General features: G+C 44.2%; 1 protein-coding gene across 5 annotated transcripts; it reads right to left on the reverse strand.

The window, feature by feature from the left end:
• Positions 1-2,855: 2,855 nt before the first annotated feature.
• On the reverse strand, positions 2,856-30,016 carry INO80C (INO80 complex subunit C). 5 transcript variants are annotated; one of them, XM_040984890.1, is made up of 6 exons: positions 29,836-30,016; positions 14,950-15,060; positions 13,581-13,692; positions 12,568-12,635; positions 3,083-3,253; positions 2,856-2,957 (listed from the first exon to the last, which is right to left on the reverse strand). In XM_040984890.1, exons 1-5 carry the CDS (start codon positions 29,989-29,991, stop codon positions 3,122-3,124), a joined length of 579 nt encoding a protein of 192 aa, XP_040840824.1. In that variant the 5' UTR covers positions 29,992-30,016; the 3' UTR covers positions 2,856-2,957; positions 3,083-3,121. The 5 variants fall into 5 exon arrangements, with proteins under 5 accessions (XP_040840824.1, XP_040840825.1, XP_040840823.1 ...); XM_040984891.1 differs by lacking the exon at positions 3,083-3,253; XM_040984889.1 differs by having other exon boundaries at positions 2,856-3,253.
• Between the last annotated feature and the right edge of the window lie 37,883 nt (positions 30,017-67,899).

Consider the following 67,899-nt stretch of genomic DNA (forward strand, 5'->3'; position numbering starts at 1 on the left):
CTGGCTGAAGCCAGGAGTCTAGAACTCCTTGTTGGTCTTCTATGTAGACACCTGGAGCCCATGTACTTGGGCCATCCTCCACTGCTTTCCCAGACTCATTAACAAGAAACTGGAACAGAAGCAGAGCAGCCAGAACTTGAACCAGGGCTCTGATATGGAACACATTTATTTTTTTAAAGATTTATTTTTTTATTGGAAAGTCAGACATACAAATAGGAGGAGAGACAGAGAGGAAGATCTTCTGATAATTCACTCCTTAAGTGCCCACAACAGCTAGAACTGAGTTGCTTCGAAGCCAGGAGCTTTTTTCTGGGTCTTCCATATGGTTGCAATGTCCCAAGGCCTTGGGCCATCCTTAACTGCTTTCCCAGGCCACAGGCAGAGAGTTGGATGGGAAGTGGGACTGCCAGGACACGAACCTGTGCCCATATGGGGTCCCAGCATGTGCAAGGCGAGGACTCTAGTTGCTTCTCTACCACGTTAGGCCCAGGAATGCATGTTTTAACATAGGAGATGGAACACATGGACACACACTCACACACTATGTGTGTGGACTACCCTGGCCCTGGAACGCATGTTATGGGTAGTCCCAAACCATGCCCAGTACCTACTTCTCTCTTGCAGTGAAGTATCAGATACAAGGAAAAAGTTGAACTCCAGCCAGAACACTCTGGATTACCTCAGTGTGGTTTGGTGGGAAAATTCTGATTTCTCAAATCCAACTAATTGTCTTTAAGAAGCAGAGCTTACCATTTGGACTCTAGAGACCAATGCCAGAACCAACCAGGCATTGGCGACACATCCACAGCAGACACACATGATGCACAGAGTAGCTGAAATTTGTGGAAAGGCCCTTTGTCCACAGAGTGGGAAGCAGAGGGGAATGGTCAGAATGTTGGAAAGGGAGATTAGGTCACAGAAAGTGTCCAGGCAGGAGGAGAGTGCTCTCAGGCAGGCTTCAGAAAGCCGAGGTGGATAGGGCAGGGACAGTGTGAGAGAAGAGTAAGAAATCAGGGGATGATTGAACAAAGTGAATGTAATGATGGAAGAGGGAGAAATCAAAAGTGATACTCTTACTTTCAATTCATGCACAGGATGCTATGTAAAAAGGATCTTTAAGTGTACATACATGCACAGAACCCCTTGAGGAATTCCCTTCCAAACTGCCCATGGTCCCCGGGCAGAGAGCTGCAGATCTGGGAATAAGAAAATGCATCCCATGTGAGATCTTTGCATTTAAAGGATGGCTCTCAACATCAGATGCACATTGGAATCTTATGAGTTCAAAAAATGTTCAGCCCAGTTCAATCTTTGTCATGGGGTGTTTTGAAACCTCCCTCACCTCCCCCTGTTCCCACACAGGTGGAAATGCAATGCCAACACCTGATTGATTACCCACCGTTCCAAACCCTGCAAGACTCATCACTAAGAATATTTACAATTTGCAGTTTGGTTTGGCTCTGTGTGCCCTGGAGGCTGCCATGAGAACAACCTGACGTATGGAATTCAGAGCTTCCCAGTGGGGACAGCCTAGTAGGGGAACAGGAAAAGAAGGGTTCCTGGTATCTGGCATACAAGCTTGCCTGTGCACGTGGATAGTCAGTTCTCACATTCCTGTGTGCACCACTGGGATATTTATCAAATGCTGATTCCTGGACCTGGACCCCCTCCCTGTGTTGGTCAGAAGGTCTCAGATACTGCCTAGAAATTTGCATTTCGGCAGGTGTCCACATGACCCTCGAGACAGTTGAGACTCTGAGGAACCCAAGAGTGACAGTGTGCATGGGCAGGACTCCCAGACAGTCTGAAAAAGTATATCTGAGAAATATCCAACATCAGTGTTGGAAATCCCCAACTGGGAATCAGCAAAGGAGTAGCCCTGCTCCAAGTGCTCCTTCTGTAATCGAAGGGGAGGGGAAGATGAGGGACCCTGGCTCCCTCTCTCCTCGTCTCTACCTGCAAGAAAGCTGGCAGTTTCCTGGGCTGTTTTGCAGTAGGTGCTGGGGCAAGGAAGGAACAGCAGCTCTCACCTTTTAGAGACTTTCAGGTTTCCCAGAAGAATGGGCTTCACCTTGTGTGTCACAAGCAGCCCTTGAGTGACTTTAAATGCTTCAGTGACACAGGCTGAGGAAAGTTTCCCCTTCTCTCTTGACCATCATCTTGCATTCCTTGCTGTGGGGGTAGGGGGAAACTACACAGCACCCTTTCCCACTCTTGGTGCCAGTAACCGGAAGGTACTCAAGGACACTGGGCTGGTGCCATCTGGACAAAAAGAAGCCAGGCTCTGGGCAGCTGCCACCTGCTTCAGCTTTGTTTTTTTTTTCTTTTGGCCTGGAGGGGGTGGAGCAGGGCTCCACACCACAGTGAAAGGGTACCTGGGCACCTAATCCCCTGAAGGACAGGCAGCTCTGGCCCAAACGCCTGGTTCCACCAGCCTCCTTGCCAAAATGCAGCCACGGAGTTTCAAGTAGCTAAGGCTTGGCTCCACTTTCTTCTTCCCAGCCCAAGAAATGCTGCTTCTCATACCTTTCTGGAAGAGGCTGACACCAAAGGGACAGTGTCCTGACACAAAACAGGAGTCATTTTTGGACCCAGAGAGCCTGAGTGCTGTACTTCCAGACACAAGGAAAGGATGAGGCACAGGGCGAGGACTGGCCCAGGGGAACCTACACGTCACTTAGCTCTTTCTTTTCCAGGCCCAGCAGGGGACCTCTGCCAAGCCTCCTGAGTAGACAGAGGAACATGCTCCACAGAGGGAGTTGCTATGATCAGAACTCAGACTGCTGTGGGTTCAACAGTCTTCACATGGGTTGCTCGAGAATTTACCGCTCAGAAACAAAAAGCCAGGGACATACTTGGGTTAAATTAAAAGCACAGTTTTATTGTGTTTTCTTGTCAAACAGCTATACTTGACGCAACAACTGAAGTATAATTGATTTCAACAGGAAATATCTCACCTGGAGGGAAAACATACGAGAAAAACACTTAAATTAAAGCCAAATATTCCTTCCTGAGGTACAGCACTGGCGTTTTCAGAAAGATGGCAGGATGGGTTTGTTGCCATGGAACAAAATTGTGAGATCCATGAATCAGTCTTCCACTCGCCCTTCTTTCCTCATCCTCATGGGACGATGCTTGTAGCCTTCCTCAGGGCCAGGTAGCCGGTGACCACATCAGACGGCAGCCTCCGAATGTAGGAAAACTCCTCAATGGTGCTGAACCGCAGCTTGCTCTGGGGGTCCGTGTAGTTGGCCTGGGTGGGAAACAGGCCCAGGAAGGGGCAGAAAGTCGGCAGTGGTATTGATCTTTTATGTTCAATGCAAGTTTCAGCATTTGTTTTTATCATACTGAAAGTGAAATCTACCTATATTTTATTTTACTCTGTCACCAACAGCACTGAACTGCTCACTCAAGCAATGACTCATTCATCTTCCCAGACTTGAGGCACATTCCAGTGAACTGACAGGATGAAGAGCAATAACCACATCAGACTCCAAGGCCTTTCTTGTTGGCACCACACCAGTTGCAAAGACCAAGTGCAAGACTGAACCACTGTAGCCATCCCTCGCATGCCTATGGTCATAGCTCCTGTGCCCTGCCACATCCACTCTTCCCCAGAAAGAGCCTGCTCTCTTACAAGTGTGGCCAGAACATCTTTGCAACTTGCCACTCTGATGTGTTCTTCCTCAGCAGAAAACCTCTCAAGATGGCTCCTCCTTATTCTTACAGCAAAGACCTAAATCTTCAAATGGTTCCTAGGGAACTGGGTGTTCTTCCTCTTGGATTCTAACAGCTCGCAGTCCCTCTCTCCCATGAGGCCTCATCTGCTCCTTCTATGGCAAGGGCCTCAACTCAGGTCCACTTTGTTCAAGTCATTTACTCTTCCTTCAAGATTCAGCCCAAAGCCATGCCTGTGGGGAGCTTCATCTGTACTCCCATAGGAAATCAGGACCCAGTCCCCACTGGCACAATAGAGCTCTCCTGGGAAGTGTGAATCTATGTGATTGGTCATGAAGTTCATCATCTCCCCAAATCTCTGATTAAGGTCTAAGCTGGTAGGCTCCACAAGGCAGCAGTCCTGTGGTTTGCTTGTCATTGTAGAGCCCAGTGTAACCCCAAGTGCAACAAATGATTAATAAGTAAACAAATGAATGAGTGAATAAATGAATAGACTACCAGGACCATCACAGAAAAAGCCAACTTGTTCCCCAGATAGACTGAACTCCTCTTTTTTTTTTTTTTTTAAGATTTATTTATTTATTGCAAAGTCAGACATACAGAGAGGAGGAGAGACAGAGAGGAAGATCTTCCATCTGATGATTCACTCCCCAAGTGAGTGCAATGGCCAATGCTATGCCGATCTGAAGCCAGGATCCAGGAACTTCTTCCGGGTCTCCCACATGGGTGCAGGGTCCCAAGGGTTTGGGCTGTCCTCGACTGCTTTCCCAGGCCACAAGCAGGGAGCTGGATGGGAAGTGGAGCTGCTGGGATTAGAACCGGTGCCCATATGGGATTCTGGCGTGTTTAAGGCAAGGACTTTAGCCGCTAGGCCACGCTGCCGGGCCCATGAACTCCTCTTTAGATCTGCTTTTTTCCATGTGCACAATGGGGAAAATGATCCACTCACTTTATATCTCAGAGCAAATGGCTCTAGGAGATTTTTGAAACAGAAAACATGAGAGTGAGTCATTTTGAGCTATGTTTAAAAAATTATAAAAGATTTCATAAAAGTCTAGACAGATAACGTCTAACTACTCAAGTGTGGATTGTCTGCTCCACCCCTGGTCATCCTGATGTGGACTCAGACTGCAGTCTAAAGGCAAGGTGGCAGACTCAGCATGCAAGCAAAGAGCTGAAATCATCTGAGACACAGGTCTCCAAGCTCTAAAAGTTCTCTGTCCTGCCCCTGGGGAATGCCTTGAGTATTTAAATGCTGAGTGTCAAGAAAAGGGATTATTCCTAAAACGCTAAGACTAATTAAAGCGTCATATACAATAAAATGTTGAGCTTTTGGACTGATCTGCTTATTACCTTTCTGAACCACATTGCCTTTACTGCCAGTAACAGAAGGATGTCTTAATTAGAAAACTGCCACGACTCTCTCTGGAGGTTCCTGGCCATGCGGCAGTTCAATGAGCTGCCTGGCAGAGGGAGGTTGCCCTGAAGTTCCCAGCAGGGTGTGGGCATGTGGCTTGGATTCTCTGCCTCCAAACACGAGTCAGCCTCCGCCTGGCTCCACTTTGCGGCCACCTCACTCCTACCACCAAACTGTGCTGAGCCGGCCCGCCCAAGTTCAGAGCTCACTGCCAAGAAGCCTGTTGGATAAACAATGGGGAATACAGAGATCGTGTAACACCAACAAAGACTTGAATAGATCAGACCTCACCCAGGAGTTAGAGCTGAGAACTTTTGACACAAGGGACAAAGTCAATTGATACCTAGTGTTAAAGGAGGAAAGAGATTTACCCTCTTCTGGATTCTACCCCTGGAGCCATAAAGAAGCACAGGCCATTATCCCCCAGGTTGGGTTGGGTCAGGCACAGCACCCCCTGGCAAACACAAGAGACAGGACAAGTTGTGGGCCATGCCAGGTTGGGATAGGCTGCAATACCCACCAGCAAGAGCTGAGGTTACATTCAGGGTATGCCAGGCTGAGTCAAAGTCTCTGCTAGCATGTGCAAGATTCAGGGCTGAGAATGGACCCTGTAGGCGAAGTTTGGAGATTCTTTTACTAGGCTGTAGCTCCCACTGGTGAGTGCAAGAGTCATGGCTGTGGGCAGACCAGGTTAGTACCCACTAATAAAAGCCAGAGTGGGTGTAGGCCAGCCATGTCAGGCTGGACTGCAGCTCCCCTGGGAATGAGAGCCACGCTTGAGGTGGGCTAGGCTGGTCAAGGCAACAGCACCCGTCAGCGTATCTGTGGCCTGGGGGTGGGTTAGGCTAGGCTAAGCTGCAGCACCCTAGAGTACACATGAGAGCCAGATGGGATGCAGGATAGACTGGGATAGGCCTGCAGCACATACCACACACACTCACACACACACAAACACACACACAGGGGCTGGGGGCAGCCTAGTGAAGGTTATTGGGGGTCACCTCGACTAGTCTGTGGCACCCACTGGTGTGCATGAAGACTGTGCCTGTGGTGAGCTGGGCTGGCTAGGCTATACCAACTGTCAGTTTGCATGAGAAATGAGGATGGGACAGAACTGATCAGTCACTGCATCCACAAATATGTGAGTTGGTTGGTACACATGATGAACCAAGTCTGACTCTGCACTAGGTGGCACACAGAAGAATCAAGTCTGAGGTCACCCCAGGTGAGGTTTCTTGGAAGACTCTCCAACTAGACCACTTGACTCAAATCCCTGCCACAGGGAAAATCACAAGTTATGTGGTTTGACCTTGGAGTGCATGTATTGAGTTGGCCATCCTCAGTTCCTGATGCCTGTGCAGTGGACAGTAGACCCAGATGTACACAGTGGAGCTCATTTAGGTCAGCAGAGGATGTTAAGTGCCTCATCAGAGGATGGTAGGCATAACAGGTGGACAATTCTTCTGGCCAAGCTTTGCAGCCTGTGTCTGGGTCTGTGTATGCACTAAGATGGACTTGGTCAGCCAATAGAGCCTGGGAAGATTTTCTCAACAATGGTACAATGAATCTAACTATGTCTCAGAATAGTCAAAATCACTCAAGTTGCACCCTCAAAATACGCTTCCCCCACATTAGGGTCTCTAAGGCATTATCAAAGGTCCCTCCGCTATCTCCAGGTGTTGATACAGTTTGAGAGCAAAAAATGGTCCACTCCCTTTCCCCAAGTAAGTGTACACAGGAGATAAAAAAAATTGAAACATTTGTTCCACCCACTTTCCTCCCTACCTTGATCCTCCCGACCCTAATCAGAGGCCCATAAAGGTGTGCATCCCTTTCAGCTATGTAAACAATATTAAAAATAAAACACTTTTTAAAATCTTAAAAAAAAATTACAGCTAAAAGCCCCTTTCTACCACAAAGTTCCATACAGAAGTCTTTCTTGTTCCCTAAGAAAACCACCAGTAAGTGGGTACTGTTCCAGACTTTTCAAAAATTTTCATTCATTTACTTATTTGAGAGGCAAAAGACAGACACAGAGAAATAGACTCACACACACACAGAGAGCAGGGGTAGAGGTGGGGGTTATTCGTTGGTTGACTCCTCAAATGTCCATAAAAACAAGGGCTGGGCCAAAGCCAGAAATATAATTCAGGCCTCCTGTGTGGGTCAGGAACCCAGCGCTCTGAGCCAGTTAATTCATTAGCATGAAGATGAAGTCAGGAATCAGAGCAGGGTACCAAACCATGGGACTACCCTATGGAGAATGAAGTTCTTAACTACCAGGCCAAAAGACTACCAGCAGACTTTTTATGTAACACATCACAGAAACTCCCTAGTTTGTGGTGTGTGTGTGTGTGTGTGTGCTGATTTTTATGTATAGAATACCGTGCGTTTGTATCGTTTTACATCTTTCAGACAAAAGTAAAATTTGGAAGTTTACCCATGTCATTATATATGCATTGAGCTCAGAGAACAAGATGAAAATACTCCTGTGATAGACTCTTGCGTTATTTCCAGCATTTTTCTAACACAAACAGTCTCTCATAAGCAAGTCTGTGTGAAATTCCTTATGCACAGTATTTCTCTAGGGAGCTGCCCAGAAGGCAAACTGCTGAGTCGAGGCTTCTTGTTTTTTGTCTCAAGAAATGGTGCCAACCTGTCTTCCAAAGGAGTTGTCCTCATATCTACTCCTGACACCCAACAGCAAGGTATTAAGTTACCCATTTTGTTATATGGGCACTAAAATATATCATTAGGTTACATTTTCTCCCTATTTGATAGTCTTTTTTTTTCTAATCAGTATAATGAAACCAAATGTCTACTTATCTCTTATAATTGCCTTTTTGTCAATTTTTCTAGATGTTCTTCTTTCAATGATCTAGTGGAGTTCTGGGTGAATTTAGACTTTCCTAACTTTCACGTACAGTAAACATGAGGCTTTGGTTCATATAAAACATGACAAGTCCTCTGCTGATGGCATAAAGGGGGCTGGATGATGCTTCTCAAAATGATTCTCTTTGCTTTGTACCCTGAAAACCACTGTACCAGAAGAGGAGCTGACTGAGATGAGAACGAAGTTCACATCACATCCCAAGGCACTACTCTGCAAGTCTGGTTCCCATAAGCTCAAAATATTACAGGGAAGGAGAGGAAGGGGGAACATCAGAGCCTACGAAACGTTGCTATAAAATTAAATGCAATAAAAAAAAATAATACAGGGAGAGCGCTCTAGTTTTGACCATAACAGAATAATTAGTGCCAGAGTAGTTCTCCTGCCATACAAACTATTCAAATACAGAAAGCCACAATTTTCAGGCACTGGACAAGATGTAGCAGAAAACCAGAATGAAAGAGAAAGTGAAACTCACCAACAGAGCCTTATGATCATCTCTATTCTCTATCTGTAATAATTTCCTGACCACGGGACAGGAAGCTGGACTCACTGTGCTGGAGAGGTAGACACAAGAGTGAGGGGCTCGGGCCCAGTGCGATGGCGCAAGTGGTTAAAGTCCTCACCTTGCACGCCCGGGATCCCATATGGGTGCCGGTTCTAACCCCGGCAGTCCTGCTTCCCATCCAGCTCCCTGCCTGTGGCCCGGGAAGGCAGTCAAGGACAGCCCAAAGCTTTGGGACCCTGCACCCACGTGGGAGACCCGGAAGAGGCTCCTGGCTTCGGATCAGCATAGCATCAGCCGTTGCGCTCACTTGGGGAGTGAATCATCGGATGGAAGATCTTCCTCTCTGTCTCTCCTCCTCTCTGTATATCTGACTTTTCAATAAAAATAAATAAAATCTTAAAAAAAAAAGCCAGTAAAACTAGTAATTAAGAACAGTAAAATCAATCGGGGAATCAATAGCAACCACCAAAATGGAGCCACAAAGCAGTAAGAGTTTAATAAAATCAAATAAATAAAACCCTAGGGCATCTAAGAGTTATGGGACACCACCAAATGGTCAACACATCACAAAACAAGTATTTGGGAAAATAATGGCCAAAGATTTTGTAAAATTCATGATAGATTCCAAATCACAGATTCAAAAAGCTCAAAGAACATCAAGCAGAAAAAACACCCGAAGTGCAGCGGTTAAGTTGCTGCTTGGGATGGCCGCCTCTCATTTCAGACAGCCTGGTTCCAGCCCCAGCTCCTCTGCTTCCAGTCCAGTTTTCCACCCTAGGGGCAGGGCAGCAGGTGTTCATATATTTGGGTCCCTGCCTCCCAAGTGAGAGCGCGGGTCTAAGCAACCGGCTTCTGGCTTTGACATGGCCAGCCTTGGCTGATGCCGATACGTACGGAATAAACCAGTGGATAGAAGATTCTCTGCCTTTCTAATAAAATGTAAACAAAAATAGGAAAATAATACCTATATATAATTTCAAATTGTTAGAAACAAAAGACAAAATTCTTAAAAAGATTTACTTATTTTTACTTGAAAGAATTACAGAGAGAAAGAGGAAAGACAGAGGCGTTTTCCATCTGCTGGTGTACTCCTCAAATGCAAGCAGTGACCACAACTGAGCCAATCTGAAGCTCAAGTTTCGTCCAGGTCTCCCACATGGGTGGGGAGTCCAAGGCCTTGAACCATCCTCTGCTGCTTTCCCAGGCTATTAACACGGAGCTGGATGGAAAGAGGAGCAATCAGGACATGAACCAGAGCTCAGAGGGGATGTTGCCACTGTGCTGGACTCAAAAAAGGAAATCTTAAAATCAAGCAAATAAAGGGCCCAGTACAATGGTTCAATTGGCTAATCCTTCCTCATTAAGTGTTGGAATCCCATTATGGGTGCTCAGTTTGTATCCTGGTTGCTTCTATTCCCATCTAGTTCCTGGAGGATGGCACACAGTCTTGGGACCCTGTACCCACATGGGAGACCTGGAAGAGGCGCCTGGCTTCTGACTGGCTCAGCTCTGGCCATTGCAGCCACTTAGGGATGAGCCAGTGGATGGACAATCTTTCTGTCTGCCCAAAATACCTTTCCAATAACAATGAAAAAAATCTTAATTTTTTTTTAAATCATGCAAGTAAGAAACACTACAAGACCAAAGGAAAGAATTCTATCAGCCTTCTCATCAGAAACCACGAGGTTAAAAAGATAATTTAAAAGATCAATACCCTTAGCAAAGAAAAACCTGGCAACCTCAGATTTTCATACTCATTGAAAATATTCTGAAATAAAGGAGAAATAGAAGCCTTTCTGCATAAACAAAGAGAAAGTAATTCATTGGCAACAGAAGTTCTTCTGACTAAAAGAATCCAAGATGAGACTGTAACCTGGATGCACACGTTGAAAACTGGAAATAGATAAAAAGAAAGTAAAAGAAAATATTTTTTTCTAATTTTAATTTCTCTAAAAGATAAGTGACTACGCGGCTCTATGGCTTAGTTGGTTAAAGCGTCTGTCTCGTAAAAGACAAGTAACCCAAAGATATATGCATCACACCCAATATACTTGGTTTCAATATCCAGCTCTAGTTCCTGATTCCAGCCTTCTGTTGATGCAGACCCTGAGAGGCAATAATGACAGCTGAAGTAGTCAGATTTTTCCAATCCAGTGAAAGACCTGGACTTAGTTCCCAGCTCTGGGCTTTGGCCTAGACAAACCCTGGTCACTGTGAGCACTTAGGGAATGAACCAGTGGACAGGAGCTCTTTATGACTCTCTGCTTCTCAAATGAAAGAAAGAAAGGAAGGGAGAGAGGGACAGAAGAATTAAAAAAAAAAAGGAGCTTCAAAGTCCAAAAAGGAAGACTACACAAACACAAATAAAAACAACTTGGAAGATAACAGATTTAAATTGAACTGTATCAGGGCCAGCACACTGGTGCAGTTGACTAAGACTCTGTCTGCAATGCCAGAATCTAATATGAATGCCAGTTCACATCTTGGCTGCTCTACTTCTGCTCTTGCTGCCTGCTATGGCCTGGAAATGTAGTAGAGTCTGGCTCAAGCCTTAGGATCCCATATATATTGGGGAAACCTGGAAGAATCTCCTGGTTCCTGGCTTCAGACCAGCCCAACACTAACCACTGCAGGCATCTGTAGAGTAAACTAGTTGATGGAAGTTCTGTCTCGCCTGCTCTTTTTTGTAACTCTGCCTTTCCAATAAAAATAAATAAATAAATAAATCTTTTTTAAAAAATCCACCTATATTAGCATTGATTTTTAAATGTGGTATTACCTAAACATAGCAGAAGTCAGATTGTGAGCCTGGGTAGAAACCAAGACCCCACTACAAGATAAGATATCTGCATTATAATGCAGATAAGATATCTGCATTAAATGTAAATACATATTTTAAAGCACAAAGATCAAGAAAAATACACTACACCAACATGAATAAAAAGAAAGCTGGGGCAGCTGTGCTAATTTAGGACAAAGTAAACTCAGAATGACTAACACTATCAAGAATAGATAAACAATGCTTCTTTGTATCGTATATATAATTAATTTGGTCATTTTGTTATAGAAGTTGGAGCCATACATCTTCATTAAAATGTGTCGCATTAAATGATATGTATGTGGGTTTAAAAAGTAGTATGGTTCTTGCCCTACATCCGGGACCTGGGGAGGGTGGGAAATTGGGTGGGCCTTCTCCCTTAATACTCCCCTTTAAACATGAAGGAAACAATATGGAAAACATACTAGTATTATCCACTTTCCTGTAGCCCTTGAACCTTCTTACCCTAATCAACTATGTCAAGATTGTCAAAATAAAAATAAAATAAAAAAATAAATAAATAAAATTTAAAAAAAAGTAGTATGCTTCATTACTACTACAACTATGAGGAAAAATAATTCATCTCCTCAACTTACTGGAAATTTAAAAAGGGATTAGGAGGTGAAGGCAAAATGTTTTTACAGGCCCCCGACTTTCTCTACATTCTATAAAGAAGGAAGTAGGCTCTGGGAGGCTCAAGGCACTGGCCCAGTTCTTTCTCTTCCAGCTATGTTGGTGGTTTCCAAGTCTCCGAGGTGGGGAGGAGAACAGAGGACTAGACCCTCATGGGACCACACGGGGTAGGCAGGCTTCAGGCATTCTACACACAATCCTTGGATAATGTAAACAATTTCATTTTGAAAAGGGCTTCTGATGCTTAAAGGTAAGTTTGAAGTTGTTATGTTTACCACGGTGTTTCTTTAGAGAATTTGAAATATTTTTTAAAAAAATACAATCATCTAAAGTGTAGGTTTTTACAATTGCAGCAGCAAAGAAAGAAACCCACTGTTTCTCTCCTGTGATCTCCCAGGCAGAGCAGGGGAAAGGAGGTGGTGCTGGGGCATTCTTTCTGGAGCAACCCCCCCTCCTTCAGATTACCCACACAGAAGCCCCAGCCTGTGGCACAGCCACCTCCTTACAAACCCTCTCCTGCTCACAGTATCTGAACTCAAGACAGGACGGGCAATGTCCCCACACACAACTGCAAGATCTTTCAATTGTAATGTGGGAAGATACAGGAATGCTGTTATACTCACAAGAAGGCCTGAAACATCAGAATACTTCTTAGCTGGCTTAAAGGATGGAGGAGCATCAATACTGAAGTCTGTGGGAAAAACAAAGGAAAAAGTTAACTCAGTGATGTTAAAACACTCAATTCCATCTTATCCCTTTCCTATTTTTTCTAAAATTATGGTTCAATAATATTCTTAAAAATTTCAATTGCTGATTAAGTATTCACAGAATTCTCTGGGGATGAACCAAAGACGAAAGTCAGAACTACTGCACTATGTCATTAACCAAGTGTAGGATCCAGGTCCAGTTCCACCCTGTCACCAAGGACCCTCTCTTCCAGCAAGCCTCTCTGCTCAACATGCTGTTGTCATAGTCTCAGGCTACATGCGCTGAGGGTGAAGAAATGCCATACAACCCACTAACTGGCTCTGGGCATCCAGACACCTGCACGCTCACAGCCAGATGACTGACTGGCTCACTTGTCACCCATCTGAGTCACTGCCATGAAAGACAGACACAGCAGGACCAGAACTGGAAGGGCTGTGAGCCTGAACTTTCTAATAATGCAGAACAGAACACTTAACAGTATTTTACAAACATGGGGACTTTTTGTGGCACAGAACTATTTTACTCTGAAAAAGACTGGCTCACATGCTAAAAGAGTTGGCCTCTATGCTGGTTGTTAGAAAGCTTCCTCAATCTGACATACTCATCTTCCTTGTTCTTGGAAACACATTTTAAGAGTTGACTCAAGAGTAGTAAGCTTGTCTAACAGAAATTTTTATATTATCACATTAGGACCTATTTCTGCAGACTGAAATATTAACAGTGACATTAAAAACCACACCCATGACAACTCAAACAGATTTAACATAGTTATGAGGAAACAAATACCATATATCAATGGCACTTTAGAAATCATCAAACAAAAACTGTTTCCTACCATAACACAAACACAGTAAAATAACATGGGCTTATTATAAGACAGTTTCTCATCTGAACATTATAAACACATGGAAGGCTCTAGATAGCTCACAGTTAGGGTCGTTCAGCTGCCATGGTAAGGCCCTTTCAGCAGCCAGAATTTGTTTCAGGTTCTTCCAGGTTCTGTTTTTCTTGCCAGCTACTGCACCACCGTGGCCAGAGTGCTTGAATTAAAGGTATGCAACAGAAGAAAGAAAAATCAATGCAGATTACCCCTCCAGAATCTGACATTTATGCTTAATCATAATGTTGTAGACCTCATGTTCTATCAACATTTATACCTGAGATTTTCTTTTAAAAGTATTTCGCCATACACTGTAATCTTAGCTCAAAAAAGTTTTTAGATTGTCAAAAGTCCATAAATTAGTGGGTGACATAATATGATAGAATAGAAATGAAAGAGTACTTCTTTTCATACATAGCACAAAGAAAGATCAAATCTTTCATTGGGTTTAACTTTTCAGAATTTTCTCATGACTTTATCACTTTAAAGCAAATGTACTATAGAGTCTAAATTCACGACTTCATCTTTTAACTCCCCTCTGAGGGCAACTACAGCATAGCAAGTCTAACAGAATTCTTTTTTTGGGGGCGGGTCCCATAAAGATGACAAAATAAAATGGAAAAGAATACCAAAAGGTGATGGTAACATCGTATTTCCAAAAGTAACCCAGAAAAAAATACTTTTATTGGAGTAACTTATTGTATCACTCAAGAACAGAAAAAAACGGTACCCTATTTCTACTTTATAAGCGATGGCTTGGATTTATTTAAATTCATGAGCAGCATGCCTCAGATAAATAGCTCAAGTTTCATCTAACATTTACATAACAGGAAAGGGGCACTTGGCACAGTAGTTAAGCCACTGCTTAGCATGCCCTATTCCATATAGAGTGTCTGGGTTTGAATCCCAGCTCCACTTCTGATTCCAGCTTCTTGCTAATGCATGCCTTGGAAGGTATCATGTGATGGTTCAAGTACTTAGGTCCCTGCCACCCATACAGGAGCTCAGATGGGAATTCCTGGTTTCTGGTTTCCACTTGGCCCAATCCAGGCTATTGCAGGCATTTGGGGAGTTAATCAGTGGATTGAAGATATCTGTCTACGTATCTTTCCAATAAATAGAAATAAAACAGAAGTTATTTTAAAACAAGTAAACAGAAGTAGGTAAGACCAGTGAAAAGGTAGAGAGAGCAAAAAAGTGCCTTTCAATGCATTGCACAGAGAGCACCAACATCCCCAGAATCTGCAGTACTGGAATGCTAACTCCTGCCTCAGTTTCTCTAACAATGACCCTTGCGAGAGGTGGTGGCAACTGGGACATCTGTGCCACCTTGGCTGCATACCCATCACAATCAGAGGCTGAAATGTGGTTTGGGTGGCTTTTTACTTGTATTAATCTAATAACCTTAGATGCTTACCACAAAGTTGGGATCCTTAAATGGCAAAGGTTTGACAGCTTTTTCCATAGGTCCGGTGCTAAAGTCAGAGGGCACCATTTTACTCTCACTCATGGCATCCATGCTGATACCCTTGAAACAAAGTAAGAATGGCTTGAGGTCAATGTTTTCCAGTTAACTTCCTGATTTATTTGTAGTAAAACAAAAATTAATGCCACAGTAAACGCCAAGGGATGATAGTAAGCCCAAAGCTCTTGCAGCACCTGCTTCAGGGAAAGGCATGCCAGAACGGCAGCAGCACCCCCAACTGCCATGCTTCCTGGTTCCCCTAAGTCCAAAGAACAGGGATGGCTGTTTGAACTAAACTGGCTTATTTAGTCATAACAACCATGACAAAGTAGGTACTCTTCCCTCACTTTACAGAACACAGGCTTTGAGGGGCTGGCTCTGTGATGCAGCAGGTGAGAGCACCTAGGACACTGGCATCCCATAGGCTACTGCTGATTTAACTCTTGGCTGCTCGACTTTCAGTTCAGTTCCCTCTTGATGGTTTGGAAGAACAGGAAAAGATGGCCCCATATGGAAGACCAGGAAGACACTCCTGGATTCAGCCTGGCCCAGCTGTGGTTACTTGGCCATCTAGGGATAGAACCAGCAGATGAAAGACCTCCCTCAATATCCTCTCACCTCTGGAGCTCGCTCTTTCAAATAAATAAATAAGTAAATAAATAAATACTTAGAAAAAGGAAGAAAGAAAAAAGGCTTTGAGAATAGGTTCAAGGCCACATAGTCAACCTTTGGATTCAAACCTAGTCTGCACTAATTCCAACGCCCCCATCATTTCTAAGACACCACACAATTCCTATTCAAGCAGATCTTGTCAGCTAGTTTTAAAATATTAGGACCAAAAGTGTCCAGCCCCTCAAAGTCCCTGCTCAGCCTGAGAACCCAAGCTGCAGCCAGCATGTTTTAGGGACACAACAGGACAGAGAGGGAGCTGGAAATCAGAGACAGCTGACTGCATCCCAAGGGGACGCCAAGAAGCAAGCCAATAGGCTTTAAAACCCAAAGAAAACTTTAACCTAAGAAGCACAAATTAAATACCAAGTCAAAGTAAGACATCACCTCTGGCTTGTTCAGGTCCTCATGTCCCAGGTCACAGTAAACTTTTTTTTTAACTGAACTACAATTTACATACAGCAAAAAGCACACTCAGATCACAAACATAGGTCTCATGAGTTGTGCCAAATGGTTGTATAACACAAATGCCTATTGAGACACAGAACATTTACACTGCTCCAGAAAGTCCTCTTACAGCCCCTCCAGACCAGGGGTAACCACTGCTCTGATGCCTACTGTGTGACTTTTGCACTGATGCAATCAGCATTCCTGTGTCTGCCCTCTCTAGAGCAGCAGGAAGTTCTGAGAAGTATCCACGATGCTGCATAATCAGTAGTTTGTTTTGATGTACTTTTTAATTTTTATTGCTCCAAAAAGTTCATGGAAAATTCAAATTCTCTTTTCATTCCATTTTTCCCCAAACTTTGTGAAGCCCCCTCATGTTTGTATACTATTAAGCAGAGTATTACTCCATTGCACAGGTATACCACAATGTGTTTTCACATTTTCCTGTTGAATATTTGGTTTAGGTTAAGTCCGATTTTCAGCTGTTATAAATAAAGCTGCTGCAATGTCTTCTCACTTCTTTTATACGAGATATATTTATGTAATTGACTATTATTCAACCACACAAAGGAATAAAGTACTGATTGTGAATGCTTTGTCATGGATAAGCCTTGAAAACACTATGCCAACAGAATGAAGTTGGCCAAAGAAGCCCATAATTAATTTAATTTATGATTTCATTTAAATTATTTAGGTTAGCTGAATTCACAGAAAGTAAACCAGGGTGGTTAGGGGTAGGTACAATGGGACTGATTGCTAATGGGATGAGGAGTTTCTTCACAGGGTGAAAGACATACCCTAAAGCTCGGTAATGGGATTAACTACTTAAACTCTGCGATTCTACCATAAATCACTGAACTGTACGCTTTAAAACACTGCATTTTGTGCTATGTGTATTGTATCTCAATAACACTATTACACACAAGTAAAATAATAAATAAATAAAGCTGGCAATGAACTGTAAGAATCCATGATATAAAGTCTAGTGCAATAGCCTAGTGGCCAATTCTTGTCTGGCATGAATCAGGATCCTATATGGACACCACTTCATGTCTTGGCTGCTCCACTTCCCCTCCAGCTCCCTGCTGGTAGCCTAGCAAAACAGTAGAGGACAGCCCCAAACCTTGGGACTCTGCCCTGTTTGGGAGACCCAGAAGCAGCTCCTGGCTTCTGGCTTCAGATGGGCTCAGCTCTGGTCACTGCAGCCATTTGGGGAGTAAACAAGTGTATGGAAGATCTTTCTGCCTAGCCTCTCTGTATATCTTGTCTTTCCAGTTTATAAATTTTTTATAATGAGTGAATCAACATGGACAGGCATGTGGCTCAGCAGGTTGGTTGCTGCTTGGGACGCAGGTCCCATTCAGCGAGTGCTGGTTCATGTCCCAGCTCCTCTGTTTCTGATCTGCCTTCCTACTAATGCATCCTGGGAGCAGCAGATATGGCTCAAGCACTTGGATCTCTGTCATCCACTTGGGAGACCCAGACGGAGACCCAGGCTCCTGGCTTTGATCTGGCTCAGCTCTGATTAATGTAGGCATTTGAGAAGTGTACCAATAGATAAGATATCTCTTTCTCTTCAAGAAGAAGAAATAAACAAATATTTAAAAGTGAACAGGAAAGAAAAAGCAGTTGCTCACAATAGGATTTTAACTACTAAGTGTAGAAACACTGAAGGAATTTACCATTCAATAAAGCACTACGATATTTGTTTCAAGCAAAAGCCATTTAAGGACGCTGGAAATGGCTGGCAGAAGTATAAAGAGAAATGGAAATTTACACAGTCTCCAACGTTCTCCCCACAAGAGTTTTTAATACAAACAGAAAAGGAGCAGCTTTGCAGTAAGGAAACGTGGCAGACACCACCTTACCAGGTGCTGAAAGCTAACACCACTGGGCATGGGAGATGGCAATGTGGTATGCACACAGCACGGTGTGCTGAAGACAGCAGCGCTTCTAGGTTCTTGCCAAGAATGTATCACTTAGATCTGTGAGGAAACACCAGACAGGCCCAAACTGAGGAACATTCTATAAAAACCAATGCCAGTGCTTCTTCAAAAGTACTGTGGTCATCAAGGAGGAACCACTTCCAATTAAAGGATCTGCAATGAGATGGCAAGGAAATGGATCCTGGACCAGAGAGGGGGAAGAATATAAGCTGCTTTGTCTCAGCATTCCAACAGTCAATTGCTTGAATTTAGACAATTTTTTAAAAGATTTTTTATTTTTATTGGAAAGTCAGATATATGTAGAGGAAGATCTTCCATCCGATGATTCACTCCCCAAGCGGCCGCAAGGGCTGGTACTGAATGATCCGAAGCCAGGAGCCCAAACTTGGACAATTTTGAAGGTATTTCTTCAAATATTCCCCAGGTCTCTGCATACAGAGCTGGATTCCATGTAAATCAATGCCCAGTGTCCTTCTCACCTCTGCTCACACAAATTCTTCTGTGGTGTGGGCATCCCATACTGGTACCAGCTGCTGCACTTCTGATTTGGCTCTCTGCTAATGCCCTGGGAAAGCAATGGAGGATACCTCAAGTGCATGTGGGAGAACGGGAAGATGCTCCTAGCCAACAGTTTTAAACTGGCCCAGCTCTGGCCAAAGCAGCCATTTGGGGAGTGAGTCAGCATTTGAAAGATATTTTTGTTTCTCCCTCTAATTCTGACACTCAAGTAAAAAAAATATATATATATATATATACATATAAAAAGAAAAAAAATAGAAAAGCAGGAACCTCCATACATCAGGGTAGGTCAGACAGTCTGGAAATTCTGCCACAGGGAAAGATAGCACCAGGCAAGCACACCTGCTGAAAATAAGGAGAAGGCGGAACAACGGGAGGCCTGAAGTCAGCTCAGGGTCCAGGCAGCAAGCTTGGGAAGGGTCAAGGAAGGAATGAAGACGATATGTGGAAGCCCTGCTTTCCCCAACAGATCCCTCCTGTTGGCTTGCTCTTCCCATCCTCTACAATTCTGGGCCAGCAAGCTGAAGATGGGAGCAGAAAGGAATCCATCTGATGTGGCCTGAGCCTCATCATTCCAGCACGGTCCCAGGCCACGAACGCCTAGAGGAACTGATGCTTAGCACCGAGGCCTTCTTGTCTTGGCAGCAATAAAAGTGATGATGTTAAGTCCCAGAGAAGAGAAACCTGGTCTGCTATTAAAGCAGCACACACCTGTCCTTCACAGACAGGAGTCAGCAAGGCCTGATCTCAGCCCAGCTCTGCCCGACAGCAAAGCCCAAGTAAACGGCCCAGCTTTGCCCAAACATAGAGCCCAAATAAATGGTTTTGTGTCTCCAGACAGTAGTCTGCATGAGTGACTCAGACTTAAGAATAACTTGGATATTTTGTCTGTGGTTACAAGTAAGGAGACAAATGTCCTTTGTCTTATCACTGAAAGATCAAATATATACTTACACTTACCTAATAGCATTTGAGATTCAAACAGCTGACACTAGGCTAAAACACAGAGATACTCACTACAGTCACAAAATTTCAGATGCAATCCAAGTATTTAATCTTGTCAACTGAACTAAAGCACTTGACTCCTTAGGAAATAATGCAGCCGGGCCCGGCGCGATGGTGCAGTGGTTAAGGTCCTCGCCTTGTATGCCTGGGATCTCATATGGGTGCCGGTTCTAATCCCAGCAGCCCCACTTCCCATCCAGCTCCCTGCTTGTGGCCTGGGGAAAGCAGTCGAGGACAATCCAAAGCTTTGGGACCCTACACCCTGTGGGAGACCCGGAAGAGGAAATAATGCAGCCCATTAGTCACAAAAAGACTTATAACTTTTCTAGGAACACAGAGCTGCTCACAAAATCCCAGCAGATGTAAGGTAAGGATTTAGCCACTAGGTTATCGCACCAGGCCCCCCCATTTCCAATTCTAATTCTAGGTTCCTGCTAATGCTCACCCTGGGAAACAGGTGACTCAAGTACACACATTCGTGCCATCCATGGCGAAGACGAGGATTGAGTTCTGAGATCTCAACTTGAGCCAGGCCCCGCCACAGATGATACAGGCATTTGGCCAGTGAACCAATGGATGGAAATACACATATCTATTTATCTCTCTCTCTCTCACTCTCATCAACAGATGGAAATACACAATCTCTCTCTCTCATCAATGGATGGAAATACACACATCTCTCTTTCTCTCCCCCTCCGTCCCACTTTCCATCTTGTTTCCTCCCACTCTCCTCCCCACCCTTTCTCTGCTTTTCAAATATTTTTAAATTAAAAATGAAAAAGTAACTTTAAAAGTAGAAAAGCATAACTTAAGATTAGAATGTTTTTTTTTAATTGGAGGCAGAACAGCTATTTTTTAAATGAAGAAATCAAATCACTTCAGCATTGTTTGACTGCTTCTAATTATGAAACTCTATCATCACCTCCATTATCCTTCTGTTAACTAACCCTCAGTCTCTAGGTCAATTAGGTTTCTCAATAAAATTTAGTTACTAGAATAGGTATTTGAAAGCCTAAATGTTCCATATCTGTGCAGTAAAATCCCCCCAAAAAGCAGTTCTCTGCACCATGAAATTGGTTATATCAAAAATCTAATTTCATCTTCCTATGCAGCGAATGACAGAGTAGTATCGAGAGGTAGTTAAGAGAAAATAATAGAGACCAGCCTGCCGGGGTTCAAACCCTGCATCTACCACTTACTGTGTGATCTTGGGTAAGTCACTTCTCTTCTCTCCCCCTCAGTCTTTTAAACTGTTAAATGAGAAGACTAGCAAATAACAGAGAGGTAGTTTTAAGCATTAAATAAGGCAGTACTTAGGAAGTGTTTAAAATGGCATATTACATTGAGCATATTATAAATGTTCAATAAATAATTACTATTATAATTTTTTAGTTGTCTAATCTCCAATTGATCAACATTAATTCTCCTTAAAAATAACAAGAATTAATGGAGGAGTACTTTCATAAAATTCATTAATCATTAACTACATCAGTTCACAATCATGTATAAAGCCAAATACAAAATTGTATTCTAAGGCAATCTGTGCAACTTGGCAAGCATAAACACTTAGGAGATTTGGCTGAACTAAAGATCTATCCTGATGCATAATAATGCTGTCATTGCTTATTTCTTCTGGACTAATGATCCATTTTGATAGGATAATTTTTAAAATTAGGAGGTGAATATTGTAGCATACCAAATTAAGCAGTCATTTGTAAAGTTCAGAGTATCAATTCCAGTCCTGGTTATTCCACTTCCAAGCTAACTTCCTGCCAACATACACTCTGGCTCCAATACTTCGGTTCCTTCCATCCTAACTCTGGGAATTTGGGGATTGGATCAGTGGAGAGGTTGCTCTCTGAGCCTCTGTCATTCTGCTTTTCAAAGGATGAAAAAAACATATAAACATATAAATAAATAAACATAAAACACCACTTTGGGACAAGCATAGTGGTACAGCAGCATAATCCTATGCCTCTGGCACCAGCATCCCATAAGGACATAGTTTGTGTCCCAGTTGCTCCACTTCCCAACCAGCTCCCTGCTAATGGCCTTGGAAAGCAGTGGAGGACGGCCCAGGTCTTAGCCCTTGTATCCACATAGGAGACCCAGAAGCTCCTGGCTCCAGATCCAGACAGGCTCAGCTCCGACTATTGTAGCCATCTGGGGAGTGAATCAGCAGATGCAGTATCTCTCTTTCTCTGTAAAAGCTGCCTTTTAATTAGAAAATAGACAATTTTAAAAACCAGTACTGTTATACCATTAAACTATTTTTTAAAGATTTACTTATTTTTATCGGGATGGCCCAGGTGCTTGGGCCCCTGAACCTGGGGAGACCCAGTCATGGCTGCAGACTGGCTCAGCTCTGGCAACACTTATTTTGTCAGTGAATCAAGAAATAGAAGATATTTTTCTGTTCTGGCCTCTCACCCAGCAACACTGCCTTTCAAACAAATATATAAATCTTAAAAAAAAAAGGCATTAAAGTAACAACTGAAAATACTGACATAGGGAAATTTAGATATTCCAAAGTATATAAAATCTCTTCTGGGGTCCGGCATGATGGCACCAGGGCTAAATCCTCGCCTTGCAAGCACCAGGGTCCCATTTGAGCTCCAGTTCATGACCCGGCAGCTCCACTTCCCATCCAGCTCCCTGCTTGTGGCCTGGGAAAGCAGTTAAGGACGGTCCAAAGCCTTGGGCTCCTGCACCGGTGTGGGAGACCCAGAGGAAGCTCCTGGCTCTGACTTCAGATTGGCTCAGCTCTGGCTGTTGCAGTTGCGTGGGAAGAGAACCAGCAAATGGAAGTTCTTTCTCTATCCTTCTCTCCATAAAATATGCCTTTCCAATAAAAATAAATCTCTAAAAAAACAAAACTAAAACAACTTCTAACTCAAGAAATACAATCATCTATATGAAAATATTTAATGTACACTACTGAAACTGAAGTCTATTCCCTGTGTATCCAGGTTAGAGCGTGGAATGTCTTCCTCATTCGAAATCACCATCTTCAATCTCAGATCCCTCCCACTTGTCTGACAACCAACACCAGAGTCTTCCTCATCTTCCTCTGTCCCATACAAGACAACTCAACTTCAGCATAAGATTAGAATTTATTATATTCCCTCATTTTTTAAAAAAAAAATATTTTCATTGCAAAGTCAGATATACAGAGAGGAGAAGACAGACAGGAAGATCTTCCATTTGATGATTCACACCCCAAGTGCCAGAGCTGCGCTGATCCGAAGCTAGGAGCCAGAAACCTTTTCCAGGTCTCCTACACAGGTACGGCGTCCCAAGGCTTTGGGCCATCCTCAACTGCCTTCCCAAGCCACAAGCAGAGAGCTGATGGGAAGCAGGGCTGTTGGGTTTAGAACTGGCGCCCATATGGGATCCCAGCGCGTTCAAGGCGAGGTCTTCAGCCGCTAGGCTACCGCACCAGGCCCCTTTGTGTACATCTTTAAACGTGAATACACAGGCCTTGGCACGGTGGCCTAGGGCTAAAGTCCTCGCCTTGAACGTGTTGGGATCCCATATGGGCGCCGGTTCTAACCCCAGAAGCCCTGCTTCCCCATCCAGCTCCCTGCTTGTGGCCTGGGAAACAAGTCAAGGATGACCCAAAGCCTTGGGACCTTTGCGGTCACTTGGGAAGTGAAAAATCAAACAAAAGATCTTCCTCTTTGTCTCTCCTACTCTCTGTGCATATGACTTTGCAATAAAAATAAATCTTTACAAAAAAAAGTTAATGTACAAATGAAAATTGTAAAATCAACCTAAAAGCATTTCCCCTAAACGAAGTATAAATGAACAACTAAAATCAATTATGCTACCACCATCAGAACAAAAAGGTTAAGTTAATCTGGATGCACACAAGTAATTATTTTATGTGTTCTTCAGGTATTATTTCTTACAGTTATAACTGGGAAAAAAAACCTGAGAAGTCAAATATATCCAGAAACTGTATTTCCATCTTATCCTCACAAATATGCAGTCTGAACCTCACCATTTCACAGCAAAATCTGAACCTGACCATTTAACGAACCGTCACTTTCAGGCAGAGAAGCAGTACAATGACCTGGAGGCGGGTCCTGAACGGCAACTGTTTGAGAAGTCAGGACTGACACTGCAGTGTCACACACCTCCATCACTCCCACATTTAGGGTCCTCTGAGGATTAGTCACAATCAGCTGAAACCCAAGGGTAGCACAAGGATGATTCAGAACACAAGCAGGAACCCCATTTCAAAACAGGCCTCGTCACTGACGTTGGGGAAGAAGCAGTTACGTGCATTTTTTTTAGGGGTTGACCAGTTTTCAAATTTCAAATCACAATGCTATTCATACAGTTGTATCAAGCAGAGCTTCCTGCCTTCCTTGGACCTTAGGAAAAGCACCATAGTCTCGTTGGGGCCATCAAGAGCTTTTCCTTTAATTCTTCCATTCTGCTAATGTCATGATCTCTACCTGGAGATCACAGAGGATGCCACTGCCAGGAAGCAGCATGCTCGTGGTCATCAGGCCAACCACCACTTTCATCTCCTCTCCTTCTAGATTTGCTTTTCACTCTTTAGAATGCTCTGATTTCCAGGATTTCCCAGAGCTACACAGATGAAAAACATCAAGCACGGGAACTGTTTGTAAAACCAGAACCTCTGTGAAGTGCCAGGTTTAGATTTTCCCCCACTATCATGTGTCCAGAGTGCTCCACAAAGACTTAGAAGCAGTTATAATCTCTTTAAGATCAGTTCTTTCCCACCAATGGCACTTAACATCCACAGAACAGGAATCAGAGTAGTCTTTAAGCCAACTGCAGGTTCACAGGTTTTTGGTTTCTTTTAAAGAATATTTTCTTTTTATTTGAAAGGAACAGTCACAGAGAAAGAGTTCCTCCACCTGCTGGTTCACTCCCAGAATGGCCACAACCGCCAGGGCTGGGTCAGGCTAACAGTTTCTCCTCAGAGCTGTTAACACGTGCAGTGCAGGACACTGGCAAAAGGAGTTCAGGACATCAACAGTGGCGAGCACACTGATTTTCTTTGTGTCTTCTACTAGATGGCTAGGTAGCTGCCTTTCCAGAAAACTTATCTTGAGTGGACCCAGCAGACAGGATAACCTTAGTATTAAGTTTCCGAAAATTTCCTGGCATCCTAATTTCAATCAAGATGGTCCAAGTGCTTGGGCCCTTACTACTGATGATGTGAAAAACTCAGAAGCTACTGGCTCCTGGCCTGGCCAAGCCCTGGTTACTGCATAGATGAACGGAAGACCTCTTTCTCTGTCTCTCCCTCTCTCTACTTCTGCTTTGAAATAAACAAGTATTTAGAAACAAACCAAAAAAAGTGTTACTCATTTTAAATTTCTGTATGTAATCCTGTTCTTTTATTTTTGGGGGTTTTATTTACTGCAATTATGAGTTTGTTCTTAGGACATGAACTCTCTGCTTCTAAGTTAAGACTTCTGGGCGGCTATTTGCAGGAAAACCCCTACTACTGGGTTATCTGTAAAAACAATCCTTTGTATGCCTTGTGCCTCCACATTAACTAGTAACGCAGGGCTCATGTTTTCTAAGCCCTGAGTTAACAAGTTCATTCACCTGAAGCAGGCATACATGCAAAGTGCTACTACTTGCATGAGATGGAATCTGCAAAGATTGTAGTCTCCTTTCAGTAACTATTTTCTCTTAAGGTGTAGCAATATCCATTTTGGGTCTGGCACAGCATTAAGCACTTCCGACTTGGGGCTCAGTGAGTTCTTCGGGTACTAGTGACCTAGGATTTTTGTATGGGTCTCGTGCTGTTCCTTTACTCTTCTCTCCTGAGGGTAGGAGTGACTCAGTGTTAAGGAAATACTCTCTCCTATAAAGTAAATATTTTCTTCTGCTGCTTCTTCCTTCTTCCTGGCAGCTTACTCTGCCCTTTCTCCACAGCAGGGCCACTGACCCTGCAGGGCAAACACTGATGGCATTAGTTCTTTGTGTGGCTAATCCTTCCTCTGGGCCATCTCCAGGTTAAAAGCCTTAGGCTCCACACTAAATGTGATAAATGCCTTTTCTCCAGTTTGTCAAGATGGGTATTTATAACTTGGTACAAAGAGGTACTTTATTCTTAGATTCTGAGTAGCTTAGTTGTGGTGATATTTCCTGTTGGAGCAAGCTATCTTGCTCCTCCACTATTTTCTTCATAGAATTCTTAAGCTTTCCAGCTATTTGGACATGCTAAAAGCAGCCTGGTCTCTTGCTATATCCTAGTTTCAAGAATACCAATGTTTTATTCAACCTGGCAGCCTTTCCTTATCTTCACAGTTGAGGCGCTTCCTGGGAGTTCCTCAGTCAGGGCTGCCATCTCCAGCTGCAGGCCTGTGGACTCACAGACCCTGTGGGACGTGGGTCCAGGAGGCACCCAGGAAATGGGTTCCAGGATCCGTTCAGCGCCCAATCCCAGGGCTCATGCCTATCCAAATGCTATTAACCTAGCATTGGGTCTTCCTAGTTGTCTTATATAAGTGACAGGCAGAATTGCAAGTCAGCGCCCCAGGATCCCTAGCCCCTGCTTTTTTCCCAGTTTCTCAAGCAAACACTTTTATATACTGCTAAGGAGGAGATCAGATTCACAGATGTAATTAAGGTCTCAAATTAGCTGACCTTAAAAAGATAATTATCCAGGTGGGCCTGCCCTAATCGCTTAAATCCTTTAAATACAAATCCAACAGTTGGAGTCAAAAGAAGGGAGACCTACTTGAAATTTAAGGGAGTAAATGCAAAGATTCTCTATAGCAGACTCGGAAGATGGCAGAGGCCATGTGGCAAGCAGTGTGGGCAGCCGCTGACTGCCAGCAAGAAAACAAGGATGTGCACTCCTGCTGAAAAAGAACTGAATTCTTGAATTTTGCCAACCACCTGAATGAGCCTGAAGGTAATATTTCCCCTAGAGTCTTTGGACAAGTGTTTAGCCCAGCCAACGCTTCTGAGTCCAGGTTTGTGATACACTGAACAGAGAACCTACCAGATCATGTGCCAGGACTTTCGACCTATGGGCCAATAAATGCCTGGTGCTCCTGAGATCACCGACTATGGCAGTTCACAATAGAAGCAATACAAAATGTGTACCAGGGCCAGGCGCAATAGCTCAGTGACTAAAGTCCTCACCTTGAATGCACCGGGATCCCATATGGGCACCGCTTCCCATCCAGCTCCCTGCTTGTGGCCTGGGAAAGCAGTTAAGGACGGTCCAAAACCTTGGGAGCCTGCACCTGTGTAGGAGACCCAGAATAGGCTCCTGGTTCCTGGCTTAGAATTGGCTCAGCTTTAGCTGTTGTGGTCATTTGGGAGTCAACCATCAGAGGGAAGATCTTCCTCTCTGTCTCTCCTTGCCTCTGTGCATCCGACTTTCCACTTAAAAAAAAAATGTATACCACATACACAATATTCTCTCCTCCTGGAAAGGTGAGGAAAAGGCTATAATGCTTTGATATGTTTTTAAACACTGCTAAGGATGTAACAGAAACACCATGTAATAAAATCTTGATGACTAAACTGCTCTGAAGGAGGCAAACACTGAGCAGGGCACACAGAACCCCGTTGCTTAGAACTCCAGGCAGCCCTCACAGCAGCACTGCACTAAGGCCTTCACAAACAAGGAGGGGCAAACTGCAACAGGACAAACGTCCACTTTCCAGAGACAGAAACAAAGACTCTTTTCCCCTTCCCTGTGGGATCCTGAGATTGGAAGTGGATTGAAGTGGTTACTACAACTCTGCAGTAAAACACCACACAGGAAAAGGAGAGCCTGAAGAATCCAGTCTTCTAAGAGATTCCCTGCTTTTACCAGCCTCTCCTAAGGCGCTGCTGAGATAGAGAAGGTCTATAAAAAATATCCACGCAGCCTTTCTGTTTTAGAGCCCAGAAGCCATGGGAGTTGACACCCGCCACATCTGGCTATTAGAAATTTCCAGCATTCTGCAGACATCTGGCCACTCTCTGAAGCCTGCTGTGGTCGGTGCTGATCAATTCTACCTTTGAGGTCAAAACGGGTGTCCCTTCCACAATGCACTGACTACATTCCCAAGTCTTGGCACAACTGGAAACCAAAACAAACAACGCACACTGGCAGAAAACATTCCCATGCTGCTATCAGGCTAAGGACTGCAGCCAAGAGTGTTTAGGGCAAGCGTTACCAATCAATACTCCTTATAAACCAATTAGAAAAAAATAATTAGGCACTTCAAAAAGATATTGGAATGGTCAATAGCACATGAAAAGGCGACTGACATCATTAGCCAGTTAATTCACAAATTCCAGAAAATGAGATAGCACTAGGCACTTGGCAGAATGGTTCTAACGTTCAAAGACTGACCGTGCCTCCTGAGGGAAGGGAGCAAGCAGACCTGCTCAGACTCAGCCGGGGAGGATGCACAACGGTGCAAAAATACTTTGGGAAACACTATTTTTAACAGCTCGAGTTAAATGTGTGTCTACTTTCTGACCCAGCAGTTCTACCAAGGGAAGTGAAAGTGTATTTCTACACAGACTTGTGTAAGCATGTTCTGTGCCACTTAACTAGCAGGTCCACCCATTACACTCACGTATCGTCTACACTCAATGAATAATTCTAAAAGACCTTGTTTCCATAAAGGAACCCAGACCCATACAAAAGAAATGTTCTGGGTCCAGTGCGATGTCCTAGTGGCTAGATCCTCGCCTTACAACTGCTGAGATCCCATATGGGTGCCGGTTCCTGTCTTCCACTTCCTTTCTAGATCCCTGTCTGTGGCCTGGGAAAGCAGTTGAGGATGGCCCAAAACCTTGGGACCCTGAATCCTTGTCAGAGACCTGGAAGAAGCTCCTGGTTCCTGACTTTGAACCAGTTCAATTCCAACTGCTGTGGCTACTTGGGGAGTGGACCAGTCAGTAGCTGCAAGATCTTTCTGCCTCTCCTTCTCTTTGTAAATCTGCCCTACCAATAAAAATAAATAAATACCCAGAAAAGTATGTCTTAGAACATTGGATTATGTTTAAAGATAGAGTCAATCTATGGTGAGAGGTGGCATAACAGTGTTAACCTCTGGAGGTGGAAGTTGGAGGGAGAGTTGCCAAGAGAGGGGTTACCCTGGAATATTCTAGAAATGCTCTCTTGACCTGAATGTTGCCTACAGGTGTGTTCTTAAGACTTGGTCGTTTTGGGCCCGGCGCTATGGCGCAAGTGGTTAAGGTCCTCGCCTTGCACACCCAGGATCCCATATGGGCGCCGGTTTGAATCCCGGCAGCCCCGCTTCCCTTCCAGCTCCCTGCCTGTGGCCTGAGAAGGCAGTCAGGACCGCCCAAGGCTTTGGGACCCTGCACCCATGTGAGAGACACGGAGGAAGCTCCTGGCTTCGGATTGGCTCAGCTCCAGCCATTTCGGCTGCCTGGGGAGTGAATCATCGGACGGAAGATCTTTCTGTCTCTCCTCTCTGTATATCCGCCTTTCCAATAAAAATAAATCTAAAAAAAAAAAAAAAGACTTGGTCGTTTTGCTCTGTGCAAATTTTACCTGAACAAAGTGTGGTGTGAGTGTGTGTGTGTGTGTGGGGGTGGGGGGTGGCACTACCAATCACCGATGTTAGAAGCCACAGGTGCCTCATCCGCGCATTGCGGGGCAGCAGAGTAACCCACTCCACCCCTGCTCCCTAGACAGGAGCCGGGCAAAAGCCTTATCTAATTATTCTCCTGAGCAGGAACTCCTTGCTGGAACTGCAGAGCCCGGACAGCCTCAAGTCTGCGTTTTACAAACATCTCATTTAACTCCCCCGGATAGGACCCACTTCAGGATGAGGAAGCTTGGGGGTCCATACAGCCCTTTCTTAAGCTCGAGGAAATGAACACGCCCTGGCTTACTCGGACGTCAGGAGCACTTTCCCCCTTCACACCCACGAAGGACGCCGGGCGGACTCGCCAACTCATACCCCTCAACCTCTCTCCAACCGCTACCCGGACGGGAAGGACTCGGCCCTGCAGCAAGCTGACTTATAAAAAAACCTGCCCAACCCTCCCCAGGGTGAGCGGTTCTTCAACTCGAGCCCACACGCCCCAAGCACGGGTAAAATAAGCCACTCGTACCAGGCACCAGAACCTCCCACAGCACACCCAAGCCTCGCGCCAGCCGGACCTCGCGCACGCGCGCTGGCGCCACCGCCTTTGGTCCCGCCCCCTACGATCCGCGCAGGCGCGCTCGCCGCTCGGCCCCGCGCACGCGCAGATCAGAAACTCGGCTGCGTACCTGCGCGAAGCTAGAACCAGACACTTTTTTCTTCTTACTGGCGCTGTAGGCTCCGCTGCTGCTGCCGTTGTGAGAAGGGCTGGCAGGCCTCTTCTTACTGCTGCGGGCTATCCCGGGACTGGAAGTGGTGGCCACGATGGGAATTTGAGCCGCCATCCCACCCCGAACCTTCCTCCTCCCCACCCCCCTTTCCCAGGGCAGAGCCTGGAACTTCCGGCTGGTATTACTTCCGCCTGGAGGCCGGAAAACGCGGCCTGGACTGAGGATTTCGCGGGCTCGGAGAGGCGGAAGCGGCGTCGTCAGCCCTGGTGAGGCGGGCAGGTTTCTGCCAGCCCGTTCTGAGCCTGGCTATGGAGCTCTCGGGGCAGAGGAACGGGGACCAGTACCCATGTTTTCCCTGGAATGAGATTCATTCTCAGGGAACCAAAATGACGGCCAGGTAGCTAAGAGGGTGAAGTGACCATGAAAAGCTACTCAAGTTATTTTAAAAAATTCATCCAGCTTCAGTTACTTCTAATTCCCTCTAGCTCCCCTATATCTCTTCCTGCTCGCAATATAAATCTAGGATGTAGGAAATGAGAAATCAGCAGGAGGGTTCTTTCTGCTTAAGCAACATACGTGTTCATTACAGCTGTCCTTGCAATTGAAGCTCTGGCTGCTTCTGCGTTCAGTGTCACAAGATAAACTTTCCTAAAACATCATCTGAAAAAAAGCGGTGATGAAGGTTTCAGATTGTCCGATCTCATTCTTGGGCCTGCCGCTTTCTCGGACGTGTGGACCTCCATTTCTTAACCCACCTGTGATCCAGAGCTTCCTTCGCACTGGTTGCCAAAATGAGCTTTCTAAAGGGCAGATCCAGTGCATGCCATTCTCATATTCTTCAGGGCTCTTTTGCCTTCAGTCTAACATCCCAGGAATCTTTTAGCTTGACCTAAGGTCCTTAGTACTACTGCTGTGCCCTCTTCATTTGCTTCATTCCCAATACTTAACTCGTTGTGTAGTAGGTTGTTGTTGTTGTAACTCATACTTTTGTTTCGTTATTTCTTGTCCCGGGAATGCTTGGCCCCTTGCCCTGTTACCATCCATCTTTGCCTCAGTACAGATTCCATTTTCAATCACAAGCCTTCTGCCTTCTGAAGCCCTCTCACTTCCCTAACTCCCAAACTGCACCTGGTACACATGTGCCATACAGGAAGTGCTGCTGAACCCTTTCCTGTACTGTTAGTTGAGTTCAAACAGCAATTCCCTATTTTAGGGACTCAGGCAAATGGATACACCACTGTCTGTCTCTGACAGTCATCTTCTGCCATGAATGATTTCTAACTCCTGTGGAAGTTTTTCAAAATAGAGATTACCTAGCCACATCCTCCTACAGATACGATTCGGGCAGGTCTCATGCTCAGCCAGGTTTAGAGCCAGTCTCTTCCTGCTGAGTCCTCACAGATCAATAGTTCCTTAGTGTAAGACCCTTGGCTTCCCTTGACTTCCCCCATGTCTGCTCCCGGCAACTGTCCCATTCACGTCTAGGGCCTCAACTGCTGTCTAAATGCAGACCACACTCATGTCTGCGTCTCTCATTTGGTTCTCCAAAGATGCCTACCCAGATACATAGAAACTCCAATGCATCTCACTCTCTGTGTGGCAAAAGCAGATTCATCATCATCTCTCCACCTCCAGAACATGTCTTCCCTACCACATTCCTATTCCCAGTGTGTTGTGTCTCAGTAAATTCTAGTTTATTGATCAGTTGTTCAAATTTGAAACCTGGGTAGATGCCAGAGTTACCAGGGATTGAGAATAATAAGAAAAGTAAGAAAAACTTTGGAGGACACCCACTCAAGGGAATAAAAGACCAGGACTATCTAGGGGAACGTTTCTCAACATTTGCCTTGGCAGGGCCATTCATTTTCCAATTTGACTTATGCAATGGCTGCACACACCCTACTGTATGTGTGGCACACTTGTTCCCATATCTATTGGTAAAGATAAATTAATACTGATGATCCCTATTCTGCTAGCTTCTGTGATACAACGCCCTCCCCTAAATTCCTAAACTGATACTCAGATACTTCCTCATATACTTCCTCTTCAGCCTCTTGCTGGCTCCCACATCGTCTGTGGCCCTCACCAATGCGATATTTACTTGGGGGAAGACTGCGGGAGCTACCCCTGAGATGCTGATGCCCTGTCTGGGGTCCACAGTTAAGCAGCCAGTCTTTTTTTTTTTTTAATACCCCTCTGCTGGTTCACTCTCAAAGTATCCAGAACAGCCAGGGCTGGGTGATGCCAAAGCCAGGAGCCAGAAACAACATCTGCATCTCCCACATGGAAGGCAGGGACCCAAGTCAAGCAGTTGAGCCATTGTCTGCTGCCTCCCACGAAGCTGGAATTAGAAATGAAGCCAGGGAATGCAAGAGCTCCAAAGTGCATCTTCACAGGTAGGCCAAGGACCCAGGTCTGGACTGCAATTAAGATTTAATGATCGGGCCCGGCGCGGTGGCGCAAGTGGTTAAGTCCTCGCCTTGCACACCCGGGATCCCATATGGGCGCCAGTTCTAATCCCGGCAGCCCCGCTTCCCTTCCAGCTCCCTGCCTGTGGCCTGGGAAGGCAGTCGAGGACGGCCCAAAGCTTTGGGACCCTAAACCCGTGTGGGAGACCCGGAAGAGGCTCCTGGCTTCGGATCGGCATAGTATCGGCCCGTTGCGCTCACTTGGGGAGTGAATCATCGGATGGAAGATCTTCCTCTCTGTCTCTCCTCTCTGTATATCTGCCTTTCCAATAAAAAAATAACAAAAAATAAATCTAAAAAAAAAAAAAAAGATTTAATGATCAATGATTCTGCATGATGATGTGATTGTGAAGCTACTCTGTATCATATGAGGCATGAGGTGATTGATTTATTATCTCTCAAAAATCTCTGGAAGCACAGTGGCTATTTGGGCTCTTACTGATGTTGAATGGAAGACAAAGTATACATCTTCTCATGGTAACTGTGTGGTGTGTGCTAGTCACTGCTCACAGCGTAACAAAGGTTTGCTCCAGTTCCTATAAGACCCCTTAATGAGAAGAAACCTGGAAACTGCTGCAGTCAACACCCTCAAAATCCCCAGCTCATAGCCATAGCAGAGGCTGCCCAGTGTGCGCCGCCCGTTCTGAGAAATGCTAATGTGCAGCCGTAAACAGAGCCAGTGCAGTAAGAAGCAATGGAGTCTGTCTGACAGCAGTCACAGTCCTCACAGGAGTGTGACAGTGCCCATTGTTCTCAGGAATGCCATCTTTGAGGAACCTTCTGGATGGAGCTATCCCAGTCCAACATATATCGTATGGCAAATGCCTGAGTCATGTGTCACTTGGACAGAGGCAGTTTTTGTTGTCAGAGCATTGCAGGTCTTTGGTCCACAGTGATTTGGATGCCTCATTATTTAAACAATTATCTAGAAAGAGATGACAAAAGCTAGTGACTTTGGCTGCTGGGGAAGTGACTTTGTTTACTCACTTGCTTGCTCATTTCTCACCTGACAGATGCATGGGAATATTAAACACAGAGAGAAGCATGAGTGAAAATAGCCCGCTTCTGGTTGGGGGTATAGTGAATTAAGTCATCACTTGAGACAATGGCATCCAATATATCTGAGTGCCAGTTCGAGTCGTGATTGCTGCACTTCCAGTCCAGCTCCCTACTACTTCACCTCAGAAATCCCAGATGATGGCCCAAGACCCTAGATCGCTGTGACTTATATGGGGGCTCGGATTGAATTCCAGGCTTCCTGATTCAGCCTAGCCCAACCTTGGCTATTGTGGAAAGTAAGCAAACAGATCTCTTTATCTGTTTGAAAGTCATTCAGACTTTCAAATAATAAAATAAAATTTTGAAAGCAAGATATCCAGCCTACTTACCCATAACATGTGCAGGGGACAAAGTAAGAACACCAATGGAAATGGTATTCCACCATATTCCTTGCTACTTACATGGATAAATCAAACTAGTAAACTACAAAACGAAACGTTTTACTCTCACATAAACCAGAGCTGAGTTCTGAATACTCAAATTCCTTGGAGCTATGCTTCTGGGTATGACAGTGTGGGCAACACTAGCTCAGTCAGAGCATTGACTGAGAATGCTGCTTTGCAAAGTTTGAATGGGAGAAAACAGCAAGGAAGACAATTTTGTTTGTGGGAATTACTTCTTACATTCATGCATGTTAAATAAGCAACACTTACCATTACAAATTCATCCCCAAAAGTCTGACAAAGGACTGCCCAAAGAGTGGGCTCCTCACTTTCCACCGTGGGAGACAGAATCAAACTCCCAGAAAGGTGCACTGTTCCCCATTGGTCCCCCTCTGGGTGCTGTGCTCCCCCTCTTCTTACCAGAGACCTTACCCATTTTTTGGAAGGAATTATCATTTTAACGCATACTCTGTGCATACCGTGAGAAGAAAACAATCCTAATTACTATAATTTTCCCATCTCTGGGATTCTCTCCCTATTTTGCTCTTCCAACACCTCAAATTTGCTAATCCCTTGACTTTGACACCTGCATTTTTAAATCATCTGCCTACTTCGATTATGCGCCCACCTCCCAACCCACATAATTCCTAGCTCTGCCACCATGTTGTTTATGCTTTTATCATGTGTAATACTTGGTCTCTGTCAGCTGTGTTGGCACATTGGGGTAGTACTGGAGATTAGCCCAAAGGCTTTGGGGATGGTCTGTGATGAAATAAGCAGTAGCGACGAAAGGCAGGCTCCGAGATCCTCATGTTCTGAGCTCAGAAGAGATGTCCCAAAGACCGAAGAGCCGAGTCATTTCCTGGGGTGACCCTTACTCAGCCCTCACAAGGCAGTACCCCTCTGGCCTTGAAGTGGATGAGATAACTGACTGAGGCTTCATAACCATTTTGGGTGAAGGAACATGTGAGGCAGGACAGTCCGCAGCTTTCTTCCTTGATGTGGCACTGAAAAGAACCCAGAAATCACTGGGACAAAGAAACACCTATTCTCCACTTCATTCAAGGGTGCCTGCCACCTCATTTGGAAGAGCTAGAAATGGAATGTGCTCACAGTTTTTAAGAAAATTATTCACTCGGGCCCACCTGCACAGTGGGTGCCAGGTCCATGAGTCCCAGGGATTATGGGGGTCTGACAGGGCCTGGGTCACTTAGCCCCAGTCTTTAGGCCCACCTGTAAGAATTGGTCCTCATCAGTGGAAAAGACAGAGCAGTAGACAGCTGACCCAGATACACATGGAGGATATGACAGTCCATTGGGGCCTGCAAAGGACATCTGGTATTATAGTAGAGGAACAGTTTGGACAACTCCCCAGCCAAAAGATGACAGCCAATATCTGGGCAAATGAAACCAATTGACATTGGAAGGATTTCCTCATCCATGGATATGCGAGATTGACAACATTTCAGAACTATTGAAACCACCTGGGCAGAACCCTTGGAGCATGCACAACCTTGGGACCAAGAGTTGATATCGGGTAGCCATTCCCCATCTCCAGGTAGTGGGGCAGTTGGAAGGCTGGGTAAGACTTCTTGCCTTATCTCCCCGTTTCCCTGAGTAACAGGAAGAAGAAATAGAAAATTTGGAAAAAACAGTCACACCCACTTTTCCCTAACCTTTGATCCTTCCCACCCTGATCAACTTTATAATATCATCTAAAATAAAATAAATTATAAAAAAAGAAAATCACTTAATCGACAAGTCTACGAAGACTCAAGATACTTAGGACTCTATGACACATTTATTTGCATTTCCTTTTGCTACTAAAATTTACATATATTTATTTGTAAGAGTGAGAATGAGAGAAGGGAAAAAGAGAGCTTCCATCTGCTGCTTCACTCCCCAAATGGCTTCACAACAGCTGGGCCATGCTGAAATGAGGAGCCAGGATCTCCATGCTGGTCTCTCACATGCATGGCAGGGGTCCAAGTACGGGGACCATCATCTACTGCTTTTCCAGTTGCATTAGCAGGGAGTGATTAAGAAGCAGAGCAGCCAGGGTTCAAACCAGTATCATCTTAACTCATGACTCCACAGTGCCAGCCCCTCTTCCCCTTGCCTTTTCAGCTCTATCGCTGGAGTACCTGGATATTGATGGGATTTAAACTCATCTGTTCTGCCTTCCATCCCAGGCCTCTCAAGGCTCTTGAGAGGGTGAGCCCGTTCCCCAGCCTGAATTAGCTCTGACTTGGCTGTTTTGTTTCCTATCCCTAGACTTACGTATAGAATGGCTTGTGGATTCCTGCTTTACCCTACTGTCATTTTCACAACTTCCTGACATTTATGGATTTCCTTCTGAAATGTTTGGTTCCCCACTTGCTTGTACCATGGATGTCAACTAGTGTAAGGATTGAGAATTGTATGAAATGAATCTCAGTTGTTTTGCATGACTGTGACATAAGGATGTTCTCATGAGTAGGGCTACATGGCATTTTCCTCACATCAAGTGGCCCTGCATGAACATGCTACCTTCTGGTTTTCATTTCTGCCATAAAGGGACTGCTGTTAGAGTTTTAGACATCTCCCCCAGCATACCTTTTAGCTACTAGATTTTCTATTTTAAATATGCTACTGGATGAAGTGACAAACCACCATGAGCATTGAAAATGTGTCAAAAGATAGTTGTAGAGGTAGGCCTTGGGTGCAGCAGCTGAGACAACACTGAGGACATATGCCTCCCCTATCCGTTGAGGTCCTGGCTCTGGTTCTGATTGAGCTCCCTGGTAATGGGCACCCTAGGAGACAGCAGGTGATTGTTTTAGCTCTTGTGACCTTACCACCCATATGAGATCCTCTTTTTGAGTATTGTGATCCTGGCTTTGGCCTAGCCTATTTCAGGCTCATGTTTTAATATTCATTAGAAATGCTGTCTTTGCCATTTACTCTCCAGTATAAATTGTGCCAGGCCCAGTACCTGCCCTGAGTGAATTCCACACAACACAGGTATAGATGTATGCAATTGGTATACTGCTAGGAAAACAAATATTGAATTGGTCCAAAACCCTGATCAGCTAAAGGATGAGAAGGAAATGAACCAGAGGAATTTTCAAGAGTTATTGGCTCCACTGTGATGTTATTTTGTTCTGGATACCAAGGTTGAACTGGCAGCTGGCAGTGCTATGGTCACCACACACAAGGCAACCTATGTTTTGGCAACTAATCCTCCCTACTCCCCCAGGCTCAGAGAAAGTGGATGGGATACTGCCACCTCTGCCAGCCTCCTTCCCAAAAAGCTCTCTCCCAGGAAAGTTTGTACAAGACCATTGGGTGGGTGGAGCCTGCTGTCTGTGCTTAAGCCCTCACTGCAAGGAGAGTGTGCATCTGGTATTTTTAGCAGCCATGGAAGAAAGGAGTCTCCAGTACTAAAGTGTTTAGATGTTGGACCACCAGAGCTACACTTACTAATGATCACAACAGCTAAGCCAGTAACAGTTGTTTACCCTTCGAAGATTTTTTTTACTCACAACCAAATAGCATTCAAGTATTGTTATTCCTTGTATTATTTTATTTTATTCTTCATTGTTTTCTATAATTAAAGCTCCCAGAATCCATAGCTCAGATTAACCCTGAGATTAACCCCATTAAATCTGCCAGAGGGTTGCCATTATGTCCATTAGGAAACTGAAATTCCAGGAGGTTGAGCAATGTTCTAAGGTTGCAGTGTTCTTGGTCACTATGTAGTGACCAAGCTGATCACCAAGCTGAAGGAACTAACTGCCACATGTGCAGAATTGAAACAACTTTCCAGAGACACACAAGGTATGCAGAAGACTGCCAAACGAGTTTTGACCAAAACAAGCCATTGTAGTTTCTCACCTGAAGCTGCCATCTAACAGGGCAAATTCTGTTCCCTGACCTGTCGCATACGGTTGGTGATCACTCAGGCAGAGATCTGAAAGCATCCAGTCTCTAAGCAAAGACCTTATAAAGTTCTCACTCTAAAAGTCAAGTAAACCTGCTTTCCCATCCCCACCCCAATCAACACCTTCACAATCACAAACACACCCACTGTCATCCTCCTTAGCTGCCAGTCCTGTCCACCCCATGGCTAGCCAGCCTAGCCGGTTTCTGCATCAGAGTCTTCCTCATGGGACCAGCAAACTGAAACACTGGCATCTGCCCTCTCCTCTTCTCCTCCCCTTCCTCCTGTGTCCTCCCCTCTCCATCCCTCTTTTTCTCTCTACTGCCATCCCCTTTCCTCCCATACACTGTTTCTCTCCTCCTCTTCTCCTCTCCTCCCTTCTACCTTCACCTCCCCTCCTCTTTTTCCAAATGATTCTTCCAGCCTAGAAGTTTGCCAACTTCTCTCTTGAGGACTTTTCTCCATCTCTCCCACTCCATGCTACAGGGCAAGTTAACACATCAGCTTAGTCTGAAAGAAGAGGAAATGAGCTACAGAAGAAATGACCTAAAAACATTACCTGTGTGGGGAGCCTGGTTGCCTCTGCAAATTCCTGGTGAGTCACTGTAAGCCCGCATTTGTCCTGGGATCCCTTGTAAAAGCAAACACTCCCCCAAAGAGGCCAAGGGTTAAGTCATCAACCCCTGGTGGTCACTGTGGGTTATTTTTGGCATATGATTTTCCCCTGAACCATGGGGAAAGTTTAGGTTGGGAGAGCTTGTAAAGGTCAGAAAGGAGAGTGGAGCACCAAGGAGGGGACTTGGTGGGTTCCCCAGGGCTTGTGTGTCCCCTGGCCCCTCTCCCATAAGCCACCTTAATCCTATGTTGGCCTCCTCTGAGGAAAGAGACATTGCAAGCTGGTGCCCCACCCTAGAAGCTTTGGGGCATGGTCAACTACCACTTAGCCAGTGTCAGTCCGTATCTCCAACCTGATCTCTAGACCCCTCCTTGAGTGGATATTATAGACCTTGCTCCTTAGATCCCAAACCCTCACAGCTCCCTGCTGCATCCTCAGCACTTCACACTGTTCCACTCTCTACTCGCTTTGAATGTAGCAAAATCAGATATTGGAATGACCCATAACAGTTTATAAGCACTTTCTCATGTATACTTATTCCATTTAATCTTCATAACAAATCTGCCAGAGGGTTGCCATTATGTCCATTAGGAAACTGAAATTCCAGGAGGTTGAGCAATGTTCTAAGGTTGCAGTGTTCTTGGTCACTATGTAGTGACCAAGCTGATTAACATCAACAGTTTATGTGGTGTCTAGTCATGTACTGGAGAACATCAGAGCCATTCCTGTAGGGCTCAACCTTCAACTTGGGGTCAGGCCTGAACCAATCAGAGCTTTTTCCTTCCTTCTTGCCTGCTGGGCAGACAAGGGTGAATAGAAGCGATGGGAGCAGACATTGTTGTTGTCTTATTCCTGATCATGCAGGAGGGTGTTCAACCTTGATCTTTTTTTTTTTTTTTAAAGAGTTCTCTATTTTTATTGGAAAGGCAGATTTACAGAGAGAAGCTGAAGCACACAGAAAGATCTTCCATCCACTGGTTTACTCCCCAAGTAGCTGCAACAGCTAAAGCTGATCTGATCCAAAGCCAGGAACCAGGAGCTTCTTCTGGGTCTCCCACACACATGCAGGTTCCTGATGCTCTGGACTCCTTTCCCAGGCCACAAGCAGGGAGCTGGATGGGAGGTGGAGCAGACAGGATTAGAACTGGCACCCATAAGGGATCCTGGTGCATGCAAGGCAAGTACTTTTCGCCACTAGGTCGCCACGATGGGCCCTGATTTTTTTTTTTTTTAGATTTATTCCTTTTAATTGGAAAGTCATATTTACAGAGAAAACAAGATAAAGAGAGAAAGATCTTCCATCTACTGGTTCACTCCTCAAGTGTGCACAACAGCCAGAGCTGAGCCAATCTGAAGCTCGGAGTTGGGAGCTTCCAGGTCTCTCATGTGCGTGCAGGGTTCTAAGGCTTTGGGCTGTCCTCTACTGTCTTGCCATGCCACAAACAGGGAGCTGGAAGGGAAGTGGAGCAGCCAGGGTATGAACCAGCACCGTATGAGATCCTAGTGCATGCAAGGCGAGGACTTCAGCCACTAGGCTACAGTGCCTGACTCTACCTTTGATCCTTAAGGAAGATCCTAGCAGCAAGATTTTTTTTTTTGGAGCTGTCCTTCATCAAGTCAAGGACGCTCCTTCCTACTCCTACTTTACTGAGTTTTTAGACAGGAATGGAAGTTTTGTCTCATTAAATGCTTGTTCTGCATCTAGTAAGGACATCAGAGAATTCTGCTTTAATCTGTTAATAAGGCAAATTAGATTGGTTGAATTTAGAAGTATTTCATCCTCTTCAATATCTGGAATACTTTGTACATCATTTTCCATAAGTGTTTGTTTGACTTCACCTGTGAAGCTATTTGTGGCTGTCTGAGGCTCTGTGGTTGTTATTTAAAACAGAGAATAATAATCCAAGAAATGTCAACAATTGGCCATCCCAGCTGCTATTGTTAGCATCGACATCCTTACCAAGTGGAGAGAGTGTCATTATTTTCAATAATCCCTGCCAGCTCACAAGAAGAATAAAACTGGCATCTGAATAATGTTCCAGTAGCAATTTGTGGGACTGAATTCACAAAGAGCTTCTTTCTCTTTTGACCCAAATATTTCAGACACCAGTAGCGTCTGAGAATGAGTACTACTACAGATGCTTTTGGTGATGTTTCCAGCCTGCTTGCTTAGACGCTTCAGCTAGGCAGGCACTCTGAGTGCCACTGGGTCTCACCCCTTTGCACCTTTGCAGCCATGATCATCATCTCTCCAACAGCATATTCTCTCTTTGGCACTTTTAAGATTCTCTCCAACCTTCTTGGCCAAGTTGGTTGTCTGGACTTTCCTGAGAACCTGGTAACATCCCACACCTTTCTCAAGTTTTTGTCACACCAACAGTCAGAACATGCTAAGCCCTCTGTTAAACCCTTCCTTAAGCTATTTCTCAAAAGCTTCCATAGGGTCCAGCATGGTAGCCTAGCAGCTAAAGTCCTCACCTTGCACATATTGGGACCCCATTTGGGTGCCGGTTTATATCCCAGAGGATCCACTTCTCATCCAGCTCGGCTCCCTGCTTGTGGCCTGGGAAAGCAGTTAAGGACAGCCTAAAGCCTTGGGACCCTGCACCTGTGTGGGAGACCCAGGAAAGGCCCCTGGCTCCTGGCCAGATCTGGACATTGTGGCCATTGTGGCCACTTGGGGAGTGAATTGGCAGACAGAAGATCTTCCTCTCTGTCTCTCCTTTTCTCTGTATATCTAACTTTCCAATCCCAAATGAGTGGCAAGGATAAAATTACTTGAGCTATCACCACTGCTTTCCACAGCCTGCATTTATAAGAAGGTGGATTCAGGAGGTGCTCCACTGTGGGCCATGGGTGCCTTCACTACTAGACTAAACACCTATTCCTAAGGTACTTGTCTTATAGTCCTCAGAGCACCTGATGTGAGTCTACATCATTCAATGTAAGGTTGATTGATCTATGTATTTTTTAAAATAAATTATTTATTTATTTATTTAATTGAAGGAATTACAAAGAGAGAACATCTTTCTTTTCTTTTTTCCTTTTTTTGCTGTTGCAGATAGGAAAGTTTTTTTGTGAAAGGACCAGGTGCGCAGGGAAGGAAGGGGGTGGGGGAAAGCACCTCCAGAGGGAAAGCCGGGAGGTGGGGTGCCTCTTGAAAGGGGAGGGAGAGAGAGACAACCAAGAGAGAGAGAAAATCTTTCATCTCCGGTTCACTCCCTGATGGCCACAATAGCCATACCTGGGCCAGGCTGAAACCAGGAGCTTCATCTGGGTCTCCCATGTGTGGAACATAGGCCCAAAAAATTTGGCCATCTTCCACTGTCTTTCCCAGGCCATTATCAGAGAGCCAGATCAGAAGTGGAGCAGCCAGGAAATGAATCAGTATCCACATGGAATGCCAGTGCTAAAGGCAACAACTTCACTCACTACACTGCAACACCAGCTTCAGGTTGACTGATCTAAAGCCAATCACTACAGCCTATTGCATAGAGTTATAATTTCATGATGCTGCTTAATTCACAATAGCTCCGCAAGAGAGCAAACAATAGGGAAACTGACTTTTTGTATCCATTTGTCTTTGATAAATGATTATACAAATTATACATCAGATTTTGGTGTCTTGGCATTTCTATTGGCAAAATGAATGACTTAACTTTTAAAAGCAAATTAAAAAAAAATGTATGTGACAGGGCCCAGTGTGGTAACCTAGTGGGTAAAGTCCTCTCCTTGCACTCTCTGGAATCCCTTATGGGTGCCAGTTCTAATCCCAGCAGCTCTTCCTCCCATCCAGCTCCCTGCTTGTGGCCTGGGAAAGAAGTCAAAGATGGCCCAAAGCCTTGGGACCCTGTACCTGTTTGGGAGACCTGGAAGAGACTTCTGACTCCTGGCTTTGACTTTGGATTGGCTCAGCTTTGGCTGTTGCAGCTACTTGGGGAGTGACAGTGGATAGATGAAAGATCTTTCCGAATCTCTTTCTGTAAATCTGCCTTTCCAATAAATAAATAAAAGTTTTTTTAAAAAGTTTATTAAAAGGGCCCGGCGCGGTGGCGCAAGTGGTTAAGGTCCTCGCCTTGCACGCCCGGGATCCCATATGGGCGCCGGTTCTAATCCCGGCAGCCCCGCTTCCCATCCAGCTCCCTGCCTGTGGCCCGGGAAAGCAGTCAAGGACGGCCCAAAGCCTTGGGACCCTGCACCCACGTGGGAGACCCGGAAGAGGCTCCTGGCATAGTATCGGCCCGTTGCGCTCACTTGGGGAGTGAATCATCGGACGGAAGATCTTCCTCTTTGTCTCTCCTCTCTGTATATCCGCCTTTCCGATAAAAAAAAAAGTTTATTAAAAATATGTGATAAATGTGATAAAAGTTATGTGAGTATGTTTATCTGTGAGTCACTGTACTTTGTGGTGTGGTTGAAAGTGCCCATCTTGCCAGCACAGCTCTGCAGTGCTCCCTCTGGTCCTGTGCTTGGTTTGATCCCCTGCTCACTCACTGACCACCACCCTGCATGGCCACCATCATCAACACCACCACCTCCACATGCTATTTCATGCCCCAGGACTCCTGCTGTTTCTCTGACCTGGAAATCTATCCAAATCCTATTAGGATCCATGTTCAAGTGAATGCTAGTAACTCCTACCCCAGGAAAAATGAATTGTATTTGAAAGTAATTTTTTTTACAAAAAGGTCACACTTTTATTTGCTTCATCACATATTTAGAAACAATGTATAGGACTCATTAACAAAGTATGCTTGCATTTCAAAATTAAATATTGAGGTTGAAAGTCATGTTCATTGTTAGAGGGTTGATCAGTATTTTAAACAATAGTGAACATTCATTCTAATGGCTCAAGTCCAAATTATCAGCAATTATTAAAATACTCATGTTGATCACCAGAGTTTACAAAACCTCTCAATATTTTCATCCCCTTGTTTTCTGCTCCATGTTTCTCCACATATGAGACTATATCCTTGAACGTCTTTTTTGTATCTCTTCAACTCCCCGTGGGTCTCCTGGCTATTTGGTTTGGCCCTCCTTTGCCTGCCTCCTGTTGTTGCCTTTCCAAATGTTTTTGTTGTTGTGACTCAGGCTGGCTCAGTGTTGGGTCATACCAGGTCTTGGCAATGAGGATTCAAACAGGACAAAGATTCTACTGGACAGAGTGAGAGAGCAGGATGCAAACCCTGTCTGTCACAGAGCCTAGCTCTCATGGGAATATTAGGGACAACAGCATAGCTTTACTTCTTGTCCCAGAGGAAGGTAGCTTCAGCATGGGACACCATGGTTATCTCCTTGCCTAATCTGGGACTGGCAGTTGTTTAAACTAAGTTCTATATAGACACTGCCTTGAATAATCCTGAGTCTAGGAGGGACTCAGCCCACACACAGCCCCAGCCTCCTGGAGAGCAAATCAGAGTGTAAACTCCCTGACAATAAATTCATGTGCATTTTATGTCATCATATTTTTGCTCTGATTAGATCAAACCCATTATGTTTCAGATAATAGTGTGGATGTTCTTGCCAAAGCCTCATGTATTGGGCCTTGGTCCTCAAAGTCTTGTGCCAATGGTTAATGGATTACGGGTGGAAACTGGTCTGATTACAGCTAATGGAGGAGGTGAGTCTAGTGGAAGGTCTTGATGTTACTGGAGAGGATATTAGAAGGTAACATTTCCTGGAAAGTTGGTTGTTTTCTTGTTATAATTTGATTTATTTATATAAAAGGCAAAGCAGAATTTGTGATAGGCAGACAGACAGAATTCATTCATTAGATCACTCCCTAAATGGCTGAATGGGCAGACCTAGACAGGCTGAATCCAGGAGCCAGGAACTCCATTCTGGTCTTTCACAAGGATGTCCAGAGTCTAAAGACTTAGACCATCTTCCATGGCTTTCTTAGCTGTGTTAGCAGGAAGCTGGGTCAGAAGTGCAGCAGTTAGGACAGATACGATGCTGGGTTACAGGCAGTGACTTAATCCACTGTGCAACCACACTGGCCCTGAGAACTGGTTATTTAGGTAAAGGTCTGTTCAACTGGTCTCTCTTTGCATCATGGTTCACCATGTGACCCTCCTTCCATACATGTTCTAACATCCAACACCTCATCAGAGGCTAAACTGTTGTGCCTGTCCAGTCTTAGACTGTGAATCTACAAAACTGTGAATTAAATTAAAGCTTCTTTCTTTTAAAGAAGCTCCTCTTGGTATTTCAGTTAAAGTACTGAAAAACTGACTAACACCTGTTGACAGAGAAAATAACACTTTGCTTTTAAAAGTCCCATGGTATATTTTTACAACTCCAGTTTACCAACATCCAGGTTATATTTTTGTTCTTTTTGTAGGTGTTGAAATTTTAACATTTTACATACCTGAGAGAACCCATTCAATTCTCTACTCAGAAATATCTTTTTGAAATTGAAAAGCACTTCGCTCCTGACAAAGATCTCCCAGGTTCACCCTGTGTACTCCCTGTCCCCTACCCTGCCTGCTTTGCTGCCCAAGGACTCCCTGGAGGGAGATCAAAGGCTTTCCTGCCCTCTGGTCCAGATAGGTTCAGCCAATGGGGAGCCTCGGCAGGAGGTGCACGAGGGAGAGTGGACTCAGGGTATTTATTCTCCTTGCTTGCTCAGGCAAGGTCACCTTGAATGAGCACGTTTCTCAACCACAAGCCTGGTAGACCTTCTACTTATATGCTCCCAGTCTCCTCAAACAGCACTGGGAAGTCACATTGTCTCTTATGGCCTCCTGACTCCCAGCATACACTTTCCTAAACTGCTACTTCCTTAAAACCTCCATGAATTCTCCCAATTTGAATGTCTCACTCATTCTGACAATACCTGTGAAGCATTGTCATCCTTGTTCAAGGGGTGTAAATATCATACTATACGTTGACATAATCTCACAACTCAGCAGAGCATCCAACTCAAAGGGGAATCTGGGTTTATTTATTGATTTAAAGGGGAGGTGCACAGAGCACTATCTTACATCTACTTGTTTATTCCAGAGACAGATCACATGGAAATAGGCCAGGCCAAAGCTAGAAGCCAAAGACTTCTATCTGGGTCTCCCAGGTGGGTAGCAGGGACTTGAGTACTTGACTCATCATCCGCTGCTTTACCAGGGCCTTAGCAGGAAGCTGGCTTGGCAGCAGAGTCGCCAAGGTTTGAAGCAGACACTTTATCATGTGATGTGAACATCCCAAACTGTAGCTTCACCTGCTGTGCTGTAATACCTGACCCCAAACACGTTTCAAACTCACACTTGAAATTTGGAGTCATACGTATTCTTAACCTCTTATCTTTTCTCCACAAAAGGATAAAATTATGTCATATTTTTGCACTGCTGATATAAGCAACTCCACAGTTATGACAATTCAGTCAACCAGTTAAGTTTGGTGATGCCAAAGTTCAGCCAGAGAACTAAGCTGCAAAAGTGCTCATGTGTTTTGTGTTAGGACATGGCACATGGCCCATGCATTGCCACACTCATGTTCAGACCAGTTTACAATGTGTGTGTGTGTGTGTGCGTGTGTGTATGCATGTCTGCCTTTCTTGCCTTCACTTCCACACATTCCCATCCTAAAGTGCATCCTCCAGACAACTAAGAGGAAGCTTAATAGGACCCTTGGCTCCATATTCATGTCAAAGAGGAGGTCTGAAGTTCAAGTGGAGGTCTGAAGTTCAAGTGGAGAGTTCACAACAAAAAATCGTCCACATCTGGAGAGGGCTGAGACCTTTGCTCACAGTTGGAGTGTGGTTGCCACCCTATACAGGGAGGAGCGATGAGACAGTGCTGTGTGTGTGTGTGTGTGTGTGTGTGTGTGTGTGTGTGTGTGTAAGAGAGAGAGAGAGAGAGATTTAAATGTCACTGGAGTTTTACAACCCTAAAAAGTGAAAGGCAGCTTGAGTTGTAGAGGAGTCAAGAATGAAAATTCAACCAAATCAGTTCTATGACAGTGAAGGAAATGCCAAATACAGCCATTTCCTGTTCCTTCACTTGGTGGTCTGGCCTGCTCAGGGGACTGACTTCTGCCCTGGAGAATTGGTTTAGCTGTGGGAATGCTACTCCCTATGTGTTTATTCCAGACAACCAGGTCTGACCTAAGAGCATGGACTTCTGAAAGGTAAGTAGGACTTTGCAGTTGCTTGCCTGTAGGCCATGTTCCTCCTGAGGGGAAGTGCAGACAGGGTTCATTCCGGTTTATATAAGAAAGAAGGAAAACATTTGAAGAGATTCATCACAGCATTCTAGCCCATACGATCAAAAGCACAGTCTTCAAGTTCAGGGTGGTAAAGAGGGAAACCCCTGCCATGAACAGGTATTCAATGCCACTTCCAGCTGACTCCCATCCTCCACAGGCAGGTAAGACAACCAGGCAATATCCGGTGCCTCAGTTTCCTGGCTTTCAAAAGAGACACCCAGCAGTTCCAGCAGCCTCACAAAAATAGCATGGAATCAGATATGATTTTATGAACTCAACACACCAGGAACACTGAAAAGTGAAGCCCTTGCAGAAAAGCCACTGTGTGCCCTAAACAACCCCAGCAGTCATCACTGCCTTTCCTGAAACTGGATACTTATGAAATTCTCCTCTGGGGATATTTAGGGATTCTTGTGGCTCCCTCTTTGGGATTTTGCAATCCACTATTCTGCTAAATTTAAACATTGACCACCTCAGCTTACAAATAAGTTAGGATGTTAGATTAGCACTCAAAGATTTAGTTTAACATAAAAATCAAGCTAAAAGAAACTCATAACACATGTGCAATCACACTAGCAGAAAACAAGGCTGTTACAATATAACGTAGCTAAATAGGAAATGTACTATCTTTAAATTGACCAAATAATAGTACACTTACTAGCAAGTAATACATTCTGTCCACTGATTCACTTCTCAAATAGCTGAATGACCTGGGCTGAGCCCAGCGGAAGCCAAGAGCCCAGGGCTCCATTCTGGTCTCCTATGTGGGTATAAGGGCTCAAGCACTTGGGTCATACTCTGCTGCTTTCCTGGGTGCATTAACAGTCAACTAGATTGAAAGTTGAGATGCCAAGGCTCAAATTGGTATTTCGATATGCAATGCTAGCATTGCATGTGGTGACTTAACCCATTATGTCATAATGCTAGCCCAGGACGCTCATCATTAAAGCAAATCTCTTTCTCCAGATCTAAGTTGAATTTTCCCACTGAGGTCTTTAGACATGTGGTCTGACTGAATAATCTGTGGGTTCTAGTTTTTTTTTTAAATACAAATGCAGGGCCTCTTGTTAAAATTAAGAACCACAAGAAAGCAAAAGCGGAACTTTTTAAAGTATTATTTACTTATTTGAAAGGTAGAGTTGCAGAGAGAGGAGAGACAGAGAGACAGATCTTGTATTTGTTAGTTCATTCTCCACATGGCTGTGATGGCCAGAGCTAGGTTGAACTGAAGCCAGAAGCTGGGAAGCTTCAGCCAGGTCTCCCACTGGGTGCAGGGGCTCTAGCACTTGAACCATCTTCTGATTTTCCAGGTGCTTTAGCAAGGAGCTAATGGGATGTGGAGCACCTGGGACTCAAACCTGCTTTCATGTGAGATTCTGGCATTGCAGTCAGTGGCTTAATCTTGTACATCACAATGCAGCTCCAAAGGCAGAGCAATAAAGCAAGCACAAACTCTGTTGCTGCACAGATGGCAAGGCCATGAAGCTGACCGTGAAGATGGCTTCAACTTAATTGACCATCTTGATCCTCTTAATCAAGCCCAATCCTCAGAAAACAAAGGCCATTTTTTTTAAAGATTTATTTATTTTATTGGAAAGTCAGATATACAGAGAGGAGAGACAGAGAGGAAGATCTTCCGTCCGATGATTCACTCCCCAAGTGAGCGCAGTGGCCAATGCTATGCCAATCCGAAGCCAGGATCCAGGAACTTCTTCCAGGTCTCCCACACGGGTGCAGGGTCCCAAAGCTTTGGGCCGTCCTCGACTACCTTCCCAGGCCACAAACAGAGAGCTGGATGGGAAGTGGAGCTGCCAGGATTAGAACCGGCATCCATATGGGATCCCAGGGCCTTCAAGGTGAGGACTTTAGCCTCTAGGCCACTGTGCCGGGCCCCAAAGGCCATTTTCTGACCAGATTCCTCAAATGATTTCTTTTAGCTGCTTTCTCTACATGGGTTATGCCTTGAACTCTTAATAACATTGATATTAGTTCCTGTCCTCAGAGAGTTCCTTGGCCTCTAAGGTTCCAAGTCTGGCTAAACAGGTAGTTGCTCTAAACCAGCAACTATATTCTACCTCCTACTGTGGGTCTGGATGGAACATATGTTACACACCTTCTTCTTATTCATTTTTTTAAATTACTTTTATTGGAAAAGCAAATTTACAAAAAGATCTTCCATCTGCTGGTTCACTCCGCCAAATGGCCACATCAGTCAGAGCTGAGTTAATCGAGAGCCAGGATCTAGGAATCTCTTCCAGGTCTCTCATATGCAGAGAATTGGGTGGAAAATGAAGCAGCTGGAACACAAACCAGCATCCATGTAGAATACCAGTGCTTGCAGGAGGAGCCAATTGAGCTATTGCACTGGTCCGCTGTTAAATACTTTCAAAAACAGGAACAGATTGTGGTAGGTCCAAGGCCAAAAGCACATGGTTGCACCTGGGTCCTTTTTGTTCCAGCATTTATCCATGGTCCGCACCTTAAACTTGTTGGCTGGTCTTTCTGTGAGTGTTAAGTCAGTATCAAACCCCATTGATTTTTAATTGTGAACTTAATAGGCTTTCAGGTACCCTTTTATTCAAACAATAGTTGACTATATCTGTGAAGGTGTTTGGGGGTAAGTCTCACGAGTAAATTGGCAAACTGAGTAAACCAGGTTGCTCTGTCTCATGTGAGACTCACCCAGTCAGTTGAGGACCTAAATATAACAAAAGATATACCTTGTTATGACAGAAGGGGGAGAAAATCCCCCACCTGATTGCCTTGAGCTGAGACATCAATTTTTCTTTTGTCTCTAACTTCCAGAAACACTGGCTCTTCTTGAGTCCCAAGCCTGCCAGCTTTTGAACTGGAACTTACACCATTACCTCTCCTCATTCTTGAGCTTCAAACAACAATCAGAGATTCTCCAAAGAATAAAGATTGCATTGAGGGATAGAAGAGTACTGTGATGTAATAAATGTACCATAGCAAATTATGGACGTTTTCAAACAAGTTGAGGTAAAGGGAGATTTGCTGTTTTTTAAGTTTTATTTTATTTATTAACTTTTTAGTTAAAATTCATTGATTTTTATTAAAAAGTCAAATTTACAGAGAGGAGAGCAGAAAGATCTTCTGTTTGCTGGTTCACTGCCAAAGTGGCTGCAATAGCCAGAGCTGAGCTGATCTAAAGCCAAGGTTCAGGAACTTCTTCCAGGTCCCCCATGTAGGTTTAGGGTCCTAAGGCTTTGGGCCGTCCTCGACTGCTTTCCCAGGCCACAAGCAGGGAGCTGGATGGGGAACAGAGCAGCTAGGACACAAACCAACTCCATTATGGAATGCTGTGTTTGGAGAAGGAGGATTAGCCAGTTGAGCCAATGTGCCAGCCCTAGTTTATTTATTTGCAGAGCATGGTGAGAGAGAGATCTTCCATCTTATGGTTCATTTCCCCAAATGCAACATTGACCACGACTGGGTCAGGATGATTCTGGGCATTTCATCAGGATCTCCAATGTGCATGCAAACACCTGGGTCATCTTCAGCTGCTTTCCCAAGGGCCTTAGTAGGAGCTGGAGCAGAAGCAGAGCATCTGGGGACTCAAACCAGGGCTCTGACATGGGATTCCAGCATCATAAAGCACCACAATATGAACCCAAGATTTTAAAGGCCCAAATGAGGATTATATCAGGTATTCAGAAGGAATAATCTTTGGTCACAGTGATTAATAAACAGGCTGGGCAGACATCCTTTCAGAACAGTAATTTTTGTATAAGGTTGTGGTGGCCTCTGTGTAAGCTTGTGGTTATGGCAGAGTCTCCTGTTATGGTTAGTAGAGGGCAATCGTGCAGAAGAGCTCTTTCCCCACAGCCTCCTGGATTTATTTGTTTATTTGTTAAGACTAATACAAGAGACTGCATCTTCATTCTGACCATTTTTATAATACTCAGACTGGAGCTAGGCTGCCAGCTCTCCAGGGTCTCTAGCTTGCTAACTGCAGAACTCAGTTTTTCTGGGTCTCAGTAACTGAGTCAGCCTGTTCCCATTTTATATGTGTGTGTGCACACATGTATGTGTATGTATGTATGAATGTATTTCCTGTTGTTTCCGTTTCTCTGGAGAACTATAGTGCACTCAGTCTATCCAAAAAACACAGTTAGGATTGAAAGTGCTCATAGTCAATAGGATGTCAATGGCCTCAGCCAAAGACCTCCAAAAAGGTAACTGTAGTTGATCCAGGTGGGCTTATTACTCACCACACTGAGAGAGAACACAAGCAAGTGGAGGGAAGAACTATGGGGCATCTCAATGAGAGAATGTTAAAGGGGGTAGGTGCGTGGTATATTGGTTAAGTTGCACTTGGAACACTCATACTCCTTATTGAAGTGCCTAGTGGCAGCAGGTGGTTGTTCAAGTACTTGAGTATCTGTTATTCAAGTAGGAGACTTGAATCCAGTTCTAGGCTCCTGGCTTTATCTCTAGCCGTTGGGGAGTCTCTCTCTCTCTCTCTCTCTCTCTCTCTCTCTCTCTCATGAAAACAAATAAATAAGTAAAAACAATCAATAAATTTTTTAAATAAAAGAGTATTACAAAGAACCTATTGCAAGATTGCAGCTTTAGGGGTGATTGGAAAGGATCTAGAATGCAGATTCACCCTGGATCCCACACTGTCAGAAAGCAGGGTCAATTCTGTGACTGGGTATCTCAATGCAACTTCTCTAAGGAAAGTCACACTAGAACAGAAGCAGAGCTACAACGGGAAAGAAGCAGGAGCCGCTTGATTAGCTGAGAGATGGGAGGTTTTTTTTTTTTAAGGATTTTATTTATTTTTTTGGAAAGTCAGATATACAGAAAGGAGGAGAGACAGAGAGAAAGATCTTCCTTCTAATGATTTACTCCCCAAGTGAGTGTAATGGCTGATGCAATGCCGATCTGAAGCCAGGATCCAGAAACTTCTTCCAGGTCTCCCACATGGGTACAGGATCCCAAAGCATTGGGCTGTCCTTGACTGCTTTCCCAGGCCACAAGCAGGGAGCTGGATGGGAAGGGAGCAGCCAGGATTAGAACTGGCACCCATATGGGATTCTGGCGTGTTCAAGGCGAGGACTTTAGCCGCTAGGTTACGCCGCTAGGCTATGGCGCCAGGCCCGAGAGATGGGAGTGTTTGCAAACTTGTGGATAGGATATTGACTTTATTTTTATCTTTGCTTAGACAACATTGTGAAGTGGCCTTGTTTAGTCTATGTGACCTTGGCTGAGGTTGGTGCTCTGTAACAATGCTTACGATCCTCTGCTTCGTGTTCTCAATGATCTCTACCCCTCCCCCCCCATTCAACTCCGAACCAGTCCCTCTACCCGGGGAAGACAACTAAAAGCTTAATCACAGAGGCCAAATGGCCTGGCTCTCACTTGCTATAGTTGGAGGGCCTCTGGAGCATTCTGACGGGAGCAGCCACTATGCACACAAGCTTTTTTCTTGATTATTGTGATTCTCTTTATAAAATTCTCATTACCCAAAACCCACATGCACAATAATCTTCTTAAAATCCTTAATTTACACAGTAATCTTCTTAAAGTATTGCTTGATCCTGATCAACAATCTTCCTGACTCCTTCATTAAGTTCAAATACCTTATATCAATATTCTTACCTATCTGATCCTCAAATGTTCTGTCGTCTGCAAATCTCTTTCCCTCTTGTTGTGGTCAAAATCATGCATTCACAACCCCCTGAGCACATCAAATGCATTTCCACATTTAAACTTCTTTAAGTTGAAGTATTCTTCTACTTCCATCCCATACAGTGGTCCTGTGCTACTTTATATTGTTTTCTATGTTTTTAAAGTCACTGTGTTGCAATTACACCTATGGTTGATACTTTACAAAATGACCACAAGAGCTCTCCATGCCTGTATCCAAGTCCTCCCATCCCTTTGCCACTTCCACCCTCCAGGAGCAACTTGTGTCTTCCAGCTTTCAATCTAAGCTTGAAGCTGAATGTGGCTTGCTTAGGGGCAGTTGTGTTAGTCAGTTGTTCATCATTACAACAAATAATTAAGAGAAACTATTACAAAGTGGTTGTTTTGGCTTACAATTTTACAGGTCTGGACACTGATGAGAGTAAGGGATAGCAAAATGCATACAGAGGAACAATCACATGGTAGGCCTGGTGTGATGGCTGCCGAGTGGCTAAAATCCTTGTCTTGCACATACTAGGATCCCCAAGGATCACTGTTTCATGTCCCAGCTGCTCCATTTCCCATCCAGATCTCTGCTTTTGGGCTGGGAAGGCAGTCAAAGATAACCCAAAACTTTGGGATCCTGTACCACTGTGGGGAGACCTGGAGGAAGCTCCTGGCTCCTGGTTTGGGATTAGCTCAGCTCCGCTGTTGCCACCACTTGGGGAGTGAACCAGTGCATGGAAGTTCTTTCTTTCTGTTTCTTCTTCTCTGTAAATTTTCCTTTCCAATAAAGATAAATAAATATTTTTAAAATTCGCATGATGAGCAGGAAGCAGAGAAGGTGCAGCTTTGGGCCAACTCCGTTTTCATAATCAACCCTCTGGCAAAAAGCTATCTTTCAAAGGCACCCCCAATGACACAAGGACTTCCTACTAGGCCAAACTCCTGAATGTCATAACTGGATTAAGCCATCACCTTCTTTGGTATCATTAAATTATGATTTTGCAGTTAAACATCTGCAAGAGGGCCGGTTATGGTAGCCTAGCAGCTAAAGTCCTCACCTTGAATATGCTGTGATTCCATATGGACCACTGGTTCTAATCCCAGTACCCCTGCTTCCCATCCAGCTCCCTGCTTGTGGCCTGGGAAAGCAAAGGAGGATGGGCCCAAGCCTTAGGACCCTGCACCCACATGGGAGACCTGGAAGAGATTCCTGGCTCCTGGTTTTGGATCGGCTAAGCTCCATTGTGGCACTTGGGGAGTGAATAATCAGACAGAAGATCTTTCCCCCATCTCTCCTCCTTTCTGTATATCTGACTGTCCAATAAAAAAATAAATAAATATTACAAAAAACCTGCAAGAATTAGGAGGCCAAATCTTGTTGAAATTATAACAGTTTTGTGATTAAGCATAACAAAGGGTTAATCTACTATCTATGATTGCTGGGAATCCGTATTCCAGGCTGGCTTGAGTCTCAGCTGCTCCATTTCTAATTCAGCTCCCTACTAATATACTTGGGAGAGCAGAGATGATGGCTCAATGGTTTGGACTTCTGTCACCCATGTGAGAGACTTGAATGGAGTTCTAGGCTTCTAGTTCAAACTGGAGCAACCCTAGCCTTTGCAGCCATTTGCGGACTAAGCCAGTAGATGAAAGATTTCTCTTTCACTCTTTCTCATTCTCTCCCCTCCTCTCTCTGTAACTCTTTCAACTAAATTTAAAAAAAAAAAAAGGTAGCACTAGTAGAATAATTGAAGATCACCATATAAGGAATCTGAGCCAGCCAGCAAAGTATGAGAACCAAGGAACAGAAATGCTTCAACTTAGATAACAAAGTACAGGCTGTCCCAGGCCAAGCAGCCAAGGCCAGATGTGTGAATGCAGCCACTCTCAGCCAGCTAGCTCTGCAGCAGGCACTGTGGTACAGCAAGTTAAATCACTGTTTGAGATATTTGTAACGCATGTTAGAGTGCCTGGGATTGAGTTTTGCTCCTGATTCCAGTCCAGCTTCCTGCTATGCACCTGGGAAGCAGCAGCTGCTGGCTCAGGATTTCTGCCATCCATGTGGGAGATGTGGATGAGGCTCTTCACTCTGCACGTTGACATGACCTAGCCCTGACTATTGAGGGACATTTGGGGAATAAACCGAGAATAAAAGATCTCTTGTTTTCTCTTCTCTTCTCTTCTCTTCTCTTCTCTTCTCTTCTCTTCTCTTCTCTTCTCTTCTCTTCTCTCCTCTCCTCTCCTCTTCTCTTCTCTTCTCTTCTCTTCTCTTCTCTGTCTCTCTCTCTCTCTCTTTCCATTCTCTAGGCCAGCATTGTGCTACAGTGGGTAAAACTACTACATACAGTGCTAGCATGTCATATGGATACTGATTCAAGTCCTGCCTATACCACTTCGCACCAGCTCCCTGCTGGAAAAGCAGTGGCAAGTGGCCCAACCTATTGGATCTCTTCATCAATGTGGCAGACCCAGATGAAGCTCCTGGTTTCCATCTGGACTAGCACTGGAAGTTGCACCCATTTGGCAAATGATCCAGTGGATAGAAAATCTTTTCTCTGTCTCCAGAACTTTGCCTTTCAAATATATATATATATATATATATATTTTAATTCTCTCTCGGGCCTGGTGTGGTAGCCTAGAAGCTAAATTTCTCGTGCTGGGATCCCTTATGGGTGCCGGCTCTAATCCCAGCAGCCCCACTTCCCATCCAGCTACCTGCTTGTGGCCTAGGAAAGCAGTAGAGGACGGCCCAAAGCTTTGAGTCCCTGTACCCGCATGGCAGACCCGGAAGAGGCTCTGGGCTCTTGGCTTTGGATTGGCTCAGCTCCAGCCTTTGTGGCACTTGGGGAGTGAACCATCAGACAGAAAATCTGACTCTCTGTCTCTCCTCCTCTCTGTATATCTGACTTTCCAATAAAAATAAATCAAACATTTAAAAAAAAATCCTCTGTCTTTATTCTTTATCTCTGTGACTCAAACAAGAGCTTTTAAAAATCTTACCTCTAGCTTTAAAAAGCTTTAAAAAAAAAAACTATCCAGGGGTCAGGACATAATCAGAGAGCCAAATCAGAAATGGAGTAGCCGGAATACTAACTGGTGCCCATAATGGATGCCAGCCCTGCAGGTGGAAGATTAGCCTGCATGCCAGCCCCATGTGATGCTTTTTGGGGATGGCTTATCGGCAAAAATAGACACAAGATGCTAAGTTCCTTCAGGGTCTGACCTATGACTCATCTTACCTGTGGCCTCAGACTTCTGCCTTCCCTAAGGGATAGGTCACAAACAGAGATTGGCTTTGATGACAGCAATTGGAACCGAGAATGCTGAGAGCTGGGGTTTGAAGGAGCTAGGCTTAGTCTATAAAGAAATGGGAAATGTGGAAATGCCTGGGACGAGTTATATCATGCTTAAAACCTGCACGAAGCCCACAGGGTGACATCCGCTCATGTGTGCCCACCTGCCTCTGTCACGACACTCTCTCATGCACAGCTTGGCTGTGCACTAAGGCAGCTAGCCCATGCTGGGTGTGGAGTGATAGGAAGGGGTGACACTCAGGGAGGAGAGAGACATCCTGTGGCTGTGGGCTCCCACGGTGTTTCCCATTCCTTTGTCTCTTCATCAGGTGGCGTGCTGCAAGGGAGTGAAGACATGAACAAGCCCAGGTCTGCCTCTTCATGGGACTCTAGAACCAAGCAGAGACAGGCAGCAGGAGAACACACTTGCACATCCAGGGGACACTCAATGGTAGGAAGGCTTACCTAGAAGGCTCCTTGATGCCAAGATGCTAGTTCCTGGGGCTCTTTTTCCTGAACACAAATGAATCAACGTTATTCTCTAACCTCTTCCACTTGCGGGAAGTCATGAATATCTTCCCAAATCTGTAAGGTCCTATATTCTTAACCAGATTGAGCTTTTTTATTAGGTAAACAAGTAAAAATCAGAGTTTCTTAGAGGTAGAATTGCCTAGCTCTCGGAGCTGACCCCACCACACAGCACCTTGAACTGTGCAGTCTGAGAGCAAAAGGAAGCCATTCTTTGCCACGGTCTGGGTGCCCCAGCTGTTTCATAATATTAACCGTTAGTGGGTATTGAGTGCCTACTGTGTGCTAGTGAATGTGAATGCTTTGTGTGTTTAATCCTTTCTGCAACCCCATGAGGTTAGAACAACAGATGATTTCCTTTTCCTGATGACCAAGCTGAAACATAAGAAGCTCAGTGACTCACAGGAGGTCCCTGGGCTGGGAAGTAGCAGACCTGGGGCTTGTTGCTTGGGGGCTTGGTGCTGCTCTCCCTGAAGCTTGCACTGTTCAGATCTTGTCTATTAACAGAAGTGTTAGGAAACCACACTGCTTCCTGTCCTTTCCTGTCATGCGGACCAGAACTTCAGTGTGGCCGCAGCCCAGCAGCTGTTCGGGCGGTCAGCGACCTTATGCTATTTTAGCTCTTAGAAGATGGGAAGTGCTCCCTCGATACTCTTGATACTTCTTGTCTGCTTTATCTTTTCTACAAAGTTCACCGTGAACTAAGAGAGAGCCTGCCCTGCTCTCCCCAGACAGCTTACGAATGGGGATCTTGACGCACCTCTAGCTGGCACCTATCTGACACCTGCCCATGTCTGGGCTGCAAAGGACTTGGAGAGAATCTCAGGGCTGGCTGGTGCTCACCTCTTGCTGCCTGGCAGCAGCCTGGCACACTGCAGGGGCCATCTGCTGGCTGACAGAGTGAGTCATGGAATGAATCCACATGATGAGGAGCAACCTGCCCCTACCCTCTCTACTTTTAGTTACGTGGTACGTAGATGGAAGGAATCATCCCTGCATTTGCTATATGAAATACATTACAAGGTCAACACTCAGTAAATGAGAGAAATTTCTCCTTTATAATTAATTTATCTTATTATAAAAAAATAAAAATATATTATTAGAATGTTACCACTTTGTAGCTTCTAATGGAGTAGTGGATCTAGACAATTAGTCCCAATTGCTGCTAAAAACCATGAACTAGCAAGTCACAGAAAACTCTTAGGCTTTCTCTTCTCAGCTTTATTGGGATAAGCTGATAAAGAGAAATTGTATGTACTAACAGTGGCCAGCTTATTGCTGTGATTTACATAAACACTGTGAAATGACCAGAACAACTGAGCTAGTCAATATATCCATCACTTCACATAACTAACTTCTGTGTGCATGTGTGTGTGGTAAGATCACATAAGACCCACCTTCAGGCCCAGTGCAGTAGCCTAGTGGCTAAAGTCCTTGCCTACACACTGGGATCCCATTTTGGTGCCGGTTTGTGTCCCAGTGGGCCTGCTTCCCATCCAGTTCCCTGCTTGTGGCCTGGGAAATTAGAAGAGGACAGCCAAGGCCTTGGGACCTTGCACCCATGTGAGAGACCCAGAAGAAGCTCCAGACTTCGAATCAGCTCCGTTCTGACCATGGCAGCCACTTGGGGAGTGAATCAATGAATGGAAGATATTAACTCTCTGTCTCTCCTCCTCTCTGTGTATCTGCCTTTTCAATAAAAATAAATAAATCTTTTTTAAAAAATTCACCTTCTTAGCAAATTTCAATAATAAAGTATTACTAATTGCAATCACTCTGCTGTTCATTGGATTTCCAGAACTTATCCATCTTACTTGATTGAAAGTTTATACACAGGGCCCGGCGCGATGGCGCAGTGGTTAAGGTCCTTGCACGCTGGGATCCCATATGGGCGCCGGTTCAAATCCCAGCAGCCCCGCTTCCCATTCAGCTCCCTGCTTGTGGCCTGGGAAAGCAGTTGAGGATGGCCCAAAGCTTTGGGACCCTGCACCTGCATGGGAGACCCTGAAGAGGTTCCTGGCTTCGGATTGGCTCAGCTCCAGCCGTTGCGACCGCCTGGGGAGTGAATCATCGGACAAAAGATCTTCCTCTCTCTCTCCTCTCTGTATATCTGCCTTTCCAATAAAAATAAAATAAATCTTTTTTAAAAAGTTTATTCACTGATCAATCTCTGCTCATTTCTCTTACTGCCTCCTGGCAGTCACCATTCTAGTCTCTGCTTCTATAAATCCAAATATTTTAGATTCCACTGATAGGTTAGCTAATGCAGTATTTGTCTTTCTGTGCCTGGCTTGTTTCACTTGGCACAATATTCATGTTTGTTCAATGTTTGTGGCACAATGGTTCATCCATGTTGTCACAAATGGCAGGATTTCCTCTTTAAAGGCTGAATAATATTCCATTGTAAACACATTTGCTTTATCCATTCACCTGTCAACAGACATTTGGGTTGTTTCCAGAACTTTGCTATTACAAATAATACTTCAATGAATATGGGGTGAAGATATTTCCTCAGGATAATAATTTTATTTCCTTTGGTTATGTAAGCCCCCAAGGGGGATTGCTGGATCATATGGTAATTTTTATTGTAGGATTTTAAGGAATTCCCTGTCTTCTATTTTCTTTTTCATTTTATTTGAAAGACAGAGAGACAAGCATAAAGAAATTAATCTACCTGTAGATTCCCAAATGCCCACAATAAATAGGGCTAGATCAGAGCAAAACCTGGAGCCATGAATTCAGTCCAGGTATCCTAAATACTTTGATCTGTCACCTGTTGCATTAGCAGGAAGCTGGATCCAAAGCGGAGGCACTGGACTCAAAGCAGGCATCCTACTATAAGATGTTGGTGTCCCAAGTGGTGACCCAACCAACCTGCTGCCTCCCAGGGTTCGCATGATCAGGAAGCTGAATCAGAAACACAGGAGGCAGGGCTCCAACCAGCAGTGTCAGCCCTTCCCCTTTGACTTCTGAATGTCCTTGGGATTGAATTGAAGGATCCTTAATTTAATTCTTTGGTATGAAAATAAATTTGAGTGAAAAGATAAGGCCAGTGTTTTCAGTTTATGACTCAGAGATGTCCTCAAGGCCCTGGGCCTCTTGCTGCACGTAGGTCAAGCTCTTTGGAATGTTCTCTCTACCTGAGGATTTTTAAAGTCCTCTAAGCTTGCTTTAGGCCAGGAAACAAATTTTAGTGAAATTTGTTTAGAAATCCCTAATTATACAGAAACAGATTTCTTTTATAATCTCATGAAAACTTTGTAGTAAAAAGTGGGTCCAAGGCAAACACCTTAACCATTACTTTATCGCACAGGGCCCAGATTTATTTTATATTTTATTGAAAAGTCAGATTTACACAGAGAAGGAGGAACATCCACTGGTTCACTCCGCAAGTTGCTGCAATAGCCAGAGCTGAGCCAATCTGAAGCCAAGAGCCAGGAGCTTTTTTCAGATCTCCCACATAGGTGCAGGGTCCCAAGGCTTTGGGTTGTCATCTGCTGCTTTCCTATGCTACAAGAAGGGAGCTGGATGGGAAGTGGAGCTGCCAGTCCATGAACCAGCGCCCATATGGGATTCCGGTGCATGCAAGGCCAGGGCTTTAGCCAATGGGTCATGGTGCTGGATCTAGCACTTTAATTTTTAAAAATTAATTTTCCTAACTGTTCACTTAGGAAAAATTTGAAAGAAAAGCACAAAGGAACTTTTGATTTCAACCTCAGACAGGCTAATTACTAACTTCAGTATATTTTCTTTCTGTCACTCATTTAAATAGTTAAATAACATTGTAAAGATTTATTTACCTTGATGGGAAAGGCAAATTTACAGAGAGAAAGACAGAAAGATCTTCCATTCACTGGTTTACTCCCCAGATGGCCACAATGGCCAAAGCTGAGCCCAACGCAAACCAGGAGCCAGGAACTTCGTCAAGGTCTCCCACATGGGTGCAGGCTCCCAGTGCTCTGGGTCATCCTCTACTGCTTTCCCACACCAGAAGCAGGGATCTGGATGGGAAATGGAGCATACAGGACAGGAATCAGTGCCCGTATGGGATCTCAGCAGTGGCAAGGCAAAGATTTAGGCACTAGTCTACCATGTTGGGCACTAAGCATCACTTTTTAAATTTACTTTTTAAATTTTTCGTTGAAGTACTTGTAATAGTAAATATACAAATGTTAAATCATGCAGTTATTTATTTGACAGAGATTGATAAATCAAGACAGCTGGTTCCCAAGTACTGAGTCATTCCCCAGACTGGCAATGGTCTTCCCCAGACTGGCTGCAGCCAAACCCAGGGGCTGGGAACTTGATCCCATGGGGTCACAAAAACTCAGGCATCTGTGGTCCTGCAGGGTTTTCACTAGCAGGAAGTTAAGATCATGAGTCAGAGGTTTTCTTTTCGCCTGTTCTTGAGCTAAATTTAAATGGACTAAAAATGAAAGGACTCTTTTGATTTCATTCAATATTAACTCTTTGAGATTTCCCTAAGTTTTTCTGGACCACATTAGTTTATTCTTTTTTGGTGTTGCATAGTTCTCTTGCAGAAACATATACACCATTTATTTGTTCTACTACAGGTCAGTATCTAAATTATTTCCAATTTGAGGCTATTATGAGTAAAGATACTATGAACATATTTGTACCATCTCTTTTGGACACAAACACTCATTTCTCTTGTGCATTTATCCAGGAGTAGAATTGCTACATCATATGCTAAATGCATGTTTAGCTTTGGTAGATATATCCAAACCATTCTACAAAACGGCATAACAAGTTACCCTTCTACCATAAAAGCTCCATAGGTTCTTTCATCAGCTTAATATAGACATAAAAAGCTGGGAACCAGTTGCAGACAAAGAAGTTTTATTTGCGAGGTGACCAGGTTAAAGGGGAAGGAAGAGGGAAGGGGAAAAAGCACCTCCCAGGAGAGAGCTGAGAGATAGGGTGCCTCTTGAAAGGAGGGAGGGCCCGGTGCAGTAGCCTAGTGGCCAAAGTCCTTGCCTTGCAAATGCTGGGATCCCATATAGGTGCTGGTTTATATCCCAGATATTCTACTTCCCATCCAGCTCACTACTTTGGGACCCTGTGTCCATGTGGGAGACCTGAAAGGAGCTCCTGGCTCCTGGCTAGGGAACAACTCAGCTCCAGCCACTATGACCACTTGGGTGATGAACCATAGGATGGAATCTCTTTCTCTCTGTATACCTGACTTTTCAATAAAACCTAAATACATCAAAAGGGAAGGAGGGAAGGAAGGAAGGAAGGAAAGTAACAAGGAAGGAAGGAAGGAAGGAAGGACACCAAAGGTTTCTTGGGATTTTAAGCATTTTCTGATCCTTGTTGGGCATTCCCCATTGGTGATCTCTTAATCAATTAGGAAATGGCTGGGCAATTCTTGTGCCACCCACTTGAAGTTGTGGCCAAGATTTCAATGGGCGCAGGTGGTCTCATATAACTGTCTGTTACTCTCATTCTCAACAGCAGTTGGTATTGTCCAACTTTTTAATTTTAATGATTCTTCTAGCAACGTTATTGCTGTTCATTGACATTTGATTACTTTTTTTTAATCAGAAAAAGTACTTAGAAAATGCTCGTATATAGATATACACACATATATTTTAAACAATGTATTATTTTTATTCATTTGAAGAGCAGTTAGGGAAAGATTTTCTATCCCATGGTTTATTCTTCCAATGGTTGCAAATCCAGAACTAGAAGTTCTTCCAGGTCTCCCCTGTGGGTGACAGGGCCCAAGCACTTGGGACAGCTGGTACTTTTCCAGAATCATGATCAGGGAGCGGGATGGGAAGATGAGCAGCCAGGGCATGAACAGACTGAAACTTGGATCTATACAAACAAATGTTGAAGACAAGAAATGGAATAAATTCAGGTAAAATACCATTTTTTAAATCTGTGATTGCTCTGTGAATTGCAAAATAGTAGCAATGTAGCACATACTGCAGGCATATGCTAAAGCTATTATGGTAATGTCACAAAAAGTAGAAGGAAGTAATTGAGAACAAACAAAACTCTAAAGCCATTAACTAGATGCATAATGCCATATTACTATTTCCAAGTAGTCTTTAATTAACTAAAAAGGTCTCGTATAACCGAAGGGCAACCATGAAAAACTTTAATGGATGCACGCACAATTCTAGAAAGAATATTAAAAATGATTTAAAAAATGATCAAATGAATGAATAAATGGTACAGAAAGAGGGGAAAGAGTGAAGGAAGAGGTAGAAGAGAGAATAACTAGCAAGAGTGCAAATTTAAAATCAGTCTTCAATAATCACATTAAATATGCTTTAATGGAAAAAGGAATGTGCAAAAACAGAAGCCAGAACAATTATATTAATCTCTGAAAACAGACTTCAGAACAAAAAATGAGGAGATAAAGGGATAAAAATATATTGCATACTGATGAGTGAATATGCCTCAAACAAAAGTACTGGAGGGGCCTTAGCACAGTAGCCTAGTGGCTAAAAGTGCTTACCTTGTATCCACTGGGATCCCATATGGGTGCCAGTTAGTGTCTGACTGCTCTGCTTCCCATTCAGATCCCTGCTTGTGGGCTAGAAAAGCCAGGCTCTCCTCCTAAACCAGTTCACATGCAGGCCAATGAGTGTTGTAACCTTGTCTAGCCTCATCTGCTCCTGGTCCAGCTCTCATGCTTAGCAACAGGAGCAGTGGTTTAATAGCGGAGTCCTTGCTGACCCATTACCTGGCTTGCCCCCGCCACCTCAGTCTTACGTGTACTGGTGAGTGGTGCAGCTCAGTCTGTCATGCCTATCTCACTTCAGCATTTGCCAGAGGATACTATAGCCTGGCCAGATCTGGGTTGCTCCCAACCTCAGTTCTTGCACTCACCTGAAAGAACTGCATCCTGACAGAGGAGTTCCTCAAGCGCCTCTATCAGATCACCTCCCAGTGGCAGATCTCACACACTGTGAGTCCTTGGTCCAGCCTGACTTGGTCCACCTCCTGTCCTAACGGTACAGCAGCCTTGCCCAACAAGTCCATCCCAATTCTGGCTCATACCATTGGGTGCTACAGGCCAGCCGCACTTAGTCCACATCCAGACCCAGCCAGCTCTCATGGTTCAGCAAGTACCAAAACCTAGTCCAGTCACCTGCCTGTGTGTAGTTCTCATTTTCCTACACCAGTAAACATGGCAGAGAGCCCATGGCCACTCTAGACATAGAACTAGACTCAAGTCTGCAGACACTGTTGTCTATTCATCTGTTTGTGGCTCTTTGAGGCCACCTAAGGTATTATTCTCACACCCACGGTGTAGGCATGGAAGTTAACACTTGAATTTGAAAGATACAGGCAGCTGTGTCACAGCTGCCAGAGTCCTCATCTCCTAGGAAACAGAGTGACTACAAGCAAAAGGTGAATGGAATCCATGAGGGAAAACCCTGGTACATCAGAATGTGGTCGGCCTGAACCTTTGATCCTGGTCCACCCAGGCCGGCTTTGAGGCGAACAGTGTGATGTGTGAGTGCTGGAAATCTGCTGGGGCAGAAGCAGCTCAGTGTACTGCACCTGAACAAACAGAGCCTTCTTGATTCCTCCAAAACCCTCCATCAAAAAGCCGACTCTTTCCTAAAGGGATGTGTGTGCTTCTGAATTCGTATTTTCCTTGTCAAAGCAGTGATTTTTTATTGTTCTGGTGCCATTTGAGAAAAGAGGTAAAATTCCTAGTTACAGTAAGAAAAATAGCATAGTTCCTGAAAAGAAAAGAAACTAGGAGATGTTAGAATCAGAGGAAGTAAATGGAAATAGAGCCTGGAGCAGAGTGGTGTTGACCAGAGCCAGAAGGTAGAAAAGAAGAAATACGAAAAACTAATAGGGTTCCTGCTGAGAATCTACAAAACCTCCTGGAAAAGAAACCTGGGATGGATTGATATGTAGATAGATTGGAAGAATGGATAAATTCTGACATGCTTAAGGGTCTATGTCATCTTTTTTTCCTTATCTCACTCCTCTTCACTAACAATCACACATACTGATTTGCAGAAGATGGCTAGCACTACCATTACAATAATTTATTTATTTTGCTTGAGAGGCACAGGGGCAGAAACACATAATTGCTTCTTCTAAGATCAAGTGTGAGACGTGTGAGACACATAACACACTCTCTCTCTCTGTCTTTGATGCCACAATCATTAAAAGAGACTTCTGAGAGCCAAGAGAAGACCATAAGGATTGGACAGCATCCTGGCAGGTAACAAAGACAATGTTTTAGTCCTCTATTTCAGGATACAAGGAGGAAGGACGCATCTTCAGGATACAAGGAGGCAAAGCAGTCCATAAGCAATAAAAAGCAGCAAAAAGAAGCAGCGGGAAGAAATCTAGCAATCCTTTAATCCTGCTTCTTTTTCTTTAGCAGCAACAAGTTTACTGGACATGGGGGACAGCCCTGTTTGTGGAGAGTATCCCAAGATGCAAGACTTTAGTGCTAAAACAAACAAAAAAGATCTGGGAAACACACGATGATTTGATCACCCTAGGTAGATCCTTGGCTCACCTAAATTAAGGAGTTACATCCCAGCCTCACTTTTAGCTAGATACAGTCAAGGATTGTGTTTTAGCCAATGAAGTAAAAGCAAAAATGATGTCACAGATTCCTGTGCTGTTCACATTGAAGGAAAGCCGCTGTCTTCCTAGTGGGCTTCATGAAAATGTGGAAGAGGAGTAAAAAGTTATCTTAAACTGTAATATGGTTGCTGCCACATAGGAACATTGGAGCAACAAGAGAGAAGGTCAGACCCTTGATTGTTATAGATATACCCTAAGCCTGAGATGCCTACCCAGCTGTTGTGCGTGAGACTAAGCACCTTTTTGCTTAAGTCTCTATTTTAGGTCTTCTTCTACAGCTGCCTAATATAATGTATAAAGGTACAACTAGGTTGGGCTAATTGACTTTTAAAAAGATTTATGCTATTCATTTTATTAAAGATGAATTTATTTTTATTGGAAAGGCAGATTTACAGAGAGAAGGAGAGACAAAGATCTTCCATCTACTGGTTCACCCTCCAAATGGCCTGCATGGCCAGAGCTAGGGTGGTCCAAAGCCAGGAGCCAGGAGCTTCTTCTAAGTCTCCCATGTAGATGCAAGGTTCAAAGGGCTTGGGACATCCTCCACTGTTTTCCCAGGCCACAAGCAGGGAGCTGTATGGGAAGTGGAGCAGCCAGGACATGAACCCATGCCAATATGGAACCCTGGCGCATGCAAGGTGAGGATTTAGCCACTGAGCCATTGTTCTGGGCCTTATGTTATTTATTTTAAAAGCAGAGTTATAGAAAGATAATTTTCTGTCCACTAGTTCACTCCCAAAATATCTGCAGTGGCCCCTACTGGGCCAGGTTGAAGTCAGGAGCCTGGAGCTTCATCTGAGTCTCCCACCTGGGTGGCAGGTGCCCAAGTGCTTGAATCATCCTTTGCTGCTTTCCCAGGTTCATTAGCAGAGAGCTTGGCCAAAGTGGAGCAGCCATGACTTAACCAGTGACCTCTTGCTACACCAAATTGGTGGCCCAGCTAAATGATTCCAATGGATTTAAATGGAAAATTGTTTTCTCCTGGTTGAACTGAAAAAGGATGAAAGAAAACGTAATATTTGTTGAATATTATGAGTACTGAGCATTCCACTGCCTGTTCCTTTACTTAGGATATTTCATTTATTCACAAAAATCTTAGTACGAGTGTGTTGAAATATTCCTGTAAAGAATCTGTTCTTAATTTTGAAAAGATGGAGGAAGGCATTGTTCATGACCCCTTAGCTGATTAATTGGATGGCAATATTGGGTCATTTTCTAGAGGTTAATAAAGTAATATTATTGGTAATTTAATAATTATATATTATTGGTAATATGATATTGGTAATTTAAAAAGTGGGTGAGATCACGAAATTCCAGAAAAAAGCGTTCCAAGAACAAAGCTTGTTTCATCTTGATGAGATGATTTCTCTACTGTAGGTCAGTGAAATGTATAGTATAAAGCTTTTGGTAAGAATATCTGTGACAACCAAACAGACTTGTACAACTCAGTATATTAGTAACTATAAATAGTCATAGCCAAAGGGTACTGAGTAACACTTCAACATCAGTTTGGAAATGAATTTCAAGAAGTATACCTTGATGTGGTTCATTATCTTTCTCAGTGATTTGGTTGGCCAGATAGTAGAGTACTCAGGAAACTGATAAGGTGACAGGACACCAAGAAAGACAGTGAACGTTACAAAGATAGAGTCAAAGTAAAGCGTCATCCTTGCCAACTGAATGGCAGGCTGGCACCAGCAAGGCGAATAAATGTATATTTATCCACACATAGGCCCAAAAAATTTGGCCATCTTCCACTGTCTTTCCCAGGCCATTATCAGAGAGCCAGATCAGAAGTGGAACAGCCAGGAAATGAATCAGTATCCACATGGAATGCCAGTGCTAAAGGCAACAACTTCACTCACTACACTGCAACACCAGCTTCAGGTTGACTGATCTAAAGCCAATCACTACAGCCTATTGCACAGTTATAATTTCATGATGCTGCTTAATTCACAATAGCTCTGCAAGAAAGCAAACAATAGGAAAATTGACTTTTTGTATCCATTTGTCTTTGATAAATGATTATACAAATTATACATCAGATTTTGGTGTCTTGGCATTTCTATTGGCAAAATGAATGACTTAACTTTTAAAAGCAAATAAAAAAAAATGTATGTGACAGGGCCCAGTGTGGTAACCTAGTGGGTAAAGTTCTCGCCTTGAATGCCCTTGGATCCCATATATGTGCCAGTTCGTATCCCAGATGCTCCACTTTCCATTCAGCTCCCTGCTTGTAGCCTGGGATGGCAGTCAAGGACGGCCCAAAGTCTTGGGACCCTGCACCCGCGTGGGAGACCCAGGGGAAGCTCCTGGCTCCTGACTTTAGATTAGCTTATCTCCAGCCATTGTGGCCACTTAGGCAGTGAACCAGTGGACAAAAGATCTTTCTCTCTGTATCTCCTCTTTGTAAATCTGACTTCCCAATAAAAATAAATAAACCTTTAAAATTTCTTTATTTTGATGATATTTTGATATCAAATATTTATTTGATGATAATTAAGAAGGATGCATGCCCATGTGGACTACCAATCATGGTTGGAAGTGTCCAGGAATGGGGAAAAGTGGATGAGACAATTGCTTCCATTTTTTCTTTCTTCCTGTATCTTGTGGAAGACAGGAGGGAACAGGAAAAGGGCCACTCCCAGCAGCCAAACTGCATCAGTACCTAAAGATAGGGGATGGCCCTTGCTGTTCTCCTGGGATCCTCGTTACGGAGCCTGTTCCAATGGTACTGCTTAAGTGCTTTTGATAGTTCTGAGATGCTGTTAATTTTGTTGCTCCCAGTAAACCCAGTTTTGAGAAAAATTGGTTTCAGAGTTTTTTTTTTTTTTTAAGAAGCTGCTTTCAGGAGACACACTTAAAAAATAAGGCACAGGAATAGGAAATGATAGAATAGGGAACATGCTCACACAGAAAACCAGAAGATGTAATTATATTAATGTCAGACAAAATAGACATAAAGGTGAAACTAAACGGTACAGATTTCCTGTCAATGTAAAGGGGAAATCTCAAAGGGAAATGGAATCAGCAGGAGTGTCCGCTGGAATCACACAATTCCCTCTCCTTGGATGAGTTCCATTCTGGGCTGAAGACTACTTGGCAGGGATGAAAGGGAGGGCAGTATGACACCGGAGGAAAACTAGGACTCAGTGATCATATAGTTTCTTGCCATCAAGTCTAATTTTTTATCTCATTGTTTGCATTCTTTCAAGAGCTTATAAGATTTTAAATTTATACGCTTAAAAGTATAATTGCTTGCTGTGATGTTTTAAGTGAACATTTTATGCCT

Source organism: Ochotona curzoniae, unplaced genomic scaffold (assembly GCF_017591425.1).
Source record: "Ochotona curzoniae isolate NIBS_2020 unplaced genomic scaffold, NIBS_Ocur_1.0 contig_43, whole genome shotgun sequence".
Lineage (NCBI taxonomy): Eukaryota > Metazoa > Chordata > Mammalia > Lagomorpha > Ochotonidae > Ochotona > Ochotona curzoniae.

Coding starts and splice junctions, on each gene's coding strand:
- INO80C (XM_040984890.1), bottom strand. CDS start 29,991: ATGGCGGCTCAAATTCCCATCGTGGCCACCACTTCCAGTCCCGGGATA. Junction 13,693..14,949: donor TTAAGGATCCCAACTTTGTG/GTAAGCATCTAA, acceptor CTTTAATTCAAG/CACTCTGGCCACGGTGGTGC. Junction 3,254..12,567: donor CTGATGTTTCAGGCCTTCTT/GTGAGTATAACA, acceptor TTTCCCACCCAG/GCCAACTACACGGACCCCCA.